At 46.3% G+C, this 71,560-nt stretch overlaps 6 protein-coding genes across 8 annotated transcripts in view; 1 reads left to right on the top strand and 5 right to left on the bottom strand.

The window, feature by feature from the left end:
• The window catches only part of LOC128305885 (papilin), a 23,090-nt gene extending 9,777 nt beyond the window's left edge, over nt 1–13,313 (bottom strand). The window contains exons 1-7 of the mRNA XM_053043520.1: nt 13,208–13,313; nt 4,859–4,919; nt 3,609–3,787; nt 3,482–3,542; nt 832–1,802; nt 627–747; nt 369–548 (exon numbers count right to left, since the gene is read on the bottom strand). Of these exons, the coding sequence (XP_052899480.1) occupies nt 369–548; nt 627–747; nt 832–1,802; nt 3,482–3,542; nt 3,609–3,787; nt 4,859–4,919; nt 13,208–13,212 (1,578 nt within the window). The 5' untranslated portion in view covers nt 13,213–13,313. The remainder of the gene's footprint in view (nt 1–368; nt 549–626; nt 748–831; nt 1,803–3,481; nt 3,543–3,608; nt 3,788–4,858; nt 4,920–13,207) is intronic.
• Nucleotides 13,314–22,769: 9,456 nt separating this feature from the next.
• LOC128308368 (cuticle protein-like) lies at nt 22,770–23,573 on the bottom strand. 3 transcript variants are annotated; one of them, XM_053045486.1, is made up of 3 exons: nt 23,523–23,573; nt 23,003–23,416; nt 22,770–22,894 (listed from the first exon to the last, which is right to left on the bottom strand). In XM_053045486.1, exons 1-3 carry the CDS (start codon nt 23,532–23,534, stop codon nt 22,823–22,825), a joined length of 498 nt encoding a protein of 165 aa, XP_052901446.1. In that variant the 5' UTR covers nt 23,535–23,573; the 3' UTR covers nt 22,770–22,822. The 3 variants fall into 3 exon arrangements, with proteins under 3 accessions (XP_052901446.1, XP_052901445.1, XP_052901444.1); XM_053045485.1 differs by having other exon boundaries at nt 22,770–23,260; nt 23,336–23,416; nt 23,523–23,534; XM_053045484.1 differs by having other exon boundaries at nt 22,770–23,416.
• A 2,448-nt stretch (nt 23,574–26,021) lies between these two features.
• Nucleotides 26,022–29,685, bottom strand: LOC128308338 (cuticle protein-like). The gene is made up of 4 exons (XM_053045482.1): nt 29,674–29,685; nt 28,770–29,563; nt 26,250–26,793; nt 26,022–26,081 (listed from the first exon to the last, which is right to left on the bottom strand). The coding sequence occupies exons 1-4, from the start codon at nt 29,683–29,685 to the stop codon at nt 26,022–26,024; spliced, it is 1,410 nt and encodes a 469-aa protein (XP_052901442.1).
• A 1,667-nt stretch (nt 29,686–31,352) lies between these two features.
• LOC128308351 (cuticle protein-like) lies at nt 31,353–32,159 on the bottom strand. Its single transcript, XM_053045483.1, has 2 exons — nt 32,143–32,159; nt 31,353–32,063 (listed from the first exon to the last, which is right to left on the bottom strand). Exons 1-2 carry the CDS (start codon nt 32,152–32,154, stop codon nt 31,353–31,355), a joined length of 723 nt encoding a protein of 240 aa, XP_052901443.1. The 5' UTR covers nt 32,155–32,159.
• Nucleotides 32,160–36,141: 3,982 nt separating this feature from the next.
• LOC128298938 (cuticle protein-like) lies at nt 36,142–36,966 on the top strand. Its single transcript, XM_053034754.1, has 2 exons — nt 36,142–36,168; nt 36,256–36,966. The coding sequence occupies exons 1-2, from the start codon at nt 36,157–36,159 to the stop codon at nt 36,964–36,966; spliced, it is 723 nt and encodes a 240-aa protein (XP_052890714.1). The 5' UTR covers nt 36,142–36,156.
• Nucleotides 36,967–61,828: 24,862 nt separating this feature from the next.
• Nucleotides 61,829–64,205, bottom strand: LOC128296736 (translation initiation factor IF-2, mitochondrial). The gene is made up of 2 exons (XM_053032218.1): nt 64,026–64,205; nt 61,829–63,964 (listed from the first exon to the last, which is right to left on the bottom strand). Exons 1-2 carry the CDS (start codon nt 64,052–64,054, stop codon nt 61,897–61,899), a joined length of 2,097 nt encoding a protein of 698 aa, XP_052888178.1. The 5' UTR covers nt 64,055–64,205; the 3' UTR covers nt 61,829–61,896.
• Nucleotides 64,206–71,560: the final 7,355 nt, after the last annotated feature.

The following is a 71,560-nucleotide window of genomic DNA, read 5'->3' as shown; positions in this document are numbered from 1 at the left end:
AAAAAAGCAGCGGATCTCGACTCATAAATCATTGACGATCAATATTTTGAGAGTAATGATACTAATGACACTTTCATAAAAAAGCATATGAAGGGCTCTTTTTGCAGTATTCATTAATCTCAACAGTTTACGTGTTGAACGGAATTCAGATCAGGTTGAATCTCAGTAGACGAACCTGTGCTTCTATGTGGCTAAACGCTCATATAAAGTTAAACGCCTAAAGGTATGCAATTGCATGCACTCAATTTCAATACACCTTTGGAAAGGGGAAATTGTTGCTATTTTCGTACCGTTTTCGTCCTTTTTAAACTTCTTTTCTTCTACAGTAGACAATCCATCCTTTGGTAACAAACTCCAATCATACTTACCCCGCTCCAGGACGATGTGACATAATCCACACCTTCACACGGTCGCAGCATACACTTTTCGCTGACGGTTGGCTTTTCCGTAATGCACTCGTCATCTTCCAGCACCGTGATGCGTCCATTTTCCTTCCGATAGCAAACCACCTTGCGTTTTCGTTCACCCTCGCCGCACAGCTTATCACACTGCGATAAAAGAAACGTCGTACCAATCAGAGTGCGTCCGACACAGACACGGAACGGGTTCCCCGCAACCACACTTACCGGAGACCACCGCCCAACGAACCACTCGGGACAGATAAGACCCTGGTTGCATTCGCGCTCCGTGGCCGGTTTGTTGCCGACCTGCTCAAGGCAAACCTCATCTTCGATCTTTTTCGTTTCGCTGCAATCACAAAAGTGCCCCAAAAAAGAAGGAAATCGCTCAGTATCGCTCACTGGACGTCACTGCCAAACATTCCCAACTCACCCATCGGCCGACACCCGCTCGCAGTACACTTCGCGCGTTTGCTTTCCCTCGGTGCCGCACGGTTTGCTGCAGTTGCTCCATGGGCCCTCGAACCAGCGCGGTGGACACGACTGCTGACCGCACTTTTGTGTCGTCGGTGGCTTTTCGCCCAAATTGCACAGTCCCTCGTCCACCTCGCGGAGCGAACCCCGGCTGTTGCACGTGACGTTGCGCGTTTGGACACCACCGCCGCAGCTAACCGGGCACGGTTCGAACGCCGTATGCATCCACGAGTAGCTGTCCGGCTCGTCGACCGGCGCCACCTCCGATGACACGCTGTACTCGTAATTTACGCCCACGTTGCGATCCTGGGACAGCAGCACCAGATAGACCGATTCCGTCGTCGGACCGAGACACGTCAGCCGATCGGGCGCTGCAAAGCCCTGCGGGCGCCGCTCGTAGTGCCAGTCGCTCCCGGCAAAGTGGATCGTGCGCGGGAAATCGATACGATAGTTGCCGTTCAGATGGTAGAACCCGGTCAGGTTCCGTATCGCCAGATAGTTGTTCGACGGTTCCCGCTCGCTGATGAGCACGTTCGTCGCACCGGACGGGATGAGCAGCAGATCGTTGTAGCCGACCTGCAGATTGTTCGCATCCAGCAGCCCGGTGGCCGTCTTGCAGCTGCTACCGTCACCCCGGCAGATGCGACACTTGTCCTCCTTCGCCTGCGATCCCAGCATCATGTCGCACCCGACCGGCTGACACGTACCGTCGACGCACACATCAAACGACTCGTCATTGCAGCGCGTTCCATCGGTTACCTTCGCCCGGTGCGTGTAGTAAAACCGTTCACCCACGGGCATACAGTTCAGCTGGCAGGGGTTCGGTGCCCGGGTGTACGGTACCCACTGGTACCGATGTCCCTCGAACGGTACATCGTTGAACTCCGAACATTGCTGCTTGCGGAAGTCCAATTCTCGCCCCGGACAATCCTGCAGATCAGACAGATTATCGGACGGTTAGATTATCGCATTTCGGGGAAGTGGCTCAAGGGTTACAATTAACACTCAAACGCAGCTCAATCTCTTCTCACTGTGGTGATGGGAGCTTTTTTTTTTTTGCTAAATTCTATCCCAAAGGTTCCGTTTTCAACTGTGCATTAAATGGCAAACCCAACAGTCCGACCGATACAAATCGATCACAATCATTCACCTTCTGACCGAAGGACAAGAAAAACAATAAATTTATTCCACCAGGCGGACACAACCCAGCAGGCAGCCGGCAAAATAACCCAATATGAATGCATGGCACGATGCATCGGCCCCATCGTTTATCAGAGTGCGCGTGAGAGAGAGAGAGAGAGAAAGAGAGGGAATAAAACGAAAGAACTGCATCAGAAGGAATAAAAACTGCACCAGGAAACGGAAACCATAATGTAATCGATTTGTTAGGATCAGGTTGGCCTCACTCTCCTAGTGCTTCGTACCATCCGCACGGTTGTAACTATTTCTTGCACGTGGACACGTTGTGCCATCCATGATTCCACCAACCAATCCGGGCGACTCAATATTGCCAATGATGTTGTGAACCATCGCCAGCGAAGAGGGGAACAACACGAAACAAAAAAAACACACAGGAGCAACTCCTTCGCAAGAAAAGCCGTGCCGTTCCAAAAGGGTGGCTACGGTTGGCCGTGGTGTGGCACCAGCGTATCCGTACACCAGCAATTGAATATGTTTCTCTGGCATAATAAAATTTATCGCCACAATTATAGCGCATCATCGGGACAACCGGAAACCGGGGCGGCAGACCGGGGGTCCTGTTGGGTTGGAAAGCAGCCGCGGACACATCCATGCCACACGGGAGACAATGATGGTGTTTTTAATGCGATGATAGCGCTGCCATCGATAGCTTTCTTGGTGTGTCGTTTCCTGCAGAGCGGTTGTTATTGGCGGCCCGTATGTACACTTGTTTGTCAATTTAGGACACAATCGATCGGAACAATAGAAGTATTAAATCAAAGGGTTGGACGAGTAAAACTGGTGGAGGTGTCCTGAATCTGATGACATTGATACCTTTATCAAATGAATCACGCTTTCTGCCGATTTGGTTCTTAGTTTGTGGTAACCGGGAGAAAGATGCAGTGCGAACATGTCTCACTGGGACTGTTTTATAATTTTAGACATCAGAGTTACCTTTGTTGAACAAGTCATGACATCCTAAAAAAATAATTGGAATTTAAGAATACGAGCAAAGGAAAAGAGATGCTCGCCATCAATTCTCACTTGAAATATAATCAATATAAAATCAGCAGTACTCTTTTCAGTTCTTCGCCAATCGCCAAAAACAGAAACCTCAATTAATCCATCTCGGCAAACCAAACACTTGGGAACAATTCACACGAATCGGTACAAATGACTGTGCGCCTCCATTCGTGTGCTTTTATGGTGCGTTAAACTTGACGGACGCAAATTACATTAATGATTCACCAGATTCACACACTGAGATCTAATGGGAGAGCGAATTCATTGAATTGAATTCAAATGGCCTTTAAGCTGTGTAAACAGTGCCCCGTTGGACTATCCAGCACGAGTTGGGGGAAGCGAAGGAGAAGCTGCGAATGTTTGTTCAACCCTGCACCACTGCAGGGTTTCCCCATCTCGATCATTACCTGGGTGTTGCAGGAGAAATACTTTCGCTTTCCACCCGTACAGACGGGCGTACCGGTGCGACTGAAATAATAGAAAAAGAAAGCGTCATTTGTTGTATTCCGCTATTCCCTTTGTACGCATACTCACTCCAGATCAAGACATTCGCGCTCCTGGTACGCAACGCCGCCACCGCACGTCCGCGAACAGTCCGACGGGGAGCCCCAGGGTCCCCACCGCTCGTTCGGTGGTCCCTCGCCGCCGAGTATGACGAAACTTTCCGGCTGGTACAGATTGCTGCTATGCTGCCGTTTATGTCGAGCACCGAACTAATGGGAAAACGGAGAGTGGGACCATCATTAGACACGCGGCCGACGAAGCGATCCGATGAGCGGTGAGGAAGATTCGCCCGTGATACGATTACGATGTCCAACATTGTCGATCCAATGTCGGTGGCCTTGTCGAAAGGCGTGCGGCCATTCTTATGTAAACAAGTTGTGAATTTAATTTTAAAATTAGACTCCCGTCCCGTCCGCACGACATACCGTCCGCTTGGCCGGAGAAGTGCGGGAATGCGAACCGTTTCGATTAAATACCTGCCGGATGGTACCGTGAGCCGGTTTAAAGCAATGGAACCTACGGTACGGCTATTATTGTGAAGCATCTAATGGATGCTCCCACTCGGTGCCCTCTGCTTTGGTGGTGTGCTGGTCGTTGAACAGGGTCAGATTTAGTCCGAACCTTGAGGTTAAGATCATCTCGGTTGAAAGAACAAACCTACTCCATGGAAGAGACCGTTTTTTTTTTGCCGTTTCGAGATGATGTCAACCGAGGTTGCCGTCTGCAATTTCTTCCATGTTCAATGAACCGTACTTCTCCGGACAGGGGCAACTTTGGAGACCATTAGGTCAAGTGGTACTTTTCGAGCAAAAAAAAAACAAAAGCCCCCTACATTGCCAATCCCTCTGATCAGAACGGGGTAGTAAGCGCTTCCAAAAACAACAGCAAAAAAAAAATCTAATTTCCACCGCCCTGAAGCGGTTCGGAATGTAAAACCATCCTCCCTGGACACACGGTGTTCCATTTCATTAACATCGATCCCCCAGCCCAGTTTCGGCCAGGGTTGTGAGCTTTCCCCTTTAACGGAGTGCCATCAGTAGCCACCACCCGCTGATGTTGGGTGGTGCGTTGGTTCTTTTTCCTTTCCTCCCGTGGCTAGAAGTTTCAATTACAAAACGGTGCGCCTAATGACAACCGCTACCAGCGCCAAGTGCTGCGGAAATTGAATTTTTACTTCACTGGACCGGATGTTCTCCTTTCGGTCTAATGCCAGCCATGTATGGGTGGCTATGGTTGTGTGCTACATCCCCAGCGGCTAAATTTAATCGAGCACTACTTACCCGTCTGGATTCGGTAAAGCTCAGCTGTAAGGTCACTAGTAACACTAACAATTTCGTATATCTGAAATAGAAACGGGGAAAAGAATTGTAAAAAAACGAAGTTTAATGTCTATCATTCAATAACAAGCTCAAAACTGGCATACCATTTGAAAAAAATGCAACAAAAACCCAAGAATTTTTTACTTCGCATAATATTCTAGCTATTGGACTGGTTTAAATCGAGTATACATTGTTGTTAAAGATCGTGTATGGATTACTTTAAAAATCCATATGAATTTGTCTCTAACGCATGAATTTTTGTCTATAAGTAATTAGTTTTTGACAGTGTGCATCAATTATTCATGCGGTTCATCAGTTACCAAATTTTGTCTGATTAAATCTCACTTTCATAGCTTTAAAACATTATTTTTTGGGTTGAAAACATCCAGAACAATATAATAGCATTAAACGAGTGAAAGCAAAGCAGCTTGCTTTAAAGTTTGAGCTTTATTTAATTCTCGCAACTTAAAGGGCCACGGTAGACAATACGGTGAATGCTTGAAACATTCAGAGTTTTCAATGGTCGTTTCAAGTTTTCGCATCATCCATCGATCGATCGTGAAAATTAATTTAATACAGTGATTAATTTTAATTGTTTTTAGACTTCTTCTTGGCCTAACGGCCTATTAGGTCATCCCAGCTATTTATGGACTCATTTTACCGCGTAGTCGGAAAGTCAATGATTGCTGCGGTAGATTGCTCCAGATGGGATTTCGGACCGGTCCTGCCGAGTGTGAGGAGCGGCGTCGCTACCAATACACCACACTCATCGTGCAACGTAATAGATCGTGGCCTTGCCAATTTTAAATCATGCATCAACAATGGTGAAATTGTTTAATTTCCTCAATAATTTGATGAGATGGAAGTACAACATCAAAATGACTGGTTTGGTAATTCTAGTGTTAGGAATTCTCGATACAGAACTTGATAAAGTAGGCTGAACATTAAAGCATAACGCCACAAGACCACCTGTCCTTAACATAAGCTTTCCCAATATGTTTCAACTTAATCAAGACTGTCAACTAGTGAAAAAAGTTATTTTAGCTAAAATTATGATTCAGTTGGAAAAATTAATGAACTTGCTATTTATTTTCAAGGCATCATTTGGGACGTATAATTCAGGCTTCTAATCTCAAACTCTTCCAGGGTTTGGTACACATGTCCAAATAGTAAATATAGTGGAATGATCAGTGAAGGTCTAGGAAAATAAATCCCCCATCCACCAAATCACCAAATCCAATTGAGTTTCTAATGTTAAAAGACAATGCCAATGAAGTAACTGGGTAAAGAAATTAAATGAACTCTACAATTGTAACTTTCCCCGACAAATACGCCCAGGGTTCATCCTCACCCATCCATTAGTTGCATATGCCGCAGTTATGTGTGCTGCACCACGCGGTACAATTAATGACACTAAATAATCTCGCCCCGGGTTTGCCCTAATCGCCTGACGCCCAGACATTTGTCTTTCAAAATTCGTTAAGCATTATTATGCGCGGGGGAAGGAGAGGTCGGCTCGAAACCGTCCCCAACCCACCCACTAATACCGAGCGATAAAGCAAGCGTACATGCAAAGTACGCTACCATCTTCCGCCCACGCGCTGTTGCACACACACACACACCATACATTTCATTTAAAACAATAGGCAGCAGATGATTCATCATTATCATTCCACCGGCATTCAGCAGCGCGGCACCGTCCTTTGCAATAATCTTCCGCGCGCAAAGTACGGCCGGCTGCCAGCAGAAGCTGCTTCCCGTTATGGTTTGTTCATTGAGCGACTAAACCGCAATCTGTCGTGCCCGTCTTTCCCGCGTAAGACTCGGCACGGGAAGCTTGCAAGCTCAAGGATTGCCCGTGCCAACCGACCGCCCCACAGCCTGGTAAGACGTTTCGTTTTCCATCACTCATTCCGCCACTCGACTCCCGGCCAGGGCGGATCGTCCTTAATGAAGATGATTTAAATAATGAGGAGCCAACAAGTCTGCCACTTCTCGATAGCCTGCCCGCGACGGGAGGCTGGAACTCGTGAAGGGGTTCCCCACCCCACCGGGAAGAAGGTGGTGGACCGTGAACCACCCTACAACCACGGCAGTGTTTGTTCTGCACACGCGTTTATACGATCGCGCATTACACGTATTACAATGCGCATTAGCACCGCGTGTGGCAAAAAAAGGGTGTTTCGCATCACTTCAATTTATCAGTGGAAATTATGAATATTAATTTAAATTTTAATTATCCTTCGACGGTGGCATTCACGCGACGCATTTCTTCGCCCTGGCACTCGCTGCCTTATTCGCTCGATTCATTTTTTGTTGTCTCTCGCCGGCACCGAAACGTAACACGTGGTCGGCAGGGGTTTTTGGCCACGGTGTTGGGTGTGCGAAAATGGATACCAGTAACCAGTACTTGCCATCCGATTAAAACCCTTCCCCCGGTGGGGCAGACCCCTTCGGTCCGTATGGGTTGGCTGGCTGTTGGCCAAACGCCACACTGCCGCCGCACGAATATTCATTAAACATACGCACCCGAACCCCCGGCGCACCGTCGGATAATGGCGAGAGTTGCTAATGTTTGCAAATATAATCTCACACTTGCGAACGCAGCGTGCGCGGCAATGGTTCTTCGAGCAAATACATAAATTCATAAATTTGGCTCCACACATAACTCTGGCGACAATCGCAGCAACAACACCGCTGGAAGCAATTTACCCCTTGAAGGACGATAATGATGCACAAAAGCCACGCAAAACCGTGGCAAGCAGTGTTTCGGTAATATCGGGTAAAACTAACAAACTCGAGCCGGTGGTGGTTGGGGAGCGATGAAAAAAAAAACAACCCGCGATCTACAAATGCAAATTATGCTAAATTCTTAACACCTTGCATGGAGAGTACATTTACACTTTGGCTGGGCGGCACGATGATTTAACCACGGTTTTTATACCATTTGTCATACGGGTGGTGAGCGAGGAGGAAATTGAAACAAAAAGAACAGAAGTAGGGACACGCACAAACTACGGTGCGTAGTAACACCACCCTGATGGTGCGTAAAAGAACATTTTCCGAGAAAAGGTATCATTTTTCACAATTGTTTGCACGAATGTGCAATGCAACAGGCGAAAGAATGTTTGATTTGCGTAAACAGGAAGATTGCATTAGTTTTTTTTGTGCAAACCGGTAAACGGTTTCCGTAATGTGATATAAAGTTTCCCAAACGAGTACGTGGAAAATTTCCCTAAATCCCCGAAGCCCCCCGATAATGGGGCGGACCGATTTAATTATTTGCAAATATTTAGTCTACGGGTAACGATTACGCAATAGCAATTACTGAATGCACTGTTGCTGAGCCATAGGAACTGAAACGTAACGCGTTTGGTGGCGATCGGTTCTGAGAAAGGAAATTCATTCGATGGACGGGAAACTTTGTTTTCACGATTTAGGCATCATTACTAACAGGCAATGTAATCTTGACCTTGAGCAAAATAGGGACTACCTTGTTGCAAGTAGGGATTCAGATAAATTTAGCAGGAGTATATTGGAGGTTTGATGGAGGTGTGTGTAATATTGGCTCTAGTGACTAAACTGCCTGATTATGACATAAGAATAACACCTACTCGTGATTATGACTTACTGCAAGAGTCCTCTAAACATCGCCGTCCTCAGTCGTTCTGACGAACTTATCAGCTAGAGGTCACTTAATCTCTGTTTGAACCTGTTCGAGCTGTCCATGTAGATAACTTTAAACGAATTTTCGAACTGGGTATCGTCCGATATCGTTCAGGATGGGACCATGATGAGTTCAATTCCCTGTGTGATAGTGGGCTCATCACACAGCCCGCCATTGTACAGGATAGTCTTCGACATATACAATGATAATAATTATTTCGAACGCAGCAAAGAGGCTTTCATCAGTGTTGGATGAACATCATGTCTCAGAGGAGTACCTGAGTACCAGAACTGTACCAGTTTTATGTAATTCCATCCTCGATCGTCCCAAGAGGTGTTTTGAGTAAATAAGTTTCCTTAGACTATATAAAAGCTGGTTGGTTCTTAGCTTCCTAGCACAATAATTTTTTTGTCGGTGGTGCCGACCTTTAATCAAAAGCAGGTGAAATGTTGGACAACTCCGAAAGGGCGATCATCATATGTTATTTCATTGACATGACCAAAGGTGGCGTAGAAGACATGCAGATCCTAGAGAGATTCGATATGATCGCGATCTGAGCTGATTCATGAATGGAGTTTGTAGAATGTGAGAAAGTTTAATAAAATTATCCTAAACCTTCTTTTTAAATCAAAATCGTTAAATATTCCTTACTCTTTACTTTCCATGCTTTATTTTATTCTCAATCCGATAGCCAGACCTGCGTATTAAAAAAAAACATAAGAATACAGGCTTTGGAGAAACTGTCCTAACGCAATATCACACTATCTCTGTTCCATTTGCTGAAATTTCAATTCCATGTGAAAGCAACTGAAAACTGCACAACACTTTCGGCACATAATACCGAGCAGCAAAAACAAAAGCATAAAAAAACTGATCTGTAAAAGATTGGTCCAGATCGTTACGCCACAGAACGTAATATAGCAATTTACCACAAATCACCAATCACATTAACAAACAACCCAATTGCTTCGCTATCGGGCGTCAATTCGTCGATGGTGCTGTCGACAAATCGGTTCATCCGTTCCAGTTTCTCGTGCTGGCACTGGCAGCTGGGAAAGATACCAGTGGCCCCCGTTGGTGGATCGTCGATAGATAAAATCGCGTTTTGTTTACCTCTAAGCATCGCTAAATTCTCATCTCCACGGCTGCGTCTCGTTTCGGGCCTCACAGGGCCCATCCTTTCGCGTCCGCGCGTAGCCGGGTGCGGCCACACGATGGCCCCAAAACCACCGGCACGTCATCGAGCGTTGGGTCGCAAGCGTATCGACACAGCACGTACCGCGTATCGTTGCGCGGTGTATGCGATGACACTTGACTGAAAATTGCGGGATATCCGGCATTGTTCTACCCGTTTGGTGCTGGTCGCTAAGAATTCCGGCTCAATCAGTAGCGCGTATGTCTCTCGGTCGCTTGATTAAAGCTATTCCAAAAAGCCGATCCCATTTCGCCTGTTTGCACAGTTTTTCGGCCGTGGACTTTAATTTTGGGAAGCGCTTCTGCGTGGAAAACTGCGGATCTTCGCATGTGATTTTGGACACTGACGCTGAGCTCATGCTGCCGTTGCTTCTGGCCTCTGTCCCTTCTTCACCTCGTTGCTTTCCGACCGTCCACCGCTGTGTGTCGATGGCTCGAACGCAACATTATCACACACCGGCCAGCAAATGCCAGCAAGGACGAAGGATAATAAAATTTAGTTTAACAGCCCCCGAACAAACAAGTGACCAATCGGTTCGGTTTAATCGAAGCCCACGGCGATCCACCCAAAATGGCGCGGTCGTGCACCGGTTTCGGGTTGAACCCGGACCGAGGGTTTGGTCGGTCTCGGATGCTGCGTGAACCCCAAGCACACCTCTGTCAGTGTACCCATTCTTTGACGCGAAGTCGGTAGGGGGTGGTGGGATGGGACGGGTGAGAAAATTAATTTTCCTCTCTATTTATTCACCCATCCATGGCAGGCGGGTCGGCTTGATCGGGATGATGTTTAGAAATGACCACACTCGTATCTGCCCGGATTTCGGGCGCGTTGATGATGGCAAGCGATAGTTACTTTATGTCCGGATCGATTACTCCGTTGAATGAGCAATAAACAGTAGGTTCGATGTGTGAAAATGGAACATCGCACGAGGTGGGTGTATTTTATTTTTCTACATGCTGGTGAAGGTTGTATGTTTATTACATTGTAGTCGTCCCAGTCGTAGATCCAATATAGGATATAACAGAAAATAAATATGATCCCATTTCATTCGCTTCAAATTAAATACAAAAGTATAAAAGGATTTATAATCAAAATGATTGTTTACCTAAAGAGTTCAACTTTACCTACAGTAAGTGTACTCTAAATAATAAAATTAAATAATATAATGTGCGCTATATTAACACATAATTTATTAACCATGAATAATCGTTTTATGTTATCTAAGTTATCGCTAAATAATTCAACGAAACACCTGCATTTGTAGTTTACTCAAACATTGTTTATTGGTTCTACAACCCTGATCTTTAGTGGCTTGACTTGAGTTTTATCTGGTTTGCTTTCCGTGACTAAAAGGCTTTAACTTAAACTTTAAAGCTGGTTTATTTTACTGGTTGATGCACTGTGCAATTTACTGTTTGATTATGTTTAAAAGGTTAACATAACTACAATTAAGCTTGGGAGAAATTAATTAAATGAACTGGACATTGTTTAATGTATGATGATGTTAGCACAATTGATTAGTATTCAGTATCATCCCGAAAATTGTGCTGTTTTGTGCAAATGTTTCGCTCGGAAGCCGAACAAAACGCTTTTATTTGTGTAAATTCGGACACGTTCGTCACAATCCCAATTGCAACGCTTTCATATTGCGTACACACATTCTGGGCATTGACTTTTCGACTCATCCTTTCAAAATTGACCCATTCAAACGTTGCTGCTCAATCAGTGCAACCGATTGTTTCATCTACCATCCGATATTGCATTTATAATTAAATTTTACACTTTTACAAAGAATGGCGGATAAACATGCTTTGGACACCACGGGCGATTATAATCACCTACAGGGTTTCGTTCATTCTAAATCGCCCGCATTCTAATCGATGAGTTTCGATGAGCTTTACCCAATGCCCACAGGACACATTCATCGTGTTGCTAATGATGTTTTTCAGAGCACATACTCGCAACAATGGGCTTGTCTATTGTCAAATCTAGTTGGGAACATGACTGACATGCAAAAGCGGAGTAAACAAATTGATATATTTCATTTTCAACGGGTGCTATAGTTCATCCATATATTACATTTTTAGCTAAGTCAAGCATGTAATTAAACGGTAAAAGGCAACCATTGTCCGCGTCAAGTTTTGGTGTGCGATACGTTTCGAACTGTATAATTTAGCGCATAAACATAGTGCATAAATCTCAACTGCGTGCTGCTGCTGCTGTGGCTGCTGTAGGCGTTGTAAGATACAGGCGGCGTTCGAAGCTTCTTTAAAAAAAAACACACACCAGCAGCTTACTTCCTGATGGCTTCTTGCTGTTGTATATTCCCGTTAACCGTTCTTGACCCATTTAATGTGCTGGATGAGAACGGATTCGTAACACCGTTCAAGCCCGGGAAAAGCGCAAATAAATGGTCGATAAAGAAAATCCGCAAACTCCCCCCGCAGCCGTGAACCGATCATTTCTCATCGGCTGCGAAAGTGTGCCACATAAACAGTGCTGGTAAGCTGGTAAAAATAAATAACATACGTAATTATAAGTTCCGAAGATGAGTAAGGAACGAGAATCGAGTGCCAGTAGGATGCTGGACGCATATGCTCGAGAATTGTTTATTGCACCACATTGGCACCGCGGACAGCATTTCCCACGGAATCAATGAGTAAAGTAATATTTACACAAATATTCATCATCGTGTGGCAAGGGCAGATGGATGGGTATGAGATAAGCAAGACAATTATTATCTTTTTCGGTCTCGGGTTACATAAATAAATGTTTGGAAATAAAACAATCAAGTCAAAAATATATTTAACATTAAAACTTTCAAACACTTAAAATAAATATCGATGCTATTTATACTTTGTAGTCAATAATTAAATATGCTTATACAAATAATTCAATAATTGAGTAAGAAAGCTAACTTCTCAAAGGGAATGCCTTCTAAAAATTGTACAATACTCAACACAAGCTGTGTTGTAAATATGACACATGCCATCATCTTAGCAAAAGAAAATAAATTTAAATATTTTACAAATTATTTAAAACAACTAAAATATGATTAATTTTAACTGAGAGTATTTGCAATAGAAAAATCATGCATCTGATATGATATAGATTAATTCAACCTTAAACATGAATGTGATTAGAAGGAACAATCAAAATGACTGGTAGTACTTGTGATAATATAATTAATTTGGAGGTAAATAGTATTCGAGATCATTACTTTTATTTACTTCTGCCATTGAGACAGTTTGTTAGACTCTTCCAAAGGCCACACCCAACCAATGCATCCCAACGGTTATTGTTTCACTGAAATTTTAAATGTCAGAGGGCTTCAACAAAACACCGGAACAATCCATTCGTGTTCCGAATCCAGACAACAATCAATTTGCATTGAAAAAGAAAGGTCATGTCGTCGATTGAAACCGACTAGGGCTAGCTTTTCACTTACCTCATTTTTGTTTATGAGCTGGTTATCTGATCGATTCTGAACGATTCCATAAAACGATTGTAGACTTTTCCTCGTTCTAGCACATACAACCCTTGATCTCAGTGCTGGGCAAGGTGGCTGCAAAAGAAGTTTTAGGAAGAAAAAACGAAACAGTTTATTAATTATGAGTACAGCAATTTAGAAGCAATAAATGGAAGAAAAAGTTTATTAGAAGATTATTGATGCCAACTTAGTAATCTGGGGCATGAGTAACTAGCAGTTGAAACTCTGGCGTAAACACCTTCACCTTCAAAGACCCTTCCACACATACGCCAGAGGAGTTTCTTTAACATTTCGCTTGCCCAATCTCCCAATCCGCATCAAGTGCAAAAACCCCTTTTTTCTGAATCAACAAATCGATACACATTCTCCGCTAGCAGTCAGGCAGTCAAGCAGCAGTAGCACGCTTACGGTGCTGTGTGCGGCATAATGCTCGTTTAGGCAAGTGCCAAACCAAACCTACCTTCACACACGCACACAAAAAGTTCTCAAATCCCCCGCCGGAAGCAGGTACGTTGGTGTACGGCGTGCGGAACAATCAACGCATCAATTTTCTGCCGTGCCATCGCATGAAAGTGGAAGGAAAATCCGACCTCCTCTGTCGTCCTCTCGCCACTTGCTACTTTGCCTCATACGTTATTGTACGGTCTCGATTCATCTATGGCTTTTCTCGATTGGTTCAATCGCCTGTCGGCAAGACGATGTTTTGCTGTTGTTACCTGTTCGTGGTGGTTTTCTCTTTCGCTTTCACCCGCGTGCCTTTCCGTTCCCATGATGGCCCTTACGCCAACCGCCAATCCCGTATGATTGTGGAGTGCACCACATCCTCGTCAAGGAACACGGATGGCCCGGCCTCTCCCGACAGCACCACTGCCTTGGTCTGGCTTTCGACCGCAAAGTATTCGCCCCAGCGGTAAAGCACCATCGTAGCCATCAACGAGCGGAAACCGGAACCCTTCCCAAAAGGACTCCAAGAAGCGGGGGAGAGGGTGGAGTGGAGGAAAGGTAAGAATGAAAAACTTTATCTTGGCACCCGGCACTCACTTCCGGCACTTGCCGGGAACACCTATCTCGATCTCATTTGATTAAGATAATTGAATCAAAGCTTGAATTACGAGCATCGGTTTGTGATTGGGGGCACAACGGAATCCGAAACGCACAACGGAGGAACGTACCGAACTCCGAGCGCCCCATTGGGATCTTCCGCTCGGGTCTGTAGGTCTGTACAGTTCGCAATCAACCATCAACCCGATGTACACTCACAATCCCATGACAGGGACAGGACGCTCGAAGGCAAATCGATGCACCGATGTGGAAGCATGAAAAATTATGGCGTTAATAAAGCCATTTATAAAATTCTCCTCAACACACTTGCACACACAAACACACACAAATACCCCCGTGCATACAAAAGCGTACCATAAAGGAACACAAGGAAACTGTTCTGTTGAAAAAGAGAGAAAAGCACACGAATGCGGTTTCTGATCCGTTGATGCAAATCGGAAAAGCAAACAAATGTGAAGAAAATTATCGATTGATGCGAGTTAGTGAGTTCCTGATGATGAAGTTCGACTTTCGCTTTTTTGTGCTGCTGTGGGATTTCAACATTAAGGATAAAGAGTAATTCCAACACATCGTTAGGCAACGGAGGTGGGAAAGCTTTCAATAATGGTACGGTACGGTTACGCAGGGAAATGCAAAGGTTGACACAGAGATTGCATTGTTTAAGCTCGGGAAAAGTATATTTGGATTGACTTATCGCTTTTACGTATAAGTTTTGTATGTTCAAGCCTTCAAATTTGTTGTACCGGTTAATTAGTCACTTCAAAATGATTTAATTGCAAAATTATCTTTAATTTCAAATTAATAAACTAATAAGATTTCAAAAAAAGGTTTTAAGAATAGCCGTCACCGGCATCGTGTTAATTAACTGAAGTATTTAATATGAATATTATTTATTATAAGCTATAACAATCCCTGCTTCCAGTAGGGAATACCTGCCTTCTTATTATATGCTGAACATACAGATGTTCAATAACCCCATAAACAGAATATTATAAAATAGTCTCTATTATCAATGAACTCTCCATTATTGGGTCATACTACATCTTCAGATTCCGTCGGTATTTGCATGTCAGTAGATTCATGATTCAAATGTGGCTTTTCATGCTTTAGAGGAGGAAATGTCCTTAAAACAATGTGAGTTTAAACCAAAACTGAGGTAACTTATATAAGTATAAGCGAAACTATTTTAACGGTTATTAATAAACTAAGAATCAGAAACGATCTTTCGACCCATCAGCAGAACAGAACAATTATGGAGAGAGATTTATCCACCATTCGAAAGAACTGTATTCCATTTTTTGTTGGAATGATATAATTAAATTATACGTTTACGAATATTCTTCAAAGGTTTCAAAGGTCTTAAAAACAGTATACCAAACTCATTATTCAAATGCCAGCAGCAACTACTTTATCTGCTTCTATTTTATATGCACATTATTTAAAAAGTCTTACCCCAAAAACAAAACCACCCCCGAATAAAATTGAGAGTCGATTACAAACCCCACCATCAGCAATAATCTTAAGCTCTCGGAAGCCATTAGCGTGCCTCTCTCGTGCCAACGGCAACCACACGTCACTATCAGAAATTACTTTTTTCCCCCAAAGTCCAAATCAAAGTCGGCCATCCAATCCAGCCGGCGACGACAACGGCGGGCGCCGGCTTACCCTTTTCCCACATTTGCCATTTACGGCCGATACCGGTGTGTTTCGGTTGATATTTACCGGTTTCGGTTTGGTGCACTGCAACACACAGCCACACGCACACGCACGGGAATCAAGGTCTTTGCGCCCGCGCCTTAGTTCCCGTAGATGGCCTTGAGAAGAGTTTGCAGAGACCATTCCACCGTGCCGTGCGTGGAGCGGCCAAATGTGGAGCAGGCTAAAAAATGGAGTAGAGTGGGGGGGGGGGGGGGGGGCATTACAGCCACACCTTTCACTTAAATTTGCCAGCTCAAGGTAAGTCGCACGGTTTGGAACCCGTTTTCGGTACAAATGTCATGATGCAATCCATGTACCGGGCGAGCACGCGCCCATCTCGTGCGGTCGCTACGTTAACCAGTTCGGTTCCAGGAGGTTCCTGCCCGAATGTGGACGGCCCGGCTTGGGTGAGGTGGTCTCGTAGCATCAGAAGCACTCAATTACGGAACGTCGATTGAGGTAGTCCAAATGCCCTTGGATCCTTGGTTTGGTGCGGCAGAAGGTAACCTTTCCTATTTCCGGCGCTTGTGGCAAGCTTCAGTTCAGTTCCGCCCAGGAAAAGGAATCAGCAATGTTGTTATCCTTGCCACGGCTACTGACTCTGTTGCGGTCTGTTTCATTTAATCGAATGCCACTTCCGGTGTCATGTTAGCAAGCATACCGATATCCGAATCTCTTGTCAATCAGAAGTCCCAGTGCTGCAGGGAACATTTTGGTTGCAGGACACACAAGAACAAAACCTCCTCAACCAGTTGCTTACGCTAAGCATGTGTACATTAATAGCGAAAACACTGCGAGAGCAAGAAGACGAGGCATGTTAACGCCAAAACAGATTTTTATTTGATTTTATGTTCCCGTTCTTCTATGGCCAAACCCAAACCGAGTGTGTCGAAGCGAGAGTTTCGCTCGAAACAATCACGGTTGCCACCATGATGCCCTTATGTGCATGTGATACGGTGCCGGTTGGCACCGAACTGGAACACCGTCTGGGACGACAGCGAAAAAGTGATTGTCAGTTGCCAGCCGTGCATGATCCGAACAGGGTGGGAAAACAAAATCAAACAAAATCAAAAAACGAAGGAACGTAAAGCAAAAACGGAACTGCCGCCAGAATGCACATGTGTGCACCAGATGTGCAACATCCCAGTTGCATCGCTGTCCCAGTACCAAGAGTTTGGTGTAGGTCAGTCTCCTACAATGAACCTAATATTATGCTGCACCGTTAGCATAACCGTTTGAAATGAATATTTAAACATCGAAATAGTGGTAAAGGTTTTAAAATATTTTTCTTTCTGCTTTAATTGTTTGCTGAATTGAATTACTTCTCCAATAAAAGGTGCACTGAAGCGCTAAACGATGCAGCAAATGATGTCCGGAGTGTTGTGATTTATCTCGTTTCATTGTAATTTTAAACCACTTTTGTAACATTTCAATCATCGTTCAAACATCAAACGAAGCTTCCATCCGCTGTGCACCGCAACCAGTATCGTTCCGCTTGATTTATTGATCACGTTTCGCTATTTACATTTGTTTGAAGTCGTCGTTTACGATGTTGCCACCATGGGTGCCGTTAAGCGTGTTGGGGTGGTGGAGAATTTATCGCAAACGGGCCGTGCCTCCGATTAAGGTTAAAACTAATAAACATTAAAGCTTACTGTCGACTTTGGCGTTTATCAATAATAATTATAGCGTACCGATGGTTACACCGATCAGCACCAGGTCTTGGCATCTTGGCTCTAGCACTTGGGGCTGTCATAGTGCCATCGCTGAACAGTGACCAATTCCCTAATTGACATTTCTCTGCGTTGATAAATCTATTCCTTTGGCGTGCCATGACAAGGCACCGAACGTCGTGCTGCTGCTGTATTGCAACGGTTCCGAACCGCTTCCGCACAAACGATCATGCCCGAGCTAGTGGGAGGGCAACCGTCGTCGATCGACAGCAGCATCATTATGCACCGGGTTTGACGTTTGTCAACCCGTCGCGCGTTATAATCGTCGTTTTGTCAGCGTTTTTAGCACCGTGCAGCTTCCAGTTTGCTTCCACTGCTCGTTGTAAATATTGATTTGAAATTTAAAGCAGCACAACAGGAATCCGGCAAAACCGGGAAATCTTTAGCAAACATCATCATCATCATCATCATCATCATATTCATCGCCTACCATCGGCAAAATGGGGATGTTGCGAATGAAACGAACGCAACGAAAAATACACACACATCAAACAGTCGTGCCCTGTCTTCATTCATAAATAATGACCCGCGCCAAAACGGTTTTTTTTGCACGGAACGGGGCAAAAGCACACCTTAACCTTTTGCGCCGACAGCATCTCGAGCTCGATTGAACCGTCAAGTGGCGTTCGATCGGGATGCCCCGTTTCTATTGGGCTTCACAGGTTTGCTTCAGATGGCAAACCCCATAATCATCGATAAGTCGCAAGCAATGAATGCATAATGTGCGTAGCGTTATTGAAGCACCAGCCAAGGTTCTTAAGGGGCCAGCGCGTTCCGTTTGCTCGGTGAGGATGCGTTTTGTTCGGTGCGTTATTGCATCGTGCGTGGGAACTTTGATTTTTCCCGAACACTTCCATACTTAGTGGTGAGTAATGTAAATTGTAAAAAAATCGAACTAGGGACGGACTTTGCCTGTCTGAAAATTCTCATCCCATTCTATACAAGTTTACTAGACAAAAAGCATAAATTCTTCCTAGTTTGTGCTGTTCAATTTACATGATAAACACGTCCATCAACCGACCGAACAGCCTGCGGCAACGCACCACCCACATCCGGCTAGCAACATGTTCCCGTTTTTTTTTCGCTTCCCAATGCAACAACATCCGAAACAAAACTCCCAACATAAACTCTTTTGCAACAAAAAAACATGGCCACAGGCAAGAACCATAAACTCACCGGACGAAGATTGCAAATGAAAATAATTTTTACAAATTTAAGCTCACACAATCACCGAACCACGGTGGAGCGAGCAAATGATGAGACAATGATGGTGCACTCACTTACACTTGTGCTGTTTATGCGCCAACGGGCAAAACTCACGCCTCAAAAACAAAGTGACAGCACTGGCGCACTTCACGGTTCTTCCGACGGCACCGGCTCGATCAGCGCCAGAGCTGGTCCTGGCTTTTTAAGTGTCCACTTCGCGGTGTTGGTACATGTCATCCCGTGCCCGAGGATTTCTCATGCACCTCATGGCTAACGAGCGGCTAGTTATGTTTTATAGAGCATAAAAAGTAATTAAATTTCAAGTGCATGCCCCTAACGCTGTTTTGCGTCTTTTGTTCGTTTGTGTTCGCTCGTTCGCCGTTGTCAGATGTGTTCCCCCCGTGTACGGCCATTTACGCCAAGTACATGTCTGACCGCGCGTGTGTGTGGGATGAGAAGTTTTTGAAAGCTTCAAAGTTAAACCATTCCATGGCGTCTGGAACCGGGCACGGTGGTGGAATCTGTGGGAGTGAGCAGCAAAACAGACCGGTGTGTAACCATGTCCTGTTGTGATTTATGGGAATGTGTGCTGTGTGGCTAAGCACTGCCGAAGTTGCAGTGACAATAAGGCAAGAAAATAAAACACACGGGCAAATCAGAGGAAAAAAAGACTTTCCTTCGGTTGGCTGTTCTTACATGTTGTAGAATATGACCGACAGCGACAGCAAGGGACTGGAATATTCTCCGGCCGGAATGAGACGAACTGGAAACACACCGCACCGGCCCGCAGTGTAACATAAATATTTCGTTTGCTTCAGCGACTGTACGGAGGAAGTACAGCGAAACAAAACAAAGCGATAATGTTAACTTTCTCCAAAAGGGACGGAAATCTCTGCCCGGCGAAAGGAACGCGGCTGTGGCCGTTCACATCCAGCTTCGGTTAGTTCACGTGCGTATCGAGTGTTCTCGAGGCTTCGGAAAAGGGCTATGCAGATGTGGTGGTGGACGCTTCGAACCGACAACCCGGCAGATGAAGGTTTGGTCTCAGTCGCCCGCTAGAATATCTCACAGTATCTTAGAAAACCCGTGTTGCGCTTCGGACCACAGCTGTGGCCCGAAATCCGAGGTGCAGTCGATCGTGATGGTGTTGTTCTTGCAGTCTAAAAAAAGCATAACGCAAGCGAACAGATGCAGCTGGGTGAAGAAAACATTAAGCAGGGTGCCTCAATCGCATCCCATCGGGCAAGGGACTTGCTCGGTTGTCTAGACCGGAGTCCACAATTGGTCGACGGCCAGGTCCGGAGAGTAATGTAACTTCAACGACTTCCCAGCAAAGCAACATTCTGTTCAACCGACCATTAAACGAAACATCAATAAAAACAACGATAAACTAACAGGCGCGATGTGCTGTAGCGAATTATCTACCGAGCATGCTCAGGCCACATGAACTTTGAGCATATTTTCATGCTATTGTTTCCAAAGCTGCATCTTAGCGGAAGTTGGTTGTTGTTTGTTTGCAGCGTTTTCGGTTTTTTTCTCTCCCTACTGCTAATTAGCATCATCGAACGATACAATGGAGAAAAGTTTCACACATTTCTCCCAACTATTACTGCACGGCAAAACACCAACTAACAAGCACACTCGGTACCACCTTGCACAAACACGATCATTAATCACCATCATCACTGCGATACGGGACGCGCTGCAAAACGGCACACAAATGCATACGTACGGGATGATGTTTGTCCTTCCACTTGACTGCTCTCGTCCAAGCGCAAACATACATCTGGAGCTTAAAGTCAACCGGAGGCGGTGGCTTCTTTTTGGCACCTCCATAAATATGCTTCCTTCCGCAGTCCGCAAACAGTAAAACAAACATCCAGCAGTGCGCCTTTGGAACACCGGAAGTGTGGACGGATGCCACTGGGCACCATTTCTCTGGACGATCGTTTTACTATTCATGATGTGTGGGGGGGAGTGAGTGTCCTTTTGCCAATTTCTCGGGACGCTAAGATTTGTACACAGTACAAGCTCCAGCGAGCCAACGTTACGGAACGCTTCTCGTGGCTCGCATCATTATTCTGCTGGTGATGCAAATGCATCCTTATGCATCGACGGCCGGACATACTTCGATTCGACCCCTGTACCGAGCACCGGCATGATGCGTGGCCGGTATGCGAAACAAGCGCACGTGGGACTAATTTGTTCAATCGATGCACAGCGAAACCGCCATCGTAGGATGAATCGGGCGTTGCTATGGTTACGCAAGGGAACGCAAACCGTTTGCCGTACGACAGTGTGCGGTGAGCGCGTACCAGGTGAGCCTTTACACCGGACGGAAACGGGAAAAGACAGCCCATTCCAGCGAATGTGTTTGTTTACGTTATAATTTACAGCACTGTTTACCGTTCCGGTCGCTCTGGTGTACATTAGAAATGGTCTCTCCAGGGCCTCCGCCTGTTTACGACGTGGCGAGATGATACTGTTTGAAGATCAATGCGTGAAAACATCCGTACTTCAGCTATCATCCATAGCCGTCAAGTGTACACGCGATACGACACCGCCATGTGCAGGTGCTACGGCAACATATAGCTCTCCATTTCCCATCTACATGCCTGGAAAGAATATATCCTTCTCCTTCACAGACATGCGACACCAGTTAAGATGTGCGACTTTTTTCCCCATTTCGTACGCTGATCAGTATACGAAGACGCTACAGGGTATCCCACAATTTTTTGACAGTTTCCCAAGGTTTTTTGAATGCGTCCCAGGTATTTTTAAATCCGTCCCGAGATTGTTTGACTGCGTCCCAGGTATTTTTGAATTTCCGAGGATTTCCGAATTTTCCCGAGGTTTTTTGACGGTTTCCCAAATAGTTGTGAATGCTACTTTAAATAAATTGTCTTTCGCTTATTGTATTGAACCACAGATAAGGGAGAGAAGGTCACAGGTTCAGATGCATTCATGAAAAACCGTTGGCCTCCGTATGTCATCTTTGAGGTGAAAAAAGTTTGGAGAAAATCGACCCCTGCGGATGTGCTGCTTGGTTAGCGTGCTAACAATCCGCAGAGATCCTTTACCGTCCAGCTCATCAACAATGCTTGATTCACCTTCAACATCTTTCTGTTTTGTGTATCGGCACAACAACCTTAAGAGGCCTAGGCCTATCATTTCTGGCTTTCTTTGTCTCTATTTATCCGTAGCCGGATAGTCTGTCCTGTGTACAGAAAATTGATCTGCATGGGATTTTGAACTGGTCCTGTCGAGTGAAGACCGGCGCCGATACCTATACATCACCGGACCTGCCCAATCAAAAAACCTCGAACGAGTTCTAAAATATATGGGAAACCGTTAAAAAACCTTAGGGACGAATTTAAAAATATATGAGACGCAGTCAAAAAATCTTTGGACGGATTCAAAAATTGATGGGAAACTATCAAAGAATTGCGGGAAACCCTGTAATATTCTTATCGACGCAGAATCCTTTTGTGCTGGTCTTCGAACAACGGCATTCAACGGCTCTCAGCGGGATTTTCAAATGCATAAATCTTACCATAATGGAAACCGAACCGTCGGCACGCAAACGAAGTCTTGTTTGTGTCGATTGCGTAACCCATCTTAAGATGCTGCCGAAGCAATGCACAGGTAGTTCTAGGTAGCGTTGCTTCTTCAAACTCCAGAAAAGGACTGTTTACATGTGCGGGAATTCCCATTGAAACACAAACACACAGAGTTTGACGGATTCAATTGATTGTTATTTCAAATTCAAAACAAACGTTCAATAAATTAAACGAATCAGGCGTGAGTCTTGTAACGGGGTTTTGAAGATATATGTACAAACGGTGCCGGTTAGTGACAGTCGAGGGTTGCCCATTTAGTGATGGAGCGCCGTGGTGTAAGCGACCGGTGCGGCCAGCTTAGCAACCGGAGCGGCGTACGAGATGGTCTTGGCTACCGGAGCGGCGTAAGAGATGGCCGGGCTAGCAACGAGGGTCTTGGTGGCCACTGGAGCGGCGTACGAGATGGTCTTGGCAACTGGAGCAGCATAGGCGACCGGGGCGGCAGCGACGACCTTGGCGGCCAGAGGCTCACGGTGGACAACAGCGTTGAATCCGTTGTGTGGGTCAGCCGTGTACTCGACGGTACGCTTGGTGCCATCGGGGTCAACGACGGAGTACGATCCCTGGACAACATCTCCGCTGCGGGATTCCTGCTGGGACTTGGAGTCACCGGTCAGGGCATCCGAGATTCCGTACGAGAATGAGTAGTGCGGGTTCGCATCGTACTCTTCTGGCTGGGCGGCGTACGCAACCTTGGCAACGGGGGCAGCAACCACTGCCGGGGCAGCAGCATAAGCGACCTTGGTGATCGGGGCAGCGACTACGGCTGGGGCAGCAGCATAGCTGACAGCCGGAGAAGCAATCAGGCCAGCGCGGGCAACAGCGATCAGCGCGGCGAAGGTCACGAACTGAGAAGTCGAAAAGACGGTAAGTTTCTTCGTTTAACCCCAAGCCCAAGCGGAGTTGGACTTTTTGTTGTGCGTGTCTTTTTTGCAAAGAGGCAAAACACCTTACCTTGAATGCCATTTTTGCGTCGGGTTGAAGAAGATGTTGTTCACAGCACCGGATGATCAATCGAACTGTGACTAGTTTGGTCCGAGCTGCCCAATTTATACGCTCGCCTATGTTCGCTAGGCTCCACCAGCAAATGGGACCCTCTGTTCCCGTCCACCCTGCATCTTATCCCTCCCGGTGCAGTAAGCCCGACCCGGTACCGGAGGGCAGGAGACACATAAAAACATAAAAGTTTAAAACTGCATCAGGAATCAGGGCGCGTCTATGCGTTGCAAAAAGCAACCCCGACAACAGGCGTTGGTCCAGCATCAATTTCCCATGGCTGTCCCCCCCCCCATAAGCGTCGAGTTACGGTCCGATCTTCCGCCACGCTTCCCTACACTCAAGATCAAAATGGTGCGAAGAAAAAACGCACACACGTGCATGAAGTCGCGTGCAAATCCATCCCTTCCCGCAATGTAGATCTTGCAGCGTAACGTACGCGTAAGACGCCCGCTGCCGGCGAACCTGTCCAGCGATCCCGGCGGTCCAGTGCACCGGTCGTAAACGTAACGCTGGACGGCGCACAAGAAGGTCGTTCACTTTTCGTTTCATTGGCCTGTTTCTGCCGGCTTGCGTTTTGGGACCGCGGAGTAGTGATCGGCGGTACTCGAGGTCGCCCTAGTGCGAATCGATTCTACCTGAGATCAACCCGCCCGAACGCATGCACGGAGGGTCGCAACCGTTCGGTTGGAAGATTGAGCCACAAAATAGGGGGAGACTTTTGTTGTTATTATATTTCGCTGCCGTGTACACCCGTGAACTTCCGTTCCATGCCGCGGGTGGCATGGGGAGGGAGGGAACCATCGGAGACCGTTTGGCTTTTGCCGTGTATAAGCACCCTTTCGCGCACATATCGGCACACCGGAGCCGAGAGCCGGAATGATTTTTGACCTTTCGGAGGCTTTTGCTGGTGGCTGATTGGTTGCCATTCTTTATGGCAATGCGCTCACAGGCGATCATGTTTTTCGTACGCATTCCACTACTGTTCACCGGCTAGGCCATCCGGCCTGATTGGGAACGATTTCGCACAGGTCGCTTTTTTCATCTCAACGATCATTGAATCGATCACGTGTGGACGGCAAAATGGTGTGAAGTATCACCGATTAAAATTTGATCACATCGCGCTAATCCGATCCGTATTTAAGCTGAACTTTGTGGAAGGTTCTTTAGATATTAAAACGCAAAGCATTCTCAAGGGTATTAAGTCAAACTGGCAAACTTAAATCTCAATCAAAGTAGACGAGGGTCGCTAATCGCTAATTACCAACTCCATCGTGATGCTCAATCAATCTTTTCCAATTAGAAAGAAACAAAAAAAAATGCGAAACTCTTGTAAAAATTGCAAACGATTCACGATAACAATTTAACCCTAGCATAAGAAGATGTTTGTCAATATTTAAGACATTGTGTTCTAAGTTCTATTAATTTAAATGTCATAGAAATGCATGAAATCGTTGCTAACAAGATGAGAATGAGCTGACGTGACTAAACCTTTTCAAACAAAAGATGGAACTGAAATAGAAAAAAACCGAAAACGATCGTCAATTAAAGCATTCCATTCCATCGGTAACCTCCAACCCGTATAATAACTATCTTTAAACAGGTTTATTGGTTTTTAGAAATCGCTATCACAAAAGTGGCCACTTCCTGCCAACTGCAAAGCTATCAACAATCTTCGCAAAAGCAAAAACTAATGACCCGCACCAAACAAACTTACGATTTCACGGCGATTGAGCCGTATTCGTCGTAGACCACGCCGACCGATCATTCATTCATTCATCAACAGGTGATTGGAAACCTTGAATCAAGTCGGTAGAAATTGTGTTCCGCAAAGCCGGCACACGTACCGGGGGCCGCGTCAATCGTGCCGGTTCTAGCGTCACACACATGTCACGTTAGCATGGTGGATCGCGATTTGAACTTACCATCTGCATGAAGTCTGCAGACCGAGCAGCAGATCAATCCACCACACCACCGCGGGCAAGGTCGTTGCTCAAGCTTCGCACTACAGGCGGCCAGTCAACGACCACTTTTTACCCGCTCCGATTGCTTCCCTTCCAACGGTGGTGGGTTGTTTCGCCTTTTGGTTGTTACTCATTTCGCTTCACCTCAATTTGCCCTACATGTCAGATGCGGTGGCACAGAAATGGGACCATACAGTATTATACGGTAAGGGAAAATATCACACGTAGCTCAGAGCATGAATTGCATCAGATTATGGCATCAGTCTTGAACGGAACGTGCAAAGTGCAAGTACGAAGAGAAGTTCGTTGGGCGAAGAAAAAGGAACTCAGAGCTTACAATGCACAGCGATTTTATGACAATAACAGCAACACACTTGGTGGAATATTTTCTCGAATAAAACGAATAATATGACAGTTAAAGTGGTTTATTCCATTTACAAGTGGGATATAATTTACAGGAAGCCTTTCGTATCGAAACCACCGAACAGGCTATTTAGTGGTAGGAAGCGTAGGCCGGGGCGGCGTACGACACAGCCGGGCTCGAGACGTAGGTCTTGGCCAGAGGAGCGGCGTACGAGAGAGCTGGGCTCGAGACGTAGGTATTGGTGGCCAGAGGAGCGGCATAGGAGACAGCCGGGCTCGAGACGTAGGTCTTGGTGGCCAGAGGAGCGGCATAGGAGACAGCCGGGCTCGAGACGTAGGTCTTGGCTACCGGAGCGGCATAAGAGATAGCTGGGCTCGAGACGTAGGTCTTGGTGGCCAGAGGAGCGGCGTACGAGATGGTCTTGGCCACCGGAGCGGCATAAGAGATGGCTGGGCTCGAGACGTAGGTCTTGGCTACTGGAGCGGCATAAGAGATGGCCGGGCTAGCAACGACGGTCTTGGTGGCCAGAGGAGCAGCATAGGCAACCGGGGCAGCAGCGACGACCTTGGCGGCCAGAGGTTCACGACGGACGACAGCGTTGAATCCGTTGTGTGGGTCAGCAGTGTAGTCAACAGTGCGCTTCAGACCATCGGCATCAACGACGGAGTACGATCCCTGGACAACATCTCCGCTGCGGGATTCCTGCTGGGACTTGGAGTCTCCGGTCAGGGCATCCGAGATTCCGTACGAGAACGAGTACTGAGGGTTCGCGTCGTATTCCTCTGGCTGGGCGGCGTACGCCACCTTGGCGATCGGGGCAGCATAGGTAGCGACCTTGGCCACTGGGGCGGCGACTAGGGCCGGAGCAGCAGCGTAAGAAACTGCTGGCGAGGCAATGAGGCCAGCGCGGGCAACGGCCACCACGGCGGCGAAGATCACAAACTAACGAAACCAGATTGAAAGGAATCGAATATTAGTATCCATTTCCGGGACTTTGCAAGATCCGTTTCCGATGCCTTGAAGCTTGAGACACATTCGCTATAGAAACCTACCTTGAATGCCATTTTGAGGTGTTTAGCGACTTGTTCTCTGGTCAATGCAGCAGATTGAACTGTGCTCTAGTTTGCTTTTGGCATGGTATTTATACTACCGGTCATTCGAGCGATGTGTGACAATTCTTTTCTTCGGTCTTCGGAAATTGCATCAGAAAGTCAAGAGCCCTGGTGTGGGAAGGATAAAGTCAACCGTACTTTTTCGATAGTACGCTGCCAACACCCCACCTCAAATTAATCAAAGGCCAATGCGATCAATGAACCAAATGACCATGCTTAATGTGCGTATCGAGGATCACATCTTATCCTGCTTGCGAATATTAAGGAAGAATTGAAAGTATTGTTGAAATCGCATTTTGTTCTAGTTGTTTTGGAGGCCAAGCCAAACTTTTTACGTTCAAAATGCAAATAAATTTTAAATGTTATCTCTTCTCAAAGATATAATCCAGAAATATTAAAATTCTGGAAAAAAATATCTGATCAAAGTTGGTTGCTTAAGTCTATTAGTTCTCATTTTCAAAAGTTCGTTTTTTTGATCAATTACCCATTTGCATAACTGAACCAATGTTTTTATAAACTTGTTTTTAAATTCGTTTTAATCACAACAGTTTTGTAATAATATGTACTCAAGATTGTAAAGAAGTATTTTGGTTCTGGGAAATTTGTATCAATCTTATATATTTAATCACTTGTAATATGTGACTATGAGATAACGATAAGTTAATGATCTAAATCTCCTTGTCGAAAAACTAATTGTCGTAAGCCCCGATGTAGTGTCACACTGCAGAGTAAATAATATTAAACAATCGTATATAGTTGTTCAATTAGAAAAAGGAAAACAATATTTCGTACACGATATTCTCAACGTAATTTTAACTTCCTAATCATGTTACGATCTTCCTCTCAATTATTTTTGTTCACAAACTTAACATGCGTATTCAAATAGTGTCAAATTACATAATTTGCGTTGAGATAACATAACGTTTTGAGATTTGTAGAGTAAATTGTAAATGTGATTGAAATTATCATTTTGTTGTATGGTTTGTAATTTAAATAAGTTGTAATATAGTCGATATATCACAAATCTTTATTTACTGTATCGTTAAACAGATGTCAATATGCTTACGTAACTGACGAAAGAAATAAGCTAATAGCAGCAGCAATCATTCAAAAAATAAAACATTTCAAGGGGGAAATGCCATGTGCCAACTTTATTCTTAAGCCACCACGCTAATCGGTATGAATTGTACAAATGCATTAACAGATAAATATTTATTATAGCCAGCACCAACCAAACAAAGGTGACAATATGTCACGTGCATTTTGTTATGGTGCTTCAAGAACACTGAAATGATTTTATTGACAAAGACTATTATATTTTAAGTGCTTTATTAATAATACTGACATTTGCCGTACAGTCAATAAATATTGCATAGAAATCGTATAAAGTTCAACAGTAGTCGAACTTTTCCGTATAAATAAAATTGATAGAAAACATACAGCAACAAGTAGGCGTGAAAAGAATATTAAATCAATTAAAATGTTCCGAAAACATAAGAAACAATTAAACAAAAGTAAAACAAAAGAATTACACATGATATACTTTGCTAAACGGTATAAGTAAACGATTAATCTAAGATGATCTAATGTAAGATCTAATCAACAATTGGAAAGCATAAAAAACAAAAGCAGACAACACAATACACAAATCAATAACGATTATTTCCACACATTTGTATTTGCTTTTCTTGCAATAAATAACCTTCATTAACACAGTTTAACATTGCGTTCGAGTCTTCTCAGGATTTAGTGGTAGGAAGCGTAAGCCGGGGCGGCGTACGACACAGCCGGGCTCGAGACGTAGGTCTTGGCCAGAGGAGCGGCGTACGAGAGAGCTGGGCTCGAGACGTAGGTATTGGTGGCCAGAGGAGCGGCATAGGAGACAGCCGGGCTCGAGACGTAGGTCTTGGTGGCCAGAGGAGCGGCATAGGAGACAGCCGGGCTCGAGACGTAGGTCTTGGCTACCGGAGCGGCATAAGAGATAGCTGGGCTCGAGACGTAGGTCTTGGTGGCCAGAGGAGCGGCGTACGAGATGGTCTTGGCCACCGGAGCGGCATAAGAGATGGCTGGGCTCGAGACGTAGGTCTTGGCTACTGGAGCGGCATAAGAGATGGCCGGGCTAGCAACGACGGTCTTGGTGGCCAGAGGAGCAGCATAGGCAACCGGGGCAGCAGCGACGACCTTGGCGGCCAGAGGTTCACGACGGACGACAGCGTTGAATCCGTTGTGTGGGTCAGCAGTGTAGTCAACAGTGCGCTTCAGACCATCGGCATCAACGACGGAGTACGATCCCTGGACAACATCTCCGCTGCGGGATTCCTGCTGGGACTTGGAGTCTCCGGTCAGGGCATCCGAGATTCCGTACGAGAACGAGTACTGAGGGTTCGCGTCGTATTCCTCTGGCTGGGCGGCGTACGCCACCTTGGCGATCGGGGCAGCATAGGTAGCGACCTTGGCCACTGGGGCGGCGACTAGGGCCGGAGCAGCAGCGTAAGAAACTGCTGGCGAGGCAATGAGGCCAGCGCGGGCAACGGCCACCACGGCGGCGAAGATCACAAACTAACGAAACCAGATTGAAAGGAATCGAATATTAGTATCCATTTCCGGGACTTTGCAAGATCCGTTTCCGATGCCTTGAAGCTTGAGACACATTCGCTATAGAAACCTACCTTGAATGCCATTTTGAGGTGTTTAGCGACTTGTTCTCTGGTCAATGCAGCAGATTGAACTGTGCTCTAGTTTGCTTTTGGCATGGTATTTATACTACCGGTCATTCGAGCGATGTGTGACAATTCTTTTCTTCGGTCTTCGGAAATTGCATCAGAAAGTCAAGCGCCCTGGTGTGGAAAGGATAAGGCCAAGAATTTTACATAGTATGTCTTTCCCTCTCCACGGTAGCAAATGATCGTTTCGTTCATTGGCCGTTCACAGTAAGACGGGGTGTGTTCGAATTATCTTCAGGAAAAGAATGAATGCCTTTCAGCTTTTTACGATTTGGTATTTTCTTAATTATACAATTTATTCCATACACCAAAGGTGTTGTGTTATTATTTCAAATTTTTCTACTTTATGTTTTATGCGCTTATAACTCAATATTATATTTGTTTCCAAAGTAAGGTGAAAGTGAAAGTACGTGAAATTTTTTGTTTTGTATTTGTATATTTCAGTTCAAATACGAACGACCTTGTGAGCACATTGCCCTTTTATTATTTATTCAATTCCTTAGCAAGATGTATGATGAAATCATTTCGTACGGTCTTATCATCATATTACAACAACGGAATAATTTTTTCAATGTTTTGAAAATACTTTTTCATTTATGAATAGTATCTTGAAAAATGAAGATCATAGATATATTTTTAAATTCACAGAAGTTTAATTTACTTAGTGCTCGTAGATAGATAAAATGGAAATTATGAATGAAGATTATATAATCCTTTTTCATTCATGAAAATATCGTTTTGTTAATATTTTCAGTAATATCAATTTTAACTAACACTATATAATTTTTTTCCTCGTTAGAAAGGCCATGCCATTTCAGTTTGTTTGTTCCATGTATCCGGATAGTCAGTCCTAATTACGAAGGAACGAACCAAGTGGGATTCTCGTCGTGTGAAGAATGACGCTGCTATCAATGTACCTCCGACTACGCCTAACAATGTAATGATTGTATATTCTAAATATACTTCTTTCAGTAACAAAAATTGTTACTTACAGTAATGAGTTTGTTATTTTAGCATCGCATCATGCGATTTCCTAAGAGTAACATGTTAGATGGTTGGGAATAATTTATTTTAAGTATATAAAATAATTACCTAAATAAATTAAATACCAATCATCGATTGCACTTGATTATTTTTTCCTACAATAAGAACAAACGGAAGAAACAAAAGGAAAAGCACAAAAAATGAGCTGAATTTTCCATAATGCTAATTGCATAATGCAAGTTATGCCATCAGGTTATCTGGTCAGATTATGCAATATAGGTATTCAGAGTAAAAGACAATCTTCTTCATGCTCACTATTCAATGTCAATTTTTTACAGACGATTACGGACCCAAATATAGGTCCTTACGATTGTTGTAATTACCAAATCAACACATGATTAATCAAACAAGACATGAAAGCTTCCTGTCCGAACATCATACATCAACTTAAGTGACTGAGAACCTTTACTATTCTTCCTCCAGGTGAACTTTTCATCAGGAATAAAGAAGCAGTGCGTTGAAAACGTATATTGGGTAAAATGATACAACAAATTATATTCAAGTTTACAGGTTTGTATTTGTTTTTATGTTGTAATAAATAACCATCATTTCGTAACAGTTCGTTTAAGTCTTTTCAGGATTTAGTGGTAAGAAGCGTAGGCCGGGGCGGCGTACGAGAGAGCTGGGCTCGAGACGTAGGTCTTGGCCAGAGGAGCGGCATAGGAGACAGCTGGGCTCGAGACGTAGGTCTTGGTGGCCAGAGGAGCGGCATAGGAGACAGCCGGGCTCGAGACGTAGGTCTTGGCTACCGGAGCGGCGTAAGAGATAGCTGGGCTCGAGACGTAGGTCTTGGCTACCGGAGCGGCGTAAGAGATGGCCGGGCTAGCAACGACGGTCTTGGTGGCCAGAGGAGCGGCGTACGAGATGGTCTTGGCAACTGGAGCAGCATAGGCGACCGGGGCGGCAGCGACGACCTTGGCGGCCAGAGGCTCACGGTGGACGACAGCGTTGAATCCGTTGTGTGGGTCAGCCGTGTACTCGACGGTACGCTTGGTGCCATCGGGATCAACGACGGAGTACGATCCCTGGACAACATCTCCGCTGCGGGATTCCTGCTGGGACTTGGAGTCTCCGGTCAGGGCATCCGAGATTCCGTACGAGAACGAGTACTGAGGGTTCGGGTCGTACTCCTCTGGCTGGGCGGCGTACGCCACCTTGGCGATCGGGGCAGCATAGGTAGCGACCTTGGCCACTGGGGCAGCGACTAGGGCCGGAGCAGCGGCATAGCTGACAGCTGGCGAGGCAATGAGGCCAGCGTGGGCAACGGCTACCAGAGCGGCGAAAGTCAGGAACTGTCAGGATAACAAAAGATTCAACACTACAAACACTGTTCGTCCACGTTCATGCTGCAACTCCCGGGCGCACACTTACCTTGAAGGCCATTTTGGAAAGGGTGCAGCGATGTTGTTCACAGTACAAAGGATTCAATCGAACTGTACCGTGATTGGGACCGGTGATCCAATTTATACGAAATGAAACCAGACGAAATGGTTCAAACGACAAGTTTTCCGGTTTTTGGCCCCGTCCACGTACGGCCGGCGTGCAGATTTCGCGTTTGCGTCCGCACCGTGCTTGAACTTGAGTTCGTTGCCTTCACTTTTCAAAAGGCGTTACTAAAAGGTCACATTCGTGCGTTCCTGGTCGTTAAAGCGATGTGTGACTTTGAATTCCATTGCAGAGTGTCCCAGCGTTGGCATGAGTTGCACAATTGTTGGTCCACTTTGGAAGTCATCTTGTTCTGCCATTGTCAACTACCAGTATGCTTAAGATCAATTCTTAAGTAGGGTTGACAAGTTAAAAATAAACATTTCCTATTTTAAATGATACCTTGAATAGTTACTGCGAAAATAGAAATATAAAACCATCTTGTTTAAATTTATTCTAGAATACATGACTGGCATCACTAGAACAAACCAGACACTTTCCCTTTTATTCTTGACCATGAGACAACTGTCCTTGATATTATGTAACGCCAAATGGCAATATCCAGTTTAAGATTCTCTTTTATTCTGACATTCTGTCCCGGGCGCAAGAAGCAAGGAACAAAACAACAACTGCTTACACGCCCGAACCCGTTTTGTTCTTCTCTTAGAAAGGACGTAAAAAGTTCTTGTTAGTTTACAATTGTTCATCTTACTTACAGCAAATAAATGAAGTTGTGCAAATAAATTTATTGAACTCTTTATCTTAGTTTTTTATGAGATTAAAGTATTATTTTACGAAGATGTACTTCATACATCATTTCTACGTACAAGTGTATCACACGAAGAGAGCAGGAGGACCCTGACATTCATCGCTTTTCGACAAGCCACCCAGTTTCGTTTACTTAATCCCACGCATATCCAGTTCCAGGGTATCTCGGTACGGACTGTTCTGCAGTATGACCTAGTTTCGTGCCATTGGTGTGTTGTTACAATTGCGTAATGTGCGAATTGTTCCGAAATGCGAGAAATTAAATCCTAATGCAGGGTTAATTATTAAAGCGCTTTACTTTGTTCGATAAACTAAAGCATCATTCTTGTGATCTAGGGCAGTAATGAATTGGTTGACAGATAAAAAGCAATCTTCAATCAAGCTGATCTTGTTTATTTTTTTGTAATCCTAAAGACATCTTTATACGCAGAGCTTTTTACGCTGCCATGCGAAGTCATCCTTAGGACATACAGCAAAACAAGATATCTTGCTAAAATCAAATAAATTATAACCGTAGTCTATCACAACTGATGGTTTTTTAATCTCCTTTCTTAACAGGTGCCCCCTTTTCAACTTACCAACTATGAGTTTGACATGTACGCTAGGCAATAGCAAAACACGTCATGCCATCCGTCACGTCAGCCAACGAAACCTTCAGACCGACATCCGCAGGATGGCTTGCAGCTCTTACCAGCATCAAAAATCACACCACGGGAGGGCTTCAGAAGCTTAGACACCACGCGCTGCCATCCGGCCCAACAAGTGATGGGAGATTCGCTGGAATTTGCAGACACCACATCGACGAACCTACCAGAGGTGCAAACCGGTTCCGGCGCGCAGACACGGCACACAACCTTCCCCCTGGGCATGCCCGGATGGCGCGGATAGCTTCAATGCAAAGGAGCACTCTTTTTAGGTACTTTGGCAGTGACACCACACACGGTCAAGGTGACGCGCCTATGCTTGAAGGGTGCGTGTGTTCCGTACGATCCATGCCTAACGCTAACGCGCTGCGCTAGCGAGGTGTTTGAACCGTACGAAGGCCGGAAAGGGTTTATCTAAACCGCGATCGTGTGTAACATTGAACTCTGGCAAGAGCCAATGTTAGGAAATTGGTCAAGCGCTCGTTAAAACATCATAAAACAAGGAGTTTTTACCGACATTAAGCCACTTTGTGTGCGTTGGATGTCCAATGTTCTGCACAAGAAACTTTCCACCAAAATAGCGCTTCAGCATAAAAAGAGAGCAAGAGAGCAAAAGTGCAACATAAAGGTAATGATGATGATGATCCGGGTGAGTCCGCAGGGTCCGGTTGCATTACCGCATCACGCGTTTATGCAATTCCCCATTCGGCGGAACGTTCGTCAAGTTTTGTGCAGCAGCGTTATAAAACTGCACTAAACCAAACCTCCCTTGTCTGCAACACGCACGGTGATAATAAATTCGCAAATCGCATTCGTGCACTGATGAGTGGTAAAACATTGCCCACTCTCAGCAGCCCTCAGCGGTGCTAAGAACAGAACCGAATGGGTCATAAAATTTGGGGTTTTGCTGTTTCTCCAGAAAGTGTGCACAAGCGAGCGAACAACTTTTTTTGCTGCCGTTGTTCTGGGTTTGCTGGTTAATTGCAACACACCAGCGCACACGATGATAAATCGGTGGGCGATTGCAGTAAAAATATGATGCAGCATGTTTTTTTTTCTTTATTGTTGCGGCTGTTTGCTGCATTTGTGAGCAGTAATCGCGATGGACGTCTTTCTTTTTCTTTCCCTTTGGCACACTCAATTGTCCCGAAAGGTGAACGACACCGCGTTGAAAAGGTTCCAGTTTAACGATCACAATCACTGCAGCCTGGTATGCATTTTGCCCAGTGGAAATGGAAAGGTGATTTAATTTTCTTCACCACGGGATCGTAAGTGCACAGCGCATCACTCGCAGGAAAGCACAAACTTGTAATAGAATTTCGAACACCCATCGTATCGTTTTGTGGCCGGCCAGGGTGTGGTTGGAAGTTGGTAATAAATTTAATTTCTTCACTCTTCAAACTCGCCCGAGTACCTTTCTCAACCAGTGTCGTCGCCCGTGTCCCTATGCTGGAACAGTGTAATGTGTCTCCCGCACCGAAATAGTTTCGGGTACGAACCGGAGGGATGGGGGTTGAAAAACTTGACGCAAACGAGCCAAAGCAAATCAAATTAAACTTCTCACAGTTTGCAAACAAAAACACTACCAGCGCATTGCCACTGCACGCCAGCAGAGGAGCCTAAGTTCGGCTAAGTTTGTTTGCAGGAAGCTGGCATGCTTCGATGCACTTGATCACAACAATAGACAAACATATTTTCAAGTGCACCTAAGCGTACTTTATGAAGATGTACACCCGCTCGCATAAACATATGGTTCGTTTTTCCAACGTCGAGAGCGTCCACCTTCGGAAGCATCCCAATGCTCTCGAGCTTGTCGCTCGAAAACTTCTGCACCTCTCGACCTTTGGGGCCACTCCAGTCTGTTCCATTGAAAGGTGTGCGCTGGTTTGTTGCTTTATGTGAACTTTACACTCTGCTACTTGAATTGAATTTTAAACCCGGGTAGCATTACTACCACCGATCAATCGTACATACTTCAGAAGCATCGCTTAATCGCTTAATTAAGCAGATTTTTAGGCAAAGTTCCTCGGGAGAAGCAAATATTGCTCGGTAGTCAAATAAATTCCTAGTTCAATCGCAATCGCTTGCCAATAATCTCTAAGGCTCTCTCTCTTGTTAGCGACCAGGAAGTCCATCGCCCAAAAAGCCATCGCGTAGTGGCGATCGTGTAAGTTGGAGCTCCAAAAATGCTTCACTTGACAACAGGCAACAATGTCCTCGAGTGATCTCAAACTGGTACGCGTGCCACCGGTCTCACGAGCAATCGGCGTCGGCACAAAAGTGAAGGCATCGAACTCAAGTTCGGACACGTGAGAAAACGCACATGTTGCCGACGAGAAGTCACACCCTTTTCACCCCTGCCATCCATCCCCGTCCGCAGAACGGGTGCCGAAAAGCCGATCTACTATAACCTATTGCTACTATTACATCAGCTCGTCGTGCAGCGGTGCTCGGCGGTATAAATTGGTTCACCATTTCCGATCATGGCACAGTTTGGTTGAGTTCTCTGCACTGCAAACAACAGCTCACTTCAGCAACACCAACAACCATGGCCTTCAAGGTAGGTGTGCGCGAAATGTGCTTGGTGGGGGGGTTTGCACCGTGGTGTCCACTTGTTACTAACGATCGTTCTCTTCTGCCGATGTAGTTTGTCGCGTTCGCCGCTCTGGTCGCTGTTGCTCGTGCCGGATACATTGGCTCGCCAGCTGTCAGCTATGCCGCTGCTCCGGCCCTAGTCGCCGCCCCAGTGGCCAAGGTCGCTACCTATGCTGCCCCGATCGCCAAGGTGGCGTACGCCGCCCAGCCAGAGGAGTACGACCCGAACCCTCAGTACTCGTTCTCGTACGGAATCTCGGATGCCCTGACCGGTGACTCCAAGTCCCAGCAGGAATCCCGCAGCGGAGATGTTGTCCAGGGATCGTACTCCGTCGTTGACCCCGATGGCACCAAGCGTACCGTCGAGTACACGGCTGACCCACACAACGGATTCAACGCTGTCGTCCACCGTGAGCCTCTGGCCGCCAAGGTCGTCGCTGCCGCCCCGGTCGCCTATGCTGCTCCAGTTGCCAAGACCATCTCGTACGCCGCTCCTCTGGCCACCAAGACCGTCGTTGCTAGCCCAGCCATCTCTTACGCCGCTCCGGTAGCCAAGACCTACGTCTCGAGCCCAGCTATCTCTTACGCCGCTCCGGTAGCCAAGACCTACGTCTCGAGCCCGGCTGTCTCCTATGCCGCTCCTCTGGCCACCAAGACCTACGTCTCGAGCCCGGCTGTCTCCTATGCCGCTCCTCTGGCCAAGACCTACGTCTCGAGTCCAGCTCTCTCGTACGCCGCCCCGGCCTACGCTTCCTACCACTAAGCGCATAAAGACTGTTGATGTAGACCATGTTATGTTTGACGATACTGAGATGATATTTATTGTATAGTGCTACAATACAGGACACTGCATAGGACAGGATCTTGTACAGGTCCTGTACCTGAAAACTATTCTCTCGTTTGATTTTCTACGCTGCTTCGAGATTTCAAGATTTCCCCTTTTAAAAGAACTCACTTAATATCCTCAACATGCTAATTCCATCTCAAGTTCAAGCCCATCGGCACTGTTTTCTTCGTATCCTGTGCCATTACCGGACCCGTTTGATGTCTTAGATGATTGAGCACTACTACTTGTCCCAGGCTTTCCAAACGCCAGTTCCGCTGATTTCCGGTGCCAAACTGGTTGTTTCACAGATTAAAGCATCTGTCGACTAACAGATGGTGCCGTACTGTCGGTGTTCTACACACATTTCCATCTATCCCGTACTGACTTCCCGTGAGCATTCTCGCAAACAGTGAAAACCACAAGCCTCACAAACCGGAAATCGTTCAACGCTCTTTGTTCGCTCGTTCGGCGCGGGATGATGGTGGTACGTCTTATCCTTATCGAAAGTACGCCGAAAGAGTGAGGCCATCAGCGGCCAAATGCCGAATAGAAGAAGGCATACAAAAAGGCAAGCCAGAAGACCCCTAAAAGACTTCCCTCCCAGCCGGCCCACAGTCTGTCGATATCAGTGATTTGTCGCTTGCGTCGCTTTCATTCTTCACACGCGTCACAATTCTGTCACTTCCGCTCGTCACATTTCCGTTCGAATTATGGCCGCCCTGAAAAATGGCGTGGCTTCACGGTCGTCCGACAAATCAGCGAAAAATGGCAGCAAGGCAAACACGCGCCCCGAGGGCCGGTCGCGTGCTGGGCTTCCATCGTGCGAAGGAGCCCAGACAAATTTGCGGCACTTGATACACGATATGAATAAATTATTGGGGACCATGTTTTCCCTTCCTTGGGAGACTGTTTTCTGTCGCTGACTGGGGGAGAAGCTTTCTTTCTGCTGCGTCAATGAAGGTGTCAAATCATTTTTTTGTTGTTTTGCTGCCGTTGGAAAAATCCCATCGACGTGACAAATGCAGATTGAATTCGTACCTCAGGCCACTTTCAGGGCTTTCCCTATTGTACCACCGTGTCTTCCCATCCGACAAAACGGTTACTTGTCATTCATCCTTGGATTTGAGGTGGCTCATCATAAGGAGATTGAAGGTAAGTTTAGTCGAGATGGGACAAGGGAGTTGAGTCGCAAACGTTTATCACCTGGCAGCAAAAGGGAAAGGGCATCATCAGGGCTAAATCGGTCCCCCTAATCCTGGAACCACCGTCGTTCACGAAGCCGTGGTGTGCCACGCACAAGCCCGATTGATAAAGATGTAAAACCCTGGCCCGGAAAAGCTTCAGAATTTCAATTACATTTGTTTATATCGATGCGTTGGGAAACGGTAGCACCCCAAAGCGATCCGCCATGAAGACGATGATGATGATGATGATGATGGTGGTGATGAAGCAAAAAGAGCAAACACGATACTCCCCAACCGCACCGGAACCACCAGAATCCTGCGTTTGCTCTTGTGACAACACTCGTTTTCCCGCGCGTTCCACCGCAGCAAAATGAACGTTTTGGGGGGAGCGGACTTCAATCAATGTTACGGATTTTTTCGTGATGCTAGAGGAATTCACAAACCCAAAATAAAAGGAAAGGAATGCTCCACCTACGCTACAAGCTTTCTGTTTGTTCGTGTAAGTGAGGGTGGTTCATTCACTACAGGCAGCGCCTCGCCACCGTTTTTCCGTTTTCGCACCATCCGATGCAAAGTTCGCGCCGGGGGTTCGCGAATCAACAAATCGAGGCAAATCGGGAAAATTGAATTTGTGTTTGGATTACAAATCACATTTCGTGCTTTCTCTCTTTCCCTCTCGCAGTTCCGGCGTGTATTTGCCGCATGTAATACGTCGGGACGTAGGGAAGTGACGTCAAGCACACCGCACACTTCGAGCGAGTCGGGCCATACGGGCGCATGTTGAGGGGCATGGGGATTGAAATTGCAATCCACGCATCGGTGTTGATTGTTGCGTGATGGGAAGCGGAAAGAAGTGGCCATGTAGCTAACAATCAGAGCTTCCGGTAACGCAAACAAAGTGCACACACGTCCACAAATGGTCGCGTGGATGACACACGTGACAGACGCGCAAGAACGTGTTGCTATGGTAACGGTACCAGTGCGGGTGTTGGGTTATCGCCGATTAAGTGTACACACCGTTAAGAACATTGTTTTTATAAATTACTACTAACAAGGGAACAGCAGGAACACACGCACACTCAAACACACCTACCTGTAATAATTGTAATTGCTGCTGTACAAATCCTTTGGCAAAGCCCAGCCCATCCCCATAACTTGCGCCGCATGATGCTTATCCCCCCTTTAGCCAACACACTTATGCTGTGTGGACAATTAATGAACTACAAACAACTCAGCGCACCAGGCAGCTCCCCCCACATCCCCTTTCGTTCCGCATCCGTTGCGCCCCCGGACCGGTCACACAAATTAGCTTCCCGAAACAAATATCAATTACGCACACCACACTAGCTGATGACACCATTAATTCCGTTCCCGCATACCTGCCCCGCAAAAACGCGTGTCCTTGCCACGGTGCAAAGATAAATGGACCACCGGGAAGACCGATGGACACACCGGGGTCGACACCCCGAAACGTTGGGGGTTTGGGTGGTTTTTTGGGGGGGTTGTGGTGGTGTGCGTGAAAATCTACCCACCCACCCTATACTAGCTGGGTGTGAAATTGATTGCGGATAATGACTGCCGGGAGTCGAATTTGCGGGTCAGCTTCCACCACTACGCGGCACCTCACGCACACGCACACGCACGCCTGGTTGCATCATCCTTTATCTGAAAAAGGTGCTCCGAATTCCCATTTCCTGCCACCGGTGCGCGAACTCCCAATCATGAGACGGCGAGATTAAAAGCGATACAAAGCAACTCAAACCATAATGGGATGGAGTGTGAAACCGGTGTGAAATGGACGAACAATGCGAACTGTGCTCATTTTTATTTACAATCTCCCTTTTTTAATTCGCAATCAATGCTATCATTTGTCTATGCCCACGCTTGATGGTGGCAGAACTCCGCCACGATAGTGCGTGTTTGTGGTTACATCTCGATTTCCTGTTGGGCTGTTTTATGTTCTTGTTGCATTATCCGTTTCGGTTTTTTTATCTCATATCTAACGACTTTTTATTTTCTGTATCTATTTTGTGTTTAAACACTGCTGTACGCTGCCATGCATCCGACAGGGTAATTGATCCACGGCAAGGATCCATTTCCAATCAATGCTTACGCTGTTCCGGTATAGCTCAATGCGTTACTACAATAAAGCAAACATACCGGGCAGCCGGTAACATGATTATGTCGACCGTACCCCGACAGCACCATTACAAAGTAACGCTGTTTCGATAGCATTCTTCCTGTTTTGCTGCAATAAATTCCTGCCTCATAAAGCTGCAAAATACAAATATTTAATGCATCACAATCGAACCGTACATGCGATTCGAACGATCATTCAACTGCATGGTTTGCGTAAGATGTAAATGCGCATACCATCCCGGCCGTCACTACCAAGTGCCGCCATTCATTCACGGTGCAACTGCAGACCGGGTAGCGTCTAGTCTGATTTGCAAAACCATGCCAACCCCTGGAACTCTCATCGGGAGTCCAGCCATCGTGCGGTTGATGCGTGCAGATGCAGCTGCACTGTACCAGTTTTCCATCGCAACGAGCGTGTTTTAGGACCACCCAGGCCACCACCAGGCCACGGGTTGTAAAGGGGTCCTGCCGTTCCAGAGTGTTCCCATTAATGGCCGGAGGGAAAGCGAAGGCAAGAAAAAGAACCACAGCAACAAGACTCCTTACACAAAGATGCGTTGGTAATGGCTGCTATGGGGTGCACATCTGCTTTGCGTTTGGGTAGGGAAATGACTGAAAGAATTCGAGTTTCCCTCTCGTAAACATCGTCCCGGGTTCGGGTTCCACTGAATTCTCGGAAGTGTTAGAAGCTAGATGAAACACTAATGCAACGCGTCTTGCTATAGGATTAGCTCTAAATTGAAGATGATCTTCAGAAGGGATGTTATGCAACTGGAAATGAGTTCTGGTGCATTTTGAGAAGCGTTTGGAAGTATCTCAAACGGAATTTATGTTGACCAAGAATCATCAAACATTGGTAAACGATTACGATGAACAAATTGCAGAAATTGGTTGGTATCGTACGCTGGATCTACATAGCAAGCAAGTCATTAGCTACCAATTGCCTTAAGAATTTACACTGCTAACTCATTCTCCCCCCCCATTGGCTGGCTTTTGATCGAAGATGTTACTCTTGGAAGGTTTGCTATAATGTAAAGTTTTCGCTTTTGCTTGAAGTGCAGTGCATGCAACGTGACTGTCGGAATTTATCGTGCCGCGTGCAGTGTTGCTCTGTTGCCATGCACAAATGTTTACATTAAACAGGACCAACAACAAAAAAATAACGCAATGAAAAGGAATCAAATTGCACTTTTATCATCACATAAATGATGTATGCATTTTCTTCCAAACTTACTCCGCTTTCTTGGTGGTTCCCCTCCATTTGAAAGCGTACACAATGCGCGTGTTGCGTGTTGTGATTTGAAGATATTTGCTCTCTCGTTTGGGTAGAGATTTTTGAGACGCAACGATCGCCGTTCTGCGAGGCTGCTGGACGAAGATGACGATGATGACGGGACCGTTTGCGTGGCAGTACAACATTTGTTCGGTGAGGCTTGCGCCAAGCGCGAAAATGCACCGACGATGGAATGGGGAACAAAACACACGGAACGTTGCCACGTTCGCAAGCTAATGACTTTATTTTATTATGCAACGGCAAACGATGATGATGATGTTGGACCACGAGGACGACATGGCCGCGCGATTGATAGCAGCTAGTTTGCGCTGACGGACCTCCACCGACCAAACGGCCAACTCTGTTTCAATCCATCAACAGGGCCACAAGCCGAGCATCCCTTTTTGTCTATGGTACCAAGCGGGGCAGACCGTTCCGTGTGTGTGTGTGTGTGTCAATGGACCCATAAAAAAGGGCAGAACTAAAAGACCCATGCACACCGAGGCGCCTAGATCTCGTTCCCGTTTTAGACGAACCCGGAGCGGCCAATCGGGCAAAAGGAGCGCAACGATACCGACGACGCTGACGACGATTCTGGGCTTATTTATGCATTTCTATGATTAACTCGATTCGTGCCCACCCCGTCGACACCGAGCACCAGGCACTGCTGCAGATGCGACCGGCACTGGCTTGGAGAATGGGTTGTTCGCGACGCCAGGGGCATAGAATACGAGCGATGGAAGGGTAATTCAATTACAATTCAACCAGGGATTTTAAAGATATTACACATATACATCAAACAGAATCGAAATTGATGAGAGACGGTTGTGCACGGTTGGTGCTATGCGAATGTCGGCTGCATCGTGGACAAAATGCACCATACATGTTTGCTGTCGTTTATTAAAAGCATACATTTTCTAATGCGCGACGAAAGCATCATGCAGCAAGCATGAAAATGAATAGAGTTAATAATATAATTTACACACGAGAGCAGCACTTTTACTATGTGCAAATATAGCATAAATTAACATAAAGTTAATGTACTGACATAGAACATCCGCTATCAGAAGATTGTAAAAAGGTTGTTATGGAGAAGTTCTACCTCATCATAACTACATATATTTTCCACTCTAAACCAAGTTGAAGAAAGTTGGACTATTTTGGAAAAATTATTAATGAAAATTATTATGAAAAAGGAGTAAATATAATAGTTTGAAGAAACATTTTTTATAATCTCCAAGTTTTTATTTATGATGAATCTAAGGTGGGCAGATTTGTTTCCTTTGGTTAGATAAATATGAATGTTCCGCCACAAGATTTCAGAATAGATTGAAGATTTTACAGCATCCGAAATTCAAGATCACTGTTGAATAGTAATCGGATAAGTTCCGGAAAAAAGGAGCGGAGCGAATCCATCCACTGCTTGAAAGGTTCAAACAGGATTAAGTATGTTGGAGGGGAGTGGGGAGTGAGTGGAATTAGGATAATTAATACCACATGAAGAAAATTTAAGGGAAAAATTTGAGGAAAATAATTGAAGAGCGAAATTATATTTAACCTGATGTCGTTCACTCCAGATAGGGAACGGAACCGTTCCTTCCAGGTTTGATCCCTATTTCCCATTACACATTGTTGCAAAATGTTGTAGTCAGATTAGGAAGTGTTTGATGATACTGAAAACAACGTTTATTTTCAGTCATTTCGTCTCCTCCAGAATTTGCAGCACTTTTGCCATAATGGAAGGAGTTCAGTACATCTATGATCATTCTTGATGGTGATGACAATTGTTGGCAGGCACTTAGTACGTATCTTCCCGATTATAAACGGAGGAAAAAAAGGACTCAACTCCAAGGCCAGTCCAACGCCGATGAGCGTCAAGTAGTTTTTGTCAAGGTTAAGAAGTCATGATTTAATCTTGTCTAGCAGACAGATATTAAGCATATTATTATTATTAAGACAGTGTGAAGGCATCATGCGTAATTGTCCATCTCTTTTTGCAATAGTCAATTTATATTCTACTATGCCAAGTCGAAGGTTATTTTAAATCTAGTAACATTGATTCTTATCCCACATTACTCCAATTACTCTTCTATTCTATTACACAACATTCTAATAGTATAAAACACGACAGCAAACGATTGACCATGATCGCATCCACTTGCTCGGTGTTTCCTCTCGTTCGAAATTTCCCTCTCCACACAGCAACATACTTATGCAAAAATCTAACGTAGCATAGGTATAAGCACCCGCCTTACTGATTTAACGACAACGGTAAACAACAAACCCAGGGCACACTACCCGCCGAACGAATTGGAACCGGCCCGGCCAAACAATGCATACAAAATGCACGAATTTCAATCCACCAGCACCACCGGAACTTTATGCTACGTTATGCAAATAATAATCAGCGACCGAACGGCCGCAAATCCCGCCATCCGCCCCATGTTTCTGTTTCGCGAATCGGGGCAATAAAAATCAAACGATCAACAAAGAAACAATACACCATAATCAAAACAAAACCCGCACACCACGGCACCCGATCCCTTGGAGTTGGGCTGGGTTGGGTGGATTGCCACGGGATCAAGCATGTTCCAATCGCCGGTTTCTTTTCTTCGGGGCCGGCAAGTTCAGGGTTCGGCGCGCTGAGTGGAAGCTGTTTGTTTGTTCCTGTTCCTGTGCGCTGCGTGCTCGGCTCCAGCGGCTCCGTTCAGGAATGGGAAAAAAGTATTGAAAAGCAATGAAAATAATCAAAGTGTGGCCACCGTATGCATGAAAAACCGGGAAGATTCTAACCGGTCTTTCTGGGAAGCAGTTCTACCACCGGGAAAACCACACTGTAACGTAACCAAACTCTCCTGCCTGCACGTAATACACTGTACTACAGTATTTTGCTTTCTGCCGTCGTTTCTTCGCGCTGTGCGGGTGTGGTTTGGGTTTTTTTTCAAAATAAATTGGAAAAGAAATAAGAAAGTCAAATAAAAAAATGATTTATAAACATGAAACGTGTGGTTCTTCTTCCGCGCCAGTACGGTACGGTGCGATCTTGCGCTATCGTTGCTTGTTATCAATGATCGTTTACCTTCCTTGTTGTTTCTGTTGTTAATGAAGAACGCGATGATGATAAAGATGAAACGTGATGGTAATGTATGGAAGATTAGCACTATAAATTGAACGCGCTTCATCTGGATGGGAAATTTATAGCACCGTCGCGATCATCTACACCATTTACCGGCAAGATTTATTACGGTGTGGAAGGCACACATTCGGCGCGGAATGCAGCTGCAGTGGAATATTACATTTGCCTACCAGCCTCACCTATGCGGGACCGTTTGTTTTGATTGGTCAGGTATGGCTTCATTGGACACGGCGGCGAGTGTTTTATGTCATCAGCTCAATCTGTTCCGCTTCCTCGACGAGTTCCCAATTTCCCGAGCGCCCTTTCCATGAATCAGCGCCCCGTAATGGGTGCCCGCTGCAAGTGACAGCGATAAATGTCCAACCGGGGACGACCCTCGAAGCAACAGTAAGCCGCTTTACCGTATCCGCTGCCGAGCTGCTGGAAAAGAATCGTAGAACCGGGGTCTTGCTACGTGGGCCGAAATCTGTGCCGATAGATCTTTTGGCCCTTAATCCCGTCCCCCGTATCCGTCACATCGATTGTCGTTCTTGTCGGCGTACGCTATCGATCGGGATAGCATTCGATGTGACGAAAAAGGGCCGTTACGGCGTGGTAGAAGAAGGAGAGCGGATAATGAGTCGCTTTTGTTGGGCTCCGTCGAGAAACAAATCACTTCGTCCCAGTGCTCACGTCACCAGTGCGTCATTCCCGCTTCCCGCAATCGACGTGGCAAAGGGTGATGAGTTGGTGAAAGGGGCGCGAGTGTTTACACGCCGTCTTATCTGGCGACATCTGTTGAATCTGTGGTCGATAACTTATCTTAATCCTTTTTTGGGATGTTTTCTTCCACCACTCGCGCTAATTTCCAATTCCCCAGCTTTAAACACTTTTACGAGACACGAACGAACATGCGCACGGTACTGCGTTGCTTGGAAGAAACACGTTCACTTTCAGCGCAGTTAGCAGCAAAAAACCCGTTCAATACCCGAGCGGTCACGGTGTGTCCAGCATGGGCCAAATGGGCAGGATGTGCACAGGATTAACACCCCGAAAGCAGTGGTTTCGGTGGTAACCCCTAACCGTTCCGAGGATGCGAAATTAATCTGTTCCTGGAGTGCCAAGTTCCGCCGAGAAACAGTGGACCAACGAAGAGGAACCACAAAACCCGAAACGAGGATTTGCAGTTCCTTGGACACACACACACCCATACAACAACCACCACCCACCACCATCAACCATGGAAGGATGTGGTAAGGCGTGTGAAAATGGCTTTCCTTCTATCGCACATTCAAGTTCCCCCTGGAGATATGACCCCGTCCTTCAGTTGCCGCTCAAGCAGATGTGGTTGATGTGTTGTCCGACCGTACAGTGCACTATGGAGCTTTTCATGTGCATAAAAAGCGCTTCCCAAAATAAAAAAAACCTCACATAAGAGTTGAAGCTTCCTCCCCCGGATAAGGGAGCATTAGGAGTTCTCTTTTGATTTTTGGGGGGAGGGTTTTTTTCCACTCCCCCCAATTGATCCATCTCGCCTTCCGCAGCCTCTCGACACGACAGCTCGGGATAGTCGGAACAGAGCAGGAAGGCCACAGCAAATGTTGACGTGCACAAGCACTTGTCATCGCTTCTCATGTCCAGCTTCTCATGTCGATTCTTCCAACTCTTTAAGACAAGGCTGTGACACAACACGTGTGTGTGTGATAAAGGGTAATTTGCTTTCCCAACCAAAAAAAAAACGGTAAAGGGCTTCGTAGACCGTTAGACCGATGGCCATGTTTGTAGCCAGGCCCAATATTGACTCTTCAAATCTGGTGAAACCAATTTTTGAGGATGAAAATGATCTCTCTCTCTCTCTCTCTCTCTCTCTCTCTCTCTTTCTCTCTCTCTCTCTCTATCTCTCTCACATTTTGTTTTTCTTTCATTCTCTTGCACAACGCGATTATAGCCAAAAGGGCTGTAATACTGTACACCGCTATATAAGTCGGTCAATGGTAATTTGTAGACTTTAACCCTCTGAGCGGGATGGAACACCTCCGGGGCTGACGTCACGCATGTGTGACTTACTGGTAATGCTTGGTGTAAATTAACGCACTGCCACGGCCTTCGGTACGAGAATGCACCAAAAATCAACCGCTCGGGTCGTCACATTGGTGCTTTTCTTTTCATTACCGCTCAACCTTACCACGGCCAGTGGGGGCCTGCGTATTGTCAAAATCCACACGATGTCACCACCATCGATGTGCCAGTTCGCAGTTAGGTTTCATATATTTTCGGTCCAGGGGTATTTTTTTCTATGTTTGGTTTTACTGTTTACACACGGCTTAACTCTCTCGGGCCCGGGCCTTTTGGGGATGGTTCCACCGATGCACCAATGCAGACGCACTTTCTTTTTTAACGTTCACGTGCAGATGATTGGAATGAGAGGACGGGCAGTGCATTAGATAATCGATTTTTGGGGAATGTTTTGGGGTTTAGTTCAAAATTCAGGAGTTTATAATTGAGTATGTAAACGAGCCAATGATTGGCAAATCAAATACAACATTTACCCAACGAACGTTGTATAGATAGTAAAGTCGTTTGTGCTGTAAATATCCATTCCATTCAGTAAACAACAAATATAAAAGGCAGTCTTTTTTTGGAAGCTAATGGCACATTCGTCATCGTATGTCACTGTGGCAATATCTGCCACCAATTTATGAGCCACCAAAGAACGGTCCAGCCAAAAAGGTCATTTCTTATGCCATCATCAGCACCACTGTTTGCCGTTTTTGGGAAACACACGGGTGCTGCATACCAGAAGCGCACCCATTCCCACCGGACTGTGGCATGTCGTAAAAGCAGGAAGTGCATTCTCTAGTGGTCCGCGTGATATACGAGCGGGCAGGCACTGTCGCTGGAACCCGTGAACCCGTCGAACACATGTTGTTAATTAAGAATTCCAAGTATTCACCCAAACTTTTGCTAGCCCAGCGATAGACAGCGGACAGCCCTTGGGAGCTTTCGTTCCTTGCGGATGATCGTCATTGGGTTGAAAGCCAGACGGACGGTCGAGATCTTCTAGAATGCGTGTCCATACGTGGCGGGTGCGTGTGTGTGTGCCGTTTTTGCAAACACAGCGAACAGAGGAGGGAGAAAAAATGCGCTAAAAGGCAACGACAAGAACAAAAAAGAGCCCTGGCGAGTTCATAATCGACCCCGGAGGCTGCACTTTCAGCCAACTTTAAATGGTTTCCTTCACTCTCCTTCACTCTTGGTTGGGATGTACATGGGACCTGTGGGCTCAAGTGTCCTGTGAAGATTTGTGGTGCTCTGACTGCCAGACCAAGTGTGTGTGTGTACTTTTTCGGTTAGCGAGTGCCCTTTTGCGCGGTGTTAGGGAATCTCGCAATCTTGGGATTTAGCGTTTGCCTGCCTCACAGCGAAAGGCAGCAAAATGTCACTACTGTTGTGATGTGTGTGTTTTTGGGTTTGCCGTTTGCATTAGCATAGCGTCATTCTTCTCTACCCCACCCACTCCCCCCCCCCCCCCTCCTCTTCCTCAATTCATCCTCAAAACAATATTTCCGATCTCTGCCCTCTTCTTCTGCATGTTGGGTTGGGTCGCACAGCTCGGACGGGGCTACATCTTGGGATGATGATATTCGCCCGTTTGAAGTAGCTGCCATGGGCAGGCTTTTTAGTGTTTGGCAAGGGGCCTACTACAGGGTTTATCCCAGCACCGGTGGTATGTTTGGTTAAAATATGCATAAAATGCCGCAGCTAGAATGCGACCGTAAACGCCGGGTTGTTCCAAGATGCGATGCTACTTTGAATCAAGTGTACCACATCCGCCGCCCCCCCCACCCGTCCATATGTGGTAGCCCTCTTTAGCGGTACCATCGATGGTTTCCCCTTGGTGAGGAAGCCCGTTACGACATGCGGTTGTTTTCGTTTCGTTCCCTCTGTTTTGTCAGCATGTGTACGCACCCGCCGTACCGGTGGGGAGAAGTGTCCCCTGGCCGAAGTCGTGACCGATGCGGTTCTCGGAAGGGATCCCGTATGTGGTGACAAGGCTACAGCTGGAGTGATTCATGTTCATGCCCCTTTGTCACTTCCTGTACACTGGCACCGGCACATCCTGGCTGCATCCCTGTGCCATCCCTTTTACCCAGAGAGTAACAGTTCTTACTCTTTACAGCGGCTTTTTCCCTTCTTTTGTTGCAATTTGCATTTGGTTTGTTTCATTCATCACTGCTACCACGGCGCAGGCCTTACCACACCCTCAACGGTTGTGCCCTATGCCAGCACTGCGTACGGCTTCTTCGTCAGGTCCCGAGCTGGTTCAGGTGCCGTGAGTTAGTTTTTTCTTCCCGTCCCGTGGTTCGGAAAACCGCAGCACCCATCCACCGGAAGCCGCATCCCATCGCACACGGGCTTTCTTCCAAACAACATTGCAAGCGGGAATGAGAATTGCTTACCTTAGCACAGATCAATTAACACTCTCGAACGCTGCACACCCAAAGCAGGTTTTCTCATTGATGTTTCGGGCCACAGCTAATTGAAAATCCGTGGAATGGTGCAATCACTCTTCCAATCCGGTTACAAACGAAACCGACATGCGTTAAACATTCATCTCGGCGTTCTAGCGAATCGATTGCAAAACGATCTGCCACCGTTTGAAGCTGTTGAGATACTTCCGCGCGAGAGTGTAAGCTGGCAATCGTTTATCCGGGTGTTTATCTGACGAGCTCACTGGATGTTGGAGGGAATAATTTGAAGGTGTTCGACTCACCAGAAAATACCAATACAGCAAGATATGAACTTTAAAAATGTTCTAATTAATCTCAAACTATGATTGCTCTACTTAAATTAAAACACCAGGCATTAAATTGAACGGAAATCGATCTGCGATCATTGAACGATCAATTAACGATCTCTTCAAAATCTATTAATTGCTACATACATACGAGTTTTTTATGTATTCCTGAAGAACGGCCAGGTCGTATTGCTTAAATCTGTTAAATCTGGCTTAATATGAAGTACGATCAACAGTGGTTGGAAAACACTTCCTTCTCCCAAAAACAGAAGAGCACCTTATATGAACTCGGTCCTAGTCGGAGGGACCTGAAGTACATGATGTCTACTCTTTAGATTCCCTATATTCTTCTGTACCCTTTCAGACTTCATCCTTTGTAATTCGTTGTACCGTCTGCTTTAGAGGCAGAGCCCCAAGGTCACAAAACGAAGGTAGATTATATCTATTTGATGTTTGCTTTGTTGCCGTTCAGTATTGGTCCGATCGACGAGTGACAGGATCGTAATCGGAACTACGCCCCCATCAGCAAGCAATAGGACCAAGAAAGCAACTACATTGAAATAACAGCAACGATAACAACAAACCAGCATGAAGCAATAGGGTCTTGAAAACATTAAAAATGTCATCAATAAAAGCACCAACATCCCTAACAAAAATGCAATTCATAATCACAACTGGGTATGCCCGGGAAACAGTAACAATCAAACAGGAAATGCCTAGAGGAAAGTGTACTCTCTAACCATATACGATAGAACATACGGCAAATATTAGTCATTATACAATAATAAAATAAACTTGATGTAAATACTTAAAACTTTAAACATTAAAAAGAGTTCTACAACACATCAACACATTTTGAAAAATTTAAGACATACCATGAAGATAATGAATTATTATAATTTGATGCGTCTAGATTCGTGATTTACATTCTGAAATCTAATATTCCTGGACATTTCCATTGATATTCTGACATCGTAGATGCAATGCCTCCCAAATATTTTAATCAGTCTATCGAACTCAAATAACAGCTGGTGGCGGAATTAGTATCGCCCTGGCGTATTATAATTACCAAAATTCTTCATACTTTCGTCCGAATTTACTTTTGCGTCATTGCGAACCCCTCATCTCAGACACCAACTCTCCAGTCCATCACGTTTTAAAGCACATCCAAAGGTTACCAAACGAAAACAGTTTAATCGGCCAGGAGTTCCTGGTGATATCCGTACCGAACCGTTGCCATAAAGCTCGTCGACTTCCGAAAACATCCACTTTGCCGGCTGGAAATGAGAAATTGAGAATCATTCCCAACTCCCCCCAAAATAAAAAAGAAACCCCACCCAAAAGAAACAATATTCCAAGGGTGGCAAAAACTTCTCCAATTTAAAATTTTCAACATTCAAATTGCAAATTGATCTCTCGAGTCGAGTCGAGCCACACAGCTGTGTGTATGTGGTCTGCGCCCCGGTCCCGTAAGAAACCCATCACCGTTTCGTGATGCTACCGCTAGGGTTGTTTCCGAGTGGTCAACTTTCGATGCGGTTATGCGGTTTCCAGCCGTGTGTCCCCATCGCGCCCAAGTTGGTTGCCGTGTTTCCGGTGCTTTACCAACCGAAAACGCCGGTTGACCCCCGGTACGGTTCGAAGTGGTAGCACTGTTTGAATTGATTCTTTTTATTCACCATCTTCCCGGGGGTGAGAGTGGGAAAAAGCTGTTTTCAAAGCTGATTCCAAAACAATTACCGAAGGCAATTCCAACAAATTGGCCAGGATCAAAGCGGTAAATCTTGGGCTAAATCCTTCCCGCCGTACTCAGCGCAAACAACAACCGGTGTATGCTCGTTACTTGCGCTAGATCCCGACCGCCCCCGAGTGGGATGAGTGCTAGGACAAACCTTCCAAACTGAAGGTATTTTTGTAACAGAGTTTTGTGCGAGTATGTGAGGCGTTGTTGGGCGTTGATTGTTTACCAGTAAACGAAACGAAACGGGGGGGTTTATCTTGGCTGTTTGTTTCGCGCACAAAGCTTTCGATATTAGTTCGCGGAACAAAAAGGGAAACACAACAAAAAAACAACAACACGACACAGCATGAAGACAGCAAACGATTTCGGGGTGGCACAGACAGATATAAGCTTCCGAACCGGCAGAAGATGTGCGTCAGCACTGCAGCACCGGCTTATGGATTTATGATGATGAAAAGCTTTGGGCACAGCTTCCACCAAGAATTTGGGATTTTGCCGAGGCGAATCCGCACGGTTGGCAAATTAAGCAATATGGCAACTTATCCCTTTCCTCCCGCTTTTCGATATTACCATAAATCATTCAAATTCTGAGGAAGAAGAAAAGAAAAGAGGACCCACAGTTATAAAACCCCCCTGTCCTGGGGGGTGGCTTTGACATGCAAGTGTCATAAAGTAAAGGTTGAAGAAACTACCGACAAGGAACATAAATCTGGATGCGATATAAAATTGGAAGTTTTGCTGCCGTTGATGCCACCGTTGCGGTTCGCTTTGGGACATGCCAGGGCAGAACAACACAGGCACCAGAACAGGCTCGTTAAAGCTCTCAATCGGTCGGTTGATTAGAAACGCCTGGTTTGACCGGGCAGTGCCGCAACACTGGAAGGAACCCAGGCGAAGGTAGCACAAACAAAAAGACGACAAGAGAAAAACGGAACATCTTCGGGGGGAGAAAAATAAACGGACGGACCATGGGTATGCGTTAGCGTTCCACGAGGAATCCGCACAACATTTTAAACCCCGAACCGTCCAGTCACGGGGACTCACACTGGACCCCGGGGACTGTGTGTGTGGCTGTGATAAAAAAATCCCCCAGAATAAAAAAAAAACACTCTCCCCCCGAAGTAGTACGATTAATCGTCGACAGGCCGTTAACATTCTCCTCACTTTTACTGTGCAGCGCAAATGCGGTTCTTAAAGATCCGCGTCCCCGCGGCGGTTCGTCGCTTTACGTTTCTTTCTGGCGGGAACGCACCACGAAACATTCAAAAGACTTCACTTACCTTGTCGCGTGAGAGCCGATAAAGCTGGAAACGCACCGACACTTGCACCACTTGGACGAACTCGCGTCACCGAACAACACCAAACCAACAAGGAACAGCCACTCACTCACCTTCAGGCCTCTGTCACTGGCACTGTCTGATTGCTGATGGCACTCGTACGCCTCACACCCGGCCGCAGATGGCCAAACACACCAAATAACTAACCGCTGAACGGAAACCCCCAAAAAAGGGTCCGAAAATGCTCTAAGGTTCACCTCGCGATCGCAATTGCGTGCACCACTTACACTGGAGAAGAAGGAAAAAATACCGAATTACAGAATCAGTACACTTTAATCCCGAACAGCACGGACAGACACAACAGCACACGCGGGAACTAAACGGAACGGATTCCCGGACGATCTCACTGGCTGCACACCGAACTAAATCAGGATCATGTTACTCCCGGGCCGCGTTCTGCCGATGGTTCTAATGCCGAAAATGCCGAATTGTGGACAAATTGGCGTTGCCACACTGAATCGAAGGAATCCAACATACACACACACACATACACTGACACACACACACGCGATGGTGATATTTGCGGCTCGGTTCCAGTAGAAGAAAAGGGGAAAAAATCACTACAGCCGAAGCAGAGTTCCGAAACAAACAGATAACTAACGTTTAATGCTTCCCTCACTTAAGCCGCAGGACACACCACCGTGTGGGGCGATCAATGGAAGAATACAAAAAAAAAAGCAACAAACGAACGCAACGAATAATTCCCCCCCATTCCTAACACAAGCGAATCGAGCATCGGCACCAAATGATAGTAATTTTCAATCCAATCCGTAGCCGAAAAGCTCCTCTCCCAGGCCCCTTCGAACCGATCGCTAAAAAGGGCCCCGTAGAATGCAAGGGTTTGCAGCCGTCAGAGAGATAAAACACGGGCGCATTAAAATCGGTTCCAGAGCGGTTCACCGGGAGCCGAAAAAGGAAACACCGTACGTACGTTTAATCCATCCACTGGAAGCGTCCACACTTTGTGCCTTCGATAAATGCGCCACTTGCTTTTTTGCTAACAACACTAATCAGGCCAAAAGAGTTGCTTGCGAAACTATCGAAAAGCATGCATTTTTATGTTCCCTTCAGTTATGTTCCCTTCATTGCTTTTCGATATGTTTTAAATTGCGTGTTTACTTTACCGATTTATTCCAAATTGTTCGGTGGAAAAATTAAAGGGGGCCGCAACAAACAAACTGTGTAATGTGTTGCGCACGCAATCATTAAAACACCGCCACCACCAACAAACAAAAAAATACGAATCCTTTTTCCGAAACACACACACGCGCGCGCGCACGCCCGGGAAACAGAAAGAGTGCACTGCGCACCGTACGTCTTGAGCGCAACACTTCGACTGGCCACCGCGGTCGAGCTCGAGGCAGGAAAAACCGTTTTCAAAACCGGGGCCCGGGTACTGTGGCCCTGTTGCAGCCACAAGCGCTCAACCACACACTCGCTAACGCTCGAAATCAGTGTTTCGCTCGCCCTGACCCGCCGCCAGCACACTGTGGGCCGCCATTCGTCGTCCCGCCCTTATCGGTGCGGATGTGGTACGCGTACCCGGACCAGCAGCGATGTGGATGTGTGTGGTGTTTGCGTGTACAATCCTGCCAAACCGCCAAAACCCCGCTGACCATTAGCTAACACACAGTTTGACTAAATAATATGTGTGTATATTATACGTATTATGTTATTAATAATAGCCCCCCCTGGAGGGGGTGGGAGAGAGGGACTTGAGGAGCGACGGATGCTGGACGGTTGATGCAATGGCGAAGAAGGGAAAAGATCCATCTCAGGTCGGGATAAACGCAGCGCCAACGTGCGAAGGAGAAAACCACGAGAAATCCCGAAAGAAATGAAACAGTTCGGGAAACAGGGAGAAACGATCGCACATGGGCCTGGACTCAGGTCGGAGACACCGCCGAGCGGTCCGGCGGCTTGTTGTGTGTGCGTTTTCTTGTGTGCCGAGGGGGATGCGATAGATGGGGGTTTACCTCCCTTATTTTTTTTTTGTTTCTTGGCATCTGCTAGAGCGGGAACGGCACACAAGCCCACAGCACACACAAACACGTGCGAGTGTGCCTGGGAAGTGGGCTGGAATTTGACGGGCGGGGACCCATGCGGGAATGCCGCCCTTCCCGTATGCACTTCGTGGAGAAAAACGGGGAGCCAATTCGCGTCCAAATTATCGACAGCATCGGCAGCATCTTCCCCGAATTCCCCTGTCTCGGAAAAGGGGAAGATCATGTTGCGATCGTGCTCGTTTTTGATCGTTGCGTTGCGTTCGCGGGGTTCACTTTCACTCTTTCTCTCGTGCCGAAGTACGATCTTTCTCTGGAATTTTCCCGAGAGCGAGACTAATTTCCCATCCCATGCTTGAAGATCGGTTCCAATGCTCTCGCACAGATATCGCTCGCGATCACTATCGTGATAAGTTTCCCGCTGGGGGTATTTCCGAGCTGCGAACGGTCCAGTCTAGAGACACATTAGATCCTCGTTAGTCTTCCAATTTCTATAGTGGGCACGTGCGAGAGTGATCTCGAAGTCATTCAAACTAGCTTAACGACCGTTGACATTCATCACCTCTCAGAAGTCCGTTGATCTTCAAGGTTTTTTGTTGGACATTTTGTGGAGAACACAAAAATATTTTTTTGCACCATCTAGAATTACTTCACTGGTTAATGAACTTTTAAAAACTAGACTAATGGTGTCATAACATTAAACGAAGCAAATAGTTCTACGCCACTCCGCCACATTACTTCGCCGAAGTTCAGATGCTCCCCCAAATGTGTTTACCATGTTTCACAATTAGAGCAGATAAAACCAGCACGGCAAATAACGTTCAGCGTGTCTCAATATTTTCTGCCCACGATTCCTTTCCCGATGCACCTAGCTTATTTGTTCACATTTCGCTAAATAAATCATAAAACCCCGGAGCCACTGCTGGAACGGCTTGGCAATCTGCTCGCTGTGCTGTAACGTCTGGATATGGACGCCATCAACAGTCAACAGTCAGCATCCGAAAACATCAGCCTGTTTGCATAGGGTGATGAATTTTTCCTTCCAATATCACGGCAACACACAGTTTTTACGGCCACAGACGTCTTTCCGCGTCGAGTGCGTCGGGCAACGAAAGCAGCGCCACCAAACTATGAACTCCACAACGCAACTACTTCACCGACGCCAACGGTATTTCGCCCGTTCCGACGTTTGCTTGGGCGGTTCGTTGCTGGCAGAAGCCCGCCACTACCGGGGTTCGATTATTAAATTCGAGAGCCGCGTCACAGTGCCACGGCAACAAACTTCAACCGACGTTTGACGTGTATTTATTTTTAGTACGTTCGTTATTTTTGGATGAAGCGAAAGTGTGCTCCATCGAGTTCCAGGGAGTTCTTGGAGCCCGTGGACTTTTTTCTTTTCTTTTCGGTTAGTTGGATGATTCTATTCCAGCGCTCATACACTTTCTCTATTTGTGCTTCGGTTGAAGACTGCGAACGGAATGGCTTTGGTGCGCCCGGCAGATCAGTCTTCCGGCAAGTTCGACCGGTCACGGTCACTGCGTACGCGAAACTAACCAGCGCTAACATCGTTGTAAAGGGCAACGTAATGCAAAAAAAAACAACAAAAACAGTCCCCCCACACCACGAAAGGAAGGAGGCATCAGGCTCAAATGTCAACGCCGAACCGAATGAAGTCATCCCGGCACGCGTGACATCTCCACCATCGCGCCTCGCGGAAACGCACAAACCCCATTTTTATGACCTACCGTCCCCTCCGGGTGCATCGTCGCGACTTCCGGGGGCCACACGCCAAACCGGGCCCAGGATCGCTCCAGTTACGAGCGTGGCGCTGGGTCGGGTATGTTTCGTGGTCATAGAAAACCCTCCCATCCCCACTGCTGAACTGCAAGTTGGAACTCGGGAGTGAAAATTAAATCTTTTCCAGCCCTGCCGCGCACGATCGCTACCCCCTGGACCGTATCAATTACAACCTTTTTTATTGCCGTTCCGGAGTCGCATATGTCACCGGGGCCCATCTTTGGAGCGTTCGGTGCGTCTAACAATCGACCGAAGCGGGTGGACGAGTTAACCGCGCCGGGCGATATGGCAGGAAAGATTTATGGCTTTCGATCAGTTTACGGTCAATTAAGCTAACGGTTGACCAACATATCAACAGGTTAGTGAGCTGCTGCTGCTGCTGACCCTGCGCCACAGACAGGACACTCCAACGAGTATCACATCACAATGCATGATGGATGGGTTGCAATAATAGATGTGGTGTGACGCTTTTGCTGTCGTTTTTGTCCATAAAAAAAGAACCTGCTGACATGCAGACCGAGTGAATAAAGTGCGAAGTTTGGCAAGTCAGCCTCTTCTATGCCACTATTGTCACACATGACCCGAATAGATCATCTGGAATTAGGTGACAATTGGAACTCCTAAGTTATGTTCCGAGATGTAAAAATACTTCAAGAACTTGGTCTACTTCTCACTGTTCACACCTTCTCAGACACATCAGTTAGGGAATCCAGTTGCGGTGTGTAAAATTCTCGAAATAATTCCACCACCAAGTCCTACTCACTTTCAGTGTGTCACATTCCGTGCCCGGTTCGTGGGCTCATTTGGGCCCGGTTCGAAATCTTCCCTCGAAACTGCCCTCGAACAGCCTCGAAGAAAGTCATACGGCAGGCACGTGGGCGACCTTGCCTTGGACGAGAAGAAAGTACGTGCAGATCAACGATCGTCCGAGTAGGAATCGCCGGAATCGGATCGGGTAGGTGTGATGTTTATGTGAGTTCTAGTTTGCCTACATCAGCACACATCGGCACACAACCCTACGCGGCTGTGGGCCCTTGTGCCCATTTCTTGGACGATTCATTGATCATTCGCTGGCTGGAAGTTGGCAAGCGTCAGATTCAAACCATTGTAACAAGGTTTCGAGCGGCTATGGCTTTGGTTTTATCACACAGCTCGTTGCCTGGCTAGATACCGCCACGACACGACCAGCGTTTAGCTTCCCCGAAGGCCACAGTACAGCGTTATCACGCAGTTCCTTCCTTTCGAGGCACTGTGTATTCCTTGCAGATGTGTGTAGAGCTGATAACGCGTGGCGAGCGTGTCGCACTCGGTGGGTTTTACAGACTCCATTCATGCTCTTCAGTGTAGCCTCTGGCCGGCGTATGGTGCGTGTGCAAGTGGTAGGAAATGCTTATCCTTACAATGTATCTTAAAGCTGTACAAATCGCCATTGGAGGCGAATGCGTTTGAGGTATCGCTTCAAAACTTTCAGAAAACGTTGCTCAGCAACTGGAACTGTCTCTTCTTGAACTTATCGCCGAGGGACCCTAGAATTCTTGGTTCCCAAAATCCCAATTACTATTCTCACGATTAGAAGATTTTGGTTTTAAAATAAATCCAAGGAGATGTCTATTACAAAAAGTGTTTAGAGCAGTACATGCTAAACTCCTCTCCGACATGACATTAAATCAAATAATCCATCACCCATTTGCTGGGTTTTCTCCTCCTCGTCGTCTTCGTATTTGTTCCTCCTCCTTTCTTTTTTCGGGAGCGGAAAAAGAATATTTTGATAAACTTTTTCCCGTTCCGGTGCTTCCAGCAGCGAACTGTTGCTTTATTTTTAGGTCAACTCGTCAGCCAGCACGCAATCAGCGGCCGCAGCACTACCACGCGTGCTGGCCTACCACTTTAGTAGCCCCGACAAACCGGACAGCTCGTTCCGCTTGCGAACGAAGCGAACTGCCCTCAAACAGGAAGTGGAAGCTGATAAAGGCGGACCACAGTGCCCTACGCACGAAATCTTCAGCTCATGGGTGGATAAGTAAGCGTAAGGAACTAACCAGCCCTCGCGGATAGAGTCGCCGTTTAGAGCAGGCATCCGCCGATGAAGGGTTGGGGGGGGGGTCATTTTTTGCTTTTGTCAGTCAGGGGGAACAAGGGAAGCTGACGCGGAAGTAACAAGATCGTGTTCTCGCAGTGAGCTTATGTCTATGTCTAAATTTGCCAAAGTAGCGCTTTGACCAAACCAAAGCTACCAAATTAGGTACCAATCTTCGAAAAACAAATAAAACATGTCCGGTTGATCGGTTTGAGTGACTGGAACACTCGAGAACACTTTACGGAAATGCTCCAGATACATCCAGCACGCATCATGGTACACCGCAACAGTGTTTATGGTTGCGAAAGACCGCACCGTAGTTGCTCGAGTTTTCTCTTTCATTAACTCAATTTTATAGCACTCCATTAGCGGCAAGGAAAATGTAAGGCCACAAAAATTCGAAGAAGAACAGCCAGCGCACCAGAACCCAGAACCATCCGTCCCGTCCATCAAGCATGCATTCCTGAAGCGCAAACAGCATCGAAGAATCTGGAGTGCAGGCGATCCAAGTCGTACGCTCGCAAACACCCAAACGAAACACACATGGAACGGTTCGGGTTTCGGGGGCAACGTAAAACTACCTTCTTACAATCTCCAAATTCTTACCGAATGGAAGACGTCGATTTGTAGGAAGCTGCAACGCAAGCACGTTCGAGGGATTTTTTGGTGCATTTTCTTCCACCGAGTGCAGTGTTCGGTCCATTCCGGCGGTTTTCCAGCAAGAATATCGTCCTAAACAAGCGTCCACGTTTGCAAACGTATAATTACGAATATTAGGCGTATCTAGATTTCTCGACTTGGAAGGTGCTTGCTTCACGTGGTTTTCGTTCTGTAACATACAAATGATGGCGAATTATACGAGCTCTTGCACACTGTTGGCTTTTGTACCGATGTTAAATACTTAGTATCCTCATCAACCCATCTTCTCAAGGCGCTCGCGCTCTAACTCATTCGCTATGTTCAATTATGAGAACGTACCATAAAACGTTCAACGCTTTCTTACCTTTGCCTTTGCCGATGGATGCTTATTTTCGCTTGACCATTAATCGTTTCCCGTCCAGATCGATTCGTTATCCATTCCATCGATTCGTTCCCGCGTCAGCGTTCAACTTCATCTAGGCGAAGAACTGTGTAGAGAGTTTTTTTTTTATCCGAAATATCTTCACCACTGCAACCATTGCGTTGCGATGCAACGTGGTGCATCGATATTTGTTTGCTGATGAAGAACGAAACTACGGCTCTACAAACAAAACCGTCACCCCGAACACGGGTGCACATCGTTGTCATTCTTCCTGTAGTTTCACACACACACACGAAACGCTCTGGCAAAGTCTTTTCAGGTTTTCTGCTATTCGCGCGTACCCGAACCAACGGACCATTCGTACTCCATCATGTCTCCAATCTGTCCAACATTGCCGAACGAATATCATTCCAGTGTCCCTCGTTGTTGGGCCAACAATGTTGAAAGCAAACCCCGCTCGCTTGCGAAACACACAGTGGAGAATGAAAAGAAAAACGTTGGCCTACCCCTCAACACCAACCGCCCAGTGGACGGAAATGATTGATCTACAACCCGTCCCGTCCCGTCCGGACCGTGGACGGTTCCACCTTCACCGGACCGAAATTCATCCGCTGCATCAGCCACGCCGCTGGGAATGATTTGCTTTGAGTTCTTCGTCTTGTGATGGCGTAGTTGTGGCGTGGTTTTCGTTCGCAACTGCATCTGGTGTATGGCGAATTTGTATGCCCGCATTCCTATCGTGCTTACCATCCTGGCGCGGCCCAACATGCACCCGGATTGCCACCATGGCGCTGTCTCCAAAGCAGTGGAACCGAATCGCAACCCTGAGTCTGCGGGAGTAAGGCCGCGGTTACGTGTGATTGGGTTCTTTGCGGTTGCCGATTCTTTGCCGCTTTCTCTTTCTATTGATCCCGCCGGGCTGGCTGGCTGGATGGTTGGTTGGGCCGGGAGTCATCTGGTTGGAAAATTACACATCACCCACCCATCCATCTTCGGCTGCCCAAGCCAAATGGTTCAAGGTAACGCTGGAATGACGAAATCACAGGACTCCAACCCGCCCGGTGCCCAGCATGTTGGATCGTAAACAGAGCGTACCGGCCCGACTCTGTCCGGGGTTTTTGGCGGGGTCTCGATGAGGGAATATGCTGCCGTGCTTGATGCTGCACCGTAGCCGAGCGGTGCACTGCATGTAACCATATAGTAAGCAGTGTGCAGTACGTCCAACAGCAGTGGCGAGAATGAGGAACAGAACCGATTGCATACCACCACCGGTGCATGCCACGACTGCTTCTCGCCAGCCACACAAACTTCTGCTGTTTGTTTTTATCCCGCATGGAAATTAATGGATGCTGACGCGCAACTATCAACCGATTGCTCTACCGGGCCGGGAACGAGAGAAAAGGGAAAAATGGTTTTAGAACATCAGCATCACAACACAACCACACGGTGCTCGTCTGCCCCCGGGGCAAACTATTTACGGGCGTGCATTACTTAACGTTACACCACTTACCGATAATTCCGTGTTAAATATGATGCCCCCTTCGCGTTATCGAACCGCCCGAAATGGGCTCTTTCTCCCGGGGGGGAAGAAAGCATTTTGAGAAGTTGAAACTGGGATGTCTAATTTTCTTTGCCTTGTACCTCCTGCAGTGTGATGGGGCGCGTGTGAAAAACATTCGAAATGGATCGCTTCATTGGCAATTGCCTTACCGCTCGAAGGCGCCTAGAACCAGTGTGCTTGCCTGTAACGACAAATTATCAATAAAACAAAGGAAACGATACTAATAATAATAATATATATATAGGAAAATTAGCTAGCGCAAGCAACTCAAGGAAACACGTGTTCCATCCCTGTTATGCGCTCCACGTGGTCGACGTAGCATTAACCTCAAACTACTGCATCACATGTATAGGAAATGAGTTATATCCAAAAAAAAAACGGATTCAACATAACGAACCACAACATACAAATTTTAATAATGTATGTATCAATATTCCGAAAAAAAGTTTAAAAATTTACAATTAAAATAAAATTCAAAACAATGCGAGGAAGAATTATGCTTTCTCGGGACACAAAGGTTAACAGAACCGGTAAAACATAATTTTCATTCTATGCTCGTTGTTCAGCATCCATAAACTGGTGTGCAATCTTTTATGCAAGTGCCGCTAGCATCGATACGAGTTGTATGGAAAATATGTCAATGCGCTTTTCAGGGAAGCTTCTTCACCTAAGTTGTGCTTATAAAAGTAAACAGTAATAAATAAATAAAGGGAATCGGATACGAGGCCCATACAAAACTTGCCAGTTACGCATCTAACACTCTTTTATTCATCCCTCTTACAGCGCCTCATTCAGGCTAACCTTCAAGCTTAACTATCTACCTAAAACCCTGGATCCCACTCGGTCTGTTGCGGTACCCGGTTGATTTGGTAACAAACGATCGTGTCACCTGCCTTCAGTTCGAGCGCTTGATCATCCAACCGCAATCCGCACTCCACATCCTTCTTGATGCTGTCCACTTCGTTCTTGAGATGACGCATCGACTCAAGCCCGAGCTCATCCACCAACAGCTCACCGTTGCGTAGCACTTTGTACTTGAGCGACTTCTTAAGCAATCCCTTCGTACACCGACATCCCAGCACGGTCACTTTCCGCCGGCCTTCGTTTATGTCGAACAGCTGCAGTACGTTCGCTTCGCCGACTTCCTCTGCCACGTCCACTAGCGGCAGTTTGGTGTCGATCTCTTTCTTCAGATCATCCACCAGCCGGTAGATGATGTTAACCGGTCGGATTGTAACGCCATTCGTCGGTTTATTCGGTACATTGACCGCGAATGCGTACACGATCGCATCGAACAATCGGGCCAACTCGAGATCGCTCTCGTTCACATCACCCACGGCGTAGTGTATCACGTCCAGCCGGCACCGTTCATTGTCGTCGTACGTTTCCAACACGTCCAGGATGGCTTCTACCGAGCCGTGTACATCGCCCTTCACGATCACGTTGATGCGCGGCTTTCCATCGTCCGGTGTCGCCTCCTTCTGTCGCGGACCCTGCTGTTTGCGCCGATAAAACCCAGATAGACGGGCCTTCTCGCGATCCGCCCGATACTGCTCATCGTGCTCCTTTCGCTTAAGACTGATGGCTTCCGCATCGCTGAGGGCCTTTTCCTTCATGGCTTGGTTTGCGCGCCACCGCAGTACCGAGTTGGCCATCTTTTCCGATTCCACCTCCAGTATCGTATCACCGGCAAGGGGTAATTCTCGCCAGCCCAGTATCTCTACCGGCATTCCGGGAGTGACGACCGAAACGGGTTGTCCGGCGTGATCGAAGAGTCCGCGCACCTTAGCCCACGCCTGTCCACTCACCAATATCGTACCCTTGCGCAGTGTACCGCGCGATACAATAGCCGTGGACAGTTTTCCACGATGCGAGTCGACCTTCGACTCCACCACGACACCCTCCACCGGTCCAGTGTACTCCCCCTTCAGGCCCATCAGTGTAGCCTGCGTGCTCACAGCCTCGGTCAGCTCGTCCAGATTTGTGCCGTGTAGTGCCGAAACACCCACCGCAATTGTATCACCTCCGTAACCTTCCAGCGCGAGTCCGTGTTGCGAGAGTTCCTTCTTTACACGCTCGATATTGACACCCGGTTTATCGATCTTGTTTATCGCCACAATGATCGGGACGGACAGTTCTTTGGCGAGCCGTAACACCTCTTTTGTTTGCTCCATGACACCATCTTCGGCCGCTACTACCAGCACAATAATGTCCGTCAGATTAGCGCCACGTGCACGCATCGCACTAAATGCCGCATGTCCGGGTGTATCGAGAAATGTGACCTTTTCACCATTGTCTAGCTCCACCGTGAAGGCGCCGATGTGTTGCGTTATACCGCCAGCCTCTCCGGCCGCAACCGAGGCTCCGCGCAATGAGTCGAGCAGCGTCGTCTTGCCGTGATCCACATGACCCATTACGGTCACCACCGGCGGTCGTTCCTTTAAGTTCTCGGGTGCTGGCGGAGGTCTCGGCACCACATCACGATCCTTTAGCAACTCCTCCTCATCCTCCGCAACCGGTGCTGCCACAATCTTAGTCTTAAAGCCACACTTGGCCGCTATATCTTTGATCAGCTTTGGATCTTCAAGCCGTGCCGTACCGTCAATGTTACCGGCTCCCTTCACGTACAGCATCACCTCCTGGATGTGTTCCAGATCGAGTTGGCATGATTGGGCAAGGTCCGCAACGGTCATGTTGCGCCAGATGTCCACTACGCCCGACGTCTGCGGTTTATTTTTTTTCTTTGGTGCATATTCGATCGCATGCTTCTCTTCGGCAGTTTTACGTCGCTTGGCAAGAGCTGCACTAAACTGTAGCTGCCGCTGGTGTGTGATTGTAACTGGGCCAACGGCACACAACCGTGTTTGCAGCAATTCATTCCAAATTAATCTGCCAAAAGGAAAAGACAAGTTTAGGAAATACTCTTTCACACTCCATACAAACGTATTACCTTCTTGTCAGATATCTTATGTTTAACATCGGAAAGTGCTGACAAAGATAACTGAATAATGGTTTACTAGTAGATCAAGATGAGTTTTATTAACTATTACATGGATTATGTTACACTTGCGGAAAACATGGGACGTTATGAAATGTTTATTTACTTTTTAAACTGTCTAAACATGCCGGCACCTCGAATCGCAGCTGAGCCCGATGAATGTCAAATGACTGTCATCGATTGCTCCTGGTGAAAATACTCAATGAATAATACGCAAAACAATGAAATACAGGCAGTCTCCAAGATACGCATATCCTTTTTTTTTGTTTCGTTAGAACGGCCTGGCCGTATCGACTTATTTTACCACGTAGCCGGATAGTCAGTCCTTGCTACGGGGGATTGGTCCGGATGGGATTTTGGTCCGGGCCGTTCGTGTGAAGACCGGCTTCGCTACCAACATGCCACCGAGCCGCCCCATATACGCATTTCCTCTTATACGTGGATTCGGACATACGCGGCTTTCGGCTGATTCGGTGAATAAATTAAGCGCGGAGAAGGAAGTTGACACTGTGACGTTGAAGTACAAAATAATTTGCACAAGGATTCGACTTACACGGCAATTCAAGTTACGTGGGTTTAATAATATAATATTATTATATTATAATATTAAATAATAGCGTATCTCGGGAACTGTCTGTACTTTATGGTAAACTATGTGTTATAATATTCCGCCAGATGTCGCTAGATTCCAAACTTTCATTTGAAGCTTTTTTAAGGGATCGCAAGCTTTAAGCTTTCGGAAGAGCTTTAGAAAGGAAAAGAAGCGGGGCAGCGCTTCCCAACTGTTTCCGGATGGCTTTGTTGTTGTCAAAAATTAGAGAGGATTTCCGAATGTGAATAAAAACACGATATACAACATTTTTTCAGTTGTTTGATGCACCACAATTTCAAAAACAATGATAATTAATAGAGTTTAAACAATGGAACTCAATTTACGCTGTAATAAATTTCATACAAAGAAGCATAGAAAATTCATTGAATATTATGTACGATAATACACAGTCCGTCTTTCGTGCAACGATTCGAAATACAGAAAACTTCTTTACAAACCAGAAAACACACAGGTTCATTTTCCCAATGCGAAGATTCTCCTTCTGCGCTCAATTACGAAATTAAGTCATCAATATGAAACCGGGCGATGCCATTAACTGGAATGCTCACACCTTCTTCAGATAGTACAACGTGCGGGTTTTGTTCCGAGTTTGTTTTTTTTTCGTTTCGTCGTTGTCACGGACACCACCGTTACGGCTTGATGCTGGCGGATAAACGGGCGGTACAACTAGCGAGCAAAAGCTGGAAAGGACCACCCATCCTCGGACAAATATTGACTCAGTCGAAAATTGAATTACTGCGTGATTATGACAAAAGCAAGATAAAGGGTACTTCGGTGCAGGTGAAACCCTCTTCGGTTTCGGAACCCGGCATGCGAAACTCCACGGGACCGAGCAGAACCAAAACTTTCGTGGCCGGTACGTGCGGAGAAAGGATAGCGTGCGCTGTCAAAACATACGCACCGAAAAAGCCCGCGCCAGCTCCAAGGATATTTTGTATGGGATGGAAGAAAATAAAAATCTGCCACACACACCCTCAAGTGGTCAAAACCGGGCCGTGACAAAAAGCGAAACTAAACAGAAATGAAGAGGGCTGGCATAGGAAGACGGAAAAAGATATATATGAACACCACAAAAATAAAAAAAAAACACACACCCCAAGATGCGCGCAGTTTGTTGAAGTGCAAAGCGACGGTGTGCTTTCTTTCATCTACCTTTTTTTGCTGGATGCATGTGGCCGTTGAGTTATTACTTTTTATGGCCAGCCCGAAGCAGGACGGGCGCATCTTTATCAAATCGGAAAACATTTCCACCGCCCTGGTTTGTACCGGTCAAGACAAAGCGCATTGGATAGAGGAAGAATAAAACTTGTTGCTAAAAATAACACAATCACCTTCACGAACCAACAACCGTCGCGAGACGGTGACCGGAAAATAAGTGCTACGCAGGTTTGTGAAATCAAAAAAGCAACGGAAGAAAAAGGAAAATGGCCATAAAACAGAAAAAAAACACACAATCGCATGGTCGCAGCGTTTGTGTTTCTCTTTTCGTACGAAACTTGCTCCGCTGGAGCTCCGAGCTGGCCGTCAATGTTGAATTGTTTTCCGATTGTCATTGGTTTTGTACACCGCACACTTCCATCCATCCATCCATCCCATGCGTTGGAGGACGCGTTTACTATTGATTTTCCAACTTATTTCAAAATAAATATTTGTCACCGCAAACACGGGGTGGAACGCGCGGGAAAATCGCATCGCCCGTTTGCATGCCAAAGACTCGAACCCGCCCCCCCCCCCCCCCTCCCGTCGTGGAAAGATGGAAAAGGTGGAAAATCTCGACCATGCTGTGCAAACGCGTGCAAAAGAGTGTTTTTAGGAAGATTTCGTAGCTTAGTTGCGTGAGTGGCGAGTGTGTTGTGCTGTACGGAAATGCAGGCGAAAGGAAAACCTGCTGCCGGTGACGATGGAATTGTTTAACAAATTAGGAAAATGGAATTGAACAGCGCAAACAGCGAGCATCGATTTGTGCCGCGGAAGCGGTGTAATAGATTGTGCATTAGGGTAAATGTTATTGGAATTATTTACACCCATTTTCACTTTGATGACTTTATCTCTAGCGGTTACTAAAAATCTTCTGGAAGATGTAAAAGTGTTGTAGTGTATTTCATACTGATGTAAATGTGACGAAATGATCGCAAGTGTCTTCACAATGACCGAAGAGATCGGTCCAGAAATTCTTGGATTACTTGACGCACGGACAACCGATCTCCACTTGGAGCATGAAACATAAAGCGCGCAAATCAAGCAAACGATCGAAATTCACATTAATATGCGCAGGGCCACGAGAGTTGCCCTCACCAAAATAACCAGTTTGTCAAGCTCTGATACCAGGAGAGCATCCAACGTAGGAGGATGCATTTTTCCGTGTTGATCGAGACAGAGAACTCACCAAAACTGACCAGTTTGTCAAGCTCTGATACCAGGAGAGCATCCAACGCAGGAGGATGCATTTTTCCGTGTTGATCGAGACAGAGAACTCACCAAAAATGACCAGTTTGTCAAGCTCTGATAACAGAAGAGCACCCAACGCAGGAGGATGCATTTTTCCGTGTTGATCGATACAGAGAACTCACCGAAAATGACCAGTTTGTCAAGCTCTGATAGCAGCAGAGCATCCAACGCAGGAGGATGCTTTTTCCGTGTTGATCGAGACAGAGAACTCACCAAAAATGACCAGTTTGTCAAGTTTTGATACCAGGAGAGCATCCAACGCAGGAGGATGCTTTTTCCGTGTTGATCGAGACAGAGAACTCACCAAAAATGACCAGTTTGTCAAGCTCTGGTACCAGGAGAGCATCCAACGCAGGAGGATGCTTGTTCCGTGTTGATCGAGACAAAGAACTCACCAAAAATGACCAGTTTGTCAAGCTGGTATCCAACAGGAGCATCAAGCAGGAGAGTATCCAACGCAGGAGGATGCTTTTACCGTGTTGATCGAGACAGAGAACTCACCAAAACTGACCAGTTTGTCAAGTTTTGATACCAGGTAAGCTTCCAACGCAGGAGGATGCATTTTCCGTGTTGATCGAGACAGAGAACTCACCAAAAATGACCAGTTTGTCAAGCTGGTATCCAACAGGAGCATCAAGCAGGAGAGTATCCAACGCAGGAGGATGCTTTTACCGTGTTGATCGAGACAGAGAACTCACAAAAAATGACCAGTTTGTCAAGTTTTGATACCAGGAGAGCATCCAACGTAGGAGGATGCATTTTTCCGTGTTGATCGAGACAGAGAACTCACCAAAAATGATCAGTTTGTCAAGCTCTGATACCAGGAGAGCATCCAACGTAGGAGGATGATTTTTCCGTGTTGATCGAGACAGAGAACTCACCAAAACTGACCAGTTTGTCAAGCTCTGATACCAAGAGAGCATCCAACGCAGGAGGATGCTTTTTCCGTGTTGATCGAGACAGAGACCTCACCAAAACTGACCAGATTGTCAAGCTCTGATACCAGGAGAGCATCCAACGCAGGAGGATGCTTTTTCCGTGTTGATCGAGACAGAGAACTCACAAAAAATGACCAGTTTGTCAAGTTTTGATACCAGGAGAGCATCCAACGTAGGAGGATGCATTTTTCCGTGTTGATCGAGACAGAGAACTCACCAAAAATGATCAGTTTGTCAAGCTCTGATACCAGGAGAGCATCCAACGTAGGAGGATGATTTTTCCGTGTTGATCGATACAGAGAACTCACCAAAACTGACCAGTTTGTCAAGCTCTGATACCAGGAGAGCATCCAACGCAGGAGGATGCTTTTTCCGTGTTGATCGAGACAGAGAACTCATCAAAAATGACCAGTTTGTCAAGCTGGTATCCAACAGGAGCATCAAGCAGGAGAGTATCCAACGCAGGAGGATGCTTTTACCGTGTTGATCGAGACAGAGAACTCACCAAACATGACCAGTTTGTCAAGTTTTGATACCAGGTAAGCTTCCAACGCAGGAGGATGCATTTTGCGTATTGATCGAGACAGAGAACTCACCAAAATAACCAGTTTGTCAAGCTCTGATACCAGCAGAGCATCTAACGTAGGAGGATGGTTTATCCGAGTTGATCGAGACAGAGAACTCACCAAAACTGACCAGTTTGTCAAGCTCTGATACCAAGAGAGCATCCAACGCAGGAGGATGCTTTTTCCGTGTTGATCGAGACAGAGACCTCACCAAAACTGACCAGATTGTCAAGCTCTGAAACCAGGAGAGCATCCAACGCAGGAGGATGCTTTTTCCGTGTTGATCGAGACAGAGAACTCACAAAAAATGACCAGTTTGTCAAGTTTTGATACCAGGAGAGCATCCAACGTAGGAGGATGCATTTTTCCGTGTTGATCGAGACAGAGAACTCACCAAAAATGACCAGTTTGTCAAGCTGGTATCCAACAGGAGCATCAAGCAGGAGAGCATCCAACGCAGGAGGATGCTTTTTCCGTGTTGATCGAGACAGAGAACTCACAAAAAATGACCAGTTTGTCAAGTTTTGATACCAGGAGAGCATCCAACGTAGGAGGATGCATTTTTCCGTGTTGATCGAGACAGAGAACTCACCAAAAATGATCAGTTTGTCAAGCTCTGATACCAGGAGAGCATCCAACGCAGGAGGATGCTTTTTCCGTGTTGATCGATACAGAGAACTCACCAAAAATGACCAGTTTGTCAAGCTCTGATAACAGAAGAGCATCCAACGCAGGAGGATGCTTTTTCCGTGTTGATCGAGACAGAGAACTCACAAAAAATGACCAGTTTGTCAAGTTTTGATACCAGGAGAGCATCCAACGTAGGAGGATGCATTTTTCCGTGTTGATCGAGACAGAGAACTCACCAAAAATGATCAGTTTGTCAAGCTCTGATACCAGGAGAGCTTCCAACGCAGGAGGATGCTTTTTCCGTGTTGATCGATACAGAGAACTCACCAAAAATGACCAGTTTGTCAAGCTCTGATAACAGAAGAGCATCCAACGCAGGAGGATGCTATTTCCGTGTTGATCGAGACAGAGAACTCACAAAAAATGACCAGTTTGTCAAGTTTTGATACCAGGAGAGCATCCAACGTAGGAGGATGCATTTTTCCGTGTTGATCGAGACAGAGAACTCACCAAAAATGATCAGTTTGTCAAGCTCTGATACCAGGAGAGCATCCAACGTAGGAGGATGCTTTTTCCGTGTTGATCGAGACAGAGAACTCACAAAAAATGACCAGTTTGTCAAGTTTTGATACCAGGAGAGCATCCAACGCAGGAGGATGCATTTTTCCGTGTTGATCGAGACAGAGAACTCACCAAAAATGACCAGTTTGTCAAGCTCTGATAACAGAAGAGCATCCAACGCAGGAGGATGCTTTTTCCGTGTTGATCGAGACAGAGAACTCACAAAAAAAAAACAGTTTGTCAAGTTTTGATACCAGGAGAGCATCCAACGTAGGAGGATGCATTTTTCCGTGTTGATCGAGACAGAGAACTCACCAAAAATGATCAGTTTGTCAAGCTCTGATACCAGGAGAGCATCCAACGCAGGAGGATGCTTTTTCCGTGTCGATCGAGAGAGAGAACTCACCAAAAATGACCAGTTTGTCAAGCTCTGATACCAGGAGAGCATCCAACGCAGGAGGATTTGCCTGAGGAACACATAGTCTGTTTCATACTGATGTAAATGTGCAAGTGTATATGCGACGAAATGATCGCAAGTGTCTTCACAATGCCCGAAGAGATCGGCCCAGAAATTCATGAATTTCTTAACGCACGGACAACCGATCTCCACTTGGAGCATCAAACTTAATACGCGAAAATCAAGTGAACGATCGAAATTCACATTAATATGTGCAGGGCCACGAGAGTTGATAAAATGCTGACGAATTGGTCAAAATTGGCAACAAATTGGTGCTGGTCAACTGTGAAAACCACTATACGGTAGCCGCGCACACAATTGTTTTCAGATTTCCGATACCAGGAAGCATGTTTTTCAAGAGTTGGAATAAATTTGCGCTGCAGGTGAAATAACCTGCTGCGTGGAATAAATTTGCCCATCACTATTGCATTGCATACTATCAAACCCGTGAGAGCGTTCACTAGTTTAAGGAAAATGGATGAAACGGAGAGCATCCTTCATTTCGCTCAAACTTTCCGTCGGCTGGTACGAAATTCCATACAAAACCAGCTGTTTTCAGATTTCCGATACCAGGAGAGCATCCACGGAAGAGGTAGCACCTAGTACAGCAATTTTGGTCGAAAACCGCCGAAAGGTATGCAATATATCAACACAAACTCTCCCGTTGGTCGTGAAAAATTTCTTGGAAAACTACCATTTCTCGAATGTATAGTACCAGGAGAGCATCCACGGAAGAGGTAGCTCCTGGTACTGCGCCGGAAGGTATGCAATCAACTTGCAATGCAATGCGCCCTAAGGTATGCAATGTTTAATCACTTACTTTCCATACAAACCAGCTGTTTTCAGATTTCCGATACCAGGAGAGCATGTACTTCAAGAGGTGACCCTCAGCCACTCAGGCACTCATGAGTGACTGAGTAACCGGCACTCATGAGTGACCGGCACTCATGAGTGACCGGCACTCATGAGTGACCGGCACTCACGAGTGACCGGCACTCATGAGTGACCGGCACTCATGAGTGACCGGCACTCATGAGTGACCGGCACTCATGAGTGACCAGCACTCATGAGTGCCAGTCGATTAGCCGTCAATTAGCCGTCAATTAGCCGTCGATTTGCCGTCAATTAGCTGTCGATTAGCCGTCAATTAGCTGTCTATTAGCCGTCAATTAGCCGTCAATTAGCCGTCAATTAACCGTCAATAAGCCGTCGATTAGCCGTCGATTAGCCGTCAATAAGCCGTCGATTAGCCGTCGATTAGCCGTCAATTTGCC

The sequence above is a fragment of the Anopheles moucheti genome, chromosome 2 (assembly GCF_943734755.1).
Source record: "Anopheles moucheti chromosome 2, idAnoMoucSN_F20_07, whole genome shotgun sequence".
NCBI classification, from domain to species: domain Eukaryota; kingdom Metazoa; phylum Arthropoda; class Insecta; order Diptera; family Culicidae; genus Anopheles; species Anopheles moucheti.
This window is presented reverse-complemented; position numbering and strand designations above follow the sequence as displayed.

Coding starts and splice junctions, on each gene's coding strand:
- LOC128308338 (XM_053045482.1), bottom strand. Junction 26,794..28,769: donor GTGTCGTACGCCGCCCCGGC/TTACGCTTCCTA, acceptor TGCCCGCGCTGG/CCTCATTGCCTCGCCAGCAG. Junction 26,082..26,249: donor CGAGCCCAGCTATCTCTTAT/GCCGCTCCGGTA, acceptor CCTCTGGCCAAG/ACCTACGTCTCGAGCCCGGC.
- LOC128296736 (XM_053032218.1), bottom strand. CDS start 64,054: ATGTTAAACATAAGATATCTGACAAGAAG. Junction 63,965..64,025: donor ATAAGATATCTGACAAGAAG/GTAATACGTTTG, acceptor TCCTTTTGGCAG/ATTAATTTGGAATGAATTGC.